The following is a 72089-nucleotide window of genomic DNA, read 5'->3' as shown; positions in this document are numbered from 1 at the left end:
TGTGAGTTTTCGCAAATCGCTGTGGGCGTGGCTAAGCGCTGTTCGCCAAGACAACAACGCCAATTTTGAGGGCCGAAACATGCACAGAAACTCATGAAACTTGCCGCACACATCTGGCCTGGCAAAATGAGCAATATTTTATTGTGGATTGTGCTATTTTTACAAAAATGACTCAATAGCGCCCCCTAGAAATTTTTAACGAAGCAGCCCCGGTTGTACGTTTAACCAAGATCTTTGGAAATTCTTCAGTGTATGAGGGAGCCCAAGACCTACAAAAAAAAGTCTCTTGGACCCATGTGCTAAAATGAACAGGGAGTGAGCTACGAATTTTTGAATGTCCGATTTTTTTTATGATTTTAGCACATTTACAGGGGTCATACTTTTGCCCACTTCTCCCACATGTTTCATCCGACTGAGTTAAGACTTGACCTGGACCATGTCAAGACCGGAGCCAACGACAGGGGGAAAAATCTTGACTTTTCGAAATACTATATGATGAGGGCGGGGCATCACAATTTGTGTTTCGCACTGAAAAAGGATAGGCTTAATAAATCCCCGGTACATGCTCCAAAAAATCCCAAACTTGACATGTATGTTTAAAGTCAAGGCCTGAAGCTATCTCTATGACAACATTCAGTTATATATGCAGCGCCACCTAGTCCTTGATGCATGAAAAAAAAAATACCCCACTTACGGTATTTTTACAAAAATTGTAAACTCATTCTCAGTGTGATAATTAAGTCATTTATGAATATTCTTTTACTTTCCACCACTCAAAATGTTCACTGGCATAGCCTCTCTGGACATTAAAAGCAATATCGTGAATGAAGGATATGCTTAATAACTCCCAGGTACATGCTCCAAAAAAATCCCATACTTGAAATGTATATTTATAGTCAAGGCCTGAAGGTATCTCTATGACAAAATTCAGTTATAAATACAGCGTCACCTAGTCCTTGAGGCATAAAAAAAAAATAAAAATGCCCCACTTACGGTATTTTTGCAAAAATTGTAAACACATTCTAAGTGTGATAACTCAGTCATTTATGAATATTCTTTTATTTTCCACCTCTCAAAATGTTCACTGGCATCAGACCGATCCAAACATATTTACTTTTTTATTTAGTTTCATATTTTTTTGATCGCCTCTATGGACAATAAAAGCAACATTGTGCAATGAGTATGAGCGATGATGTGCATATGTACTTTTTCAAAAAATACCAATCAGGGCAACTCATTGCCTTAAAATAAAAAAAAAAGACGTTGATTTTTGCAGATCTTAACAATCACCAAAACCCATTGAGCTTGACACACTCATCACACCTGGCAAAAAATAAATAAATCCACGTATAATGGTTTATCATGCCATTTTCAAAGAAATTCTGCTTCCAATGTGCCAGTACCCCAAAGTGCAAGTACCCCAATGTGGCCCGGGCTGCGAGGGCCCTTTATAGCTGCTCGCAGCTATAGTTATATATGTGATCTTAGATTGATCGGAAACGAACGTACAGGGTTGTTGATCGAAAATCAAACTACACTGGTGAAGGAAATTACTACATGACCCAATTTCCCCAGAGTAGTGTGAGCCGCCGCGGACAGGATATCACAAAGCAAAAAGTAGGCACGAAAAATAACTAAATGGTCAAAGTACAACTAAGGACACGTGAGTGGACAAAGCCACTGCGGACAGGAGAAAAAGTCATAAAACAAAACATAGGAAGCGCGTAGCAAGACAAGGGACTGGTAGTCGAGTTTGCAGCAAGCAAGGTAGCGATAGCCCAACGTCCCTTGTCCGCAGGCACCAGGCTTTTAAGCCCTGCTGATTGCGAGTGACAGCAGGTGCGCCGTAATTGACTCTGCCCCTCCATCACCATGGCAACTACAAACAGAAAACAAACTCAACATCGGCACAAGATCGCCAAAACATAACAGAAACTAAGCAAGATTACGTCATCCCGTAACGTCAGTGAATACTATCTATAGTCCGGAAATTATGGTCGAATTAATATTGACAAACGAGATTAATTCTACTCTGCTGTCAAAACCCCTAAAGAACAACAGGCTCACCTTGAATATGGATTCTGAAATGAGACATTTGCAGTGGAATTCGTTCATTGAGATTTCTTTCCACTTAATGAGAAACACATATACGCGCACACACAATGGTTTTCAATAGGTTATATGCCACGGAAGAGGCGGGACTGTTTTTGCACATGAACTTTGATTCCGGTTCCGGTTCACGACGTGTGGGCTGCGTCCCAATTTTGTGCTTCCGGCTTTGTTCCCCTGGTTGTGCGTTCCCGTCGACGGGTGCGAATGTGTAGCATGTCTGTCAGTTGTCCGAAGCACGTCAGAGAGTTGAGACGCCCTGCACGCTCTCGCAAAATCAACCCGAGCACGCGGTTGGGGGGCGCAGGGGTAGGGGATGCGAGTGTTGGAACGCGGCACATACGTCGCAATCCGGAACCAGAATCAAAGCTCATGTGCAAAAACGCGCAAGTTGGAAGTCCCGCCTCTTCCGTGGCATATACCCCATAGCGTTTGGACACCCCATGCGGCGTGAGTTCGCTCCCCACCTGGGAGACCATGTTGGTTTGTGTGAGTGTGTGACAAAGTACAAAAAAAAAAAAAAAAAATGTTAAAAGAAATGAGTTTAGTCAACCATAAACACAACTATTTTTCGACCAAAACCCCCGCTCATCGATAATAAAATGACTTCTCAATCATATTTCCCAGTAAATCTTAAATCATGTGGGTAACCCTGATAAGTCGCTAAAACAGGACTGACATGGATTTAGCTGATTCGATGCTGACTGACACGCGGGTAAAACTGATTGGCTTCTGACCAGATAAAGAGATAAAGATAAAGATTCCTGACATCACATAGTTACATGCCGATTGCATCAGTTCAAATCAGACACTTGCCACAAACAAAACAATCATGACAATTAGTCCATCAACTATAAAACATTGTTAATTCAACCATCACATGACATACCATGACATACCATAGAACAATGTTGTTTCAATGTTACTGTCAGGTGTCAAGGATATTTGCAACATTGATTCAACGTTGTTCATTGTCAGAAATGTCAACGTCAACCATACTGATGATTTGGATGGAAAATCAACGTTTATTTAATGTCATTTTGCTCCCTGGGATCAAATCTAAAATATTTGGACGATTGTTGTGATATTTTCAGAGATTCATGTGGGCATAAGTAGAGATGTGCATGTGGATTTTGGTGGCGATTGGCCAAAGGTTTTCTAACATTAAGCCACATTACACTTTTTCTCTATACTGAACGTCTATGAGGAGGAAAAACCTTAATGCCTATAAAATCCAAAATATTGTGGCGATCAGAATTTGGAGATCGCTAGTTTGGAAACAGACCCTTACCTTCTATCACCTGCTGTGTTAACTGATTTAATAATTTTAAAAGTGTGTGGAAGGGGTCAAACTATAGAATGGATTATCACCTGTGACCTATCACTGGTGCGTCTGGAATGTATCCCCAATGATAAACGGGGGGGGTTAAGCTAGTCCAAAATGAGAGAGAGAATATGTACACTCAAAAGTTGTTTTGTACGCACCATTAAACTTGTCATCAGGAGTGTTATATAGTGTGCTGCGGCTGCTATAGTGTTTGGCTCTTTGTCATCCATTCAGAAAGCTGCTCCAACTAAATGACCTAATTTCTCCCATTAAAAAAAGAGGCTTGGGGCATGGCTTCAAATAGTGAAAAGGAAAAAAGCTTGCTTCATTGTTATAGCAGCACCCCCCACCCCCAAGAAAAAACATTGTAACAACTATGGCCTATGGCCCAGTCCACCCTCTAATTTTTTTAAAGTTTGCTTCTTCTAAAGCAAATTCTCTGCAGTTGCATAAATATTCCACTGCCCAGAAAGGATCTAAGCTTGGTTAGCTCTGCAGGTGGTCACCCAACCACCAACAAAGCTCTTTTGAAGCCGCTGACCAGGTGACAAAGGAATTTATGCGTCTGCCGAAGGAGTGTATTCAAGCCCGACTTCCCGGAGCCCGAGAAACGCCTTCAATGAATTGGTATATACAAACGACTGATCAAAGGAATGTTTATGAAGTTTCTTATCAACCAGGGGGGACTCTCTGGCGTCACCCCTCCAGGGGGCACTCCTGGAATGCCTAGATGGAGCAACAGCACCGTCAAGTGGTGAAACTTGGAACTATCCTTTGTGACAATTCATATAAGTAACCGCATTTTACACATTTATACCATGATAATTCTTGACAGATAACTGAACCACGAATGATTCATGTTATGTCTTTGTGTGTATGAACGTCATATGTCATTTGTACTCCATAAGAAATGAAAGGTAATCAATATCTTTCAGTTCAGTCAGATTAGGCTCAAGAACGACCTCACAAGTTAGTTTATGATGCATTAATTACGATGTGTGTTAAACGGGTTGTGTGGGAAAACTGATTGGCCAGACTGACCAAATTTAATGCCAAATTATTAATCCCTTAAATAATTTTTTTTTAAGTCTGCGTGAGCGAACAGAAAGGGTGTGCCACCCCCTACTGAAGCCCCGCCCATAGACTTTAAAAAGACAAGGGGACCCCCTCGCTCCCTCTCTTCCAAATCCTCTTCCAAATCCTCTTCCAACTTCGCTCCTCCAACATCATCTTCCGATCGCTCTCTACCTGCAAGTTTCCCAGCCTGCTCGAACTCTTTGTTCAGAGAAACTTGTCAAACACATGGCCCCCCTTCTTTCCCTGGCAGCAACCATTGCCACGAGAGCCGACGCTCGCTCCACGCCACGCCAAAGCAGGTGCAAACTGCAACGCTGACCCCAAAGAGACTCTTTCACTCCCTTTTTCTTTGTTTTCCTTTTTTTTTCTTCACCATCGGTGATTGCCCACCAGCGGCGCTCTCCGCGACCCCGGGGGACACTTGCAACGTACCGCCGGACTCAAGGTTGTGCACCTAAGCCGCCCCGCATCTCACCTGCTATTCGGTGGCGCCCCGCCGCTGTGCAAGCGCACCTCCAACTGCGGGTCTTCCCCGTACGCAGGCACGCCGCGAACCGAGCTCCAACACCTGGAGTCGGACAGCTGTCCGGCAGAACCAAACTCGCCGGGGAAACATCTCGCCGACCAATCAAGGGACGAGCCGCGCAACTACGTCAGCCCCCGAGCGGCTCCCTTGCTCCCCTGTGGAATAGCCCCTTTTTGATTTTTCTTGCCTTTTTGAACGAACATTGACTATTTTTCCCCCTTTTCCAAAGACCTCCCGTTTCTGCTCGTTCTACGCAGTATCCAACTCGTAAGTGCACATTTGATTTCCTCCAATTCGGCATACCGCTGTGTGCAACTTACATATGAAACATATCACAGACCTGGCAAGTTAAATTTCTCTTTTTCCTGTTTCCTTATTCGTTCGCATTCTTTCCCTATTTTGATTAGCTTTATTTGATTTCTTTTCTCCTGACGGTAGGATAGTTAGTTAGGCAGTGTTTTGATTCTGTAGTGTAGCAATCGTGAATAAATGCATGTTTTATTAACTCTATTCTGCCCAAGTCATCTGTGTTTCCGAGTGGATTATTATTCTTTTGTTAGTACAACGAACCACTGAATATCGAGTGTGGCGACTTTAGATTATAAATGACTGATGAAGAAAGGATTTTGGTCGTTGTTTGCTCCTGTTAACCCAAAGCAAAGCCAACGTGGTGCCCCTAGAGGTTATCGAGGTAAATACAATTTACCTCCGTAACGTCCAGATTATTAATTCGTCTAAAAGACGACCCAATTATCGCTACAACATTTACACAAAATTTAAAAAACTATGCTGGGGCATTATGCACATGTGTAAACCGGTGATGGCTTTTATTACTCATAGTGCCATACAATACTAGACAGTACTATAAATTCCCATAACCAGGGAGCTCTGCATTGTTTCATCAGTCCTTCTATTCACACTTCCTTTTCAGCCCAGGACGTACTGTATGTTTTGGCCTTCAGAGTAAGAGGTCAACGTGCATGCTCCTGTAAGGGAAATCGGTCCAATTAATTATTAAATGAATAATTATGAATTATTAAATTAATAATCAATTGGCTCATTAATTGAAGGAGACTCAAACTTAATGTTTAAATTAAGTTGAGCTTTCCTGCGGAGCACCACATCTCTTTTTGATAATTTTATCAGGATAACAGATGAGAACCTCGTTGAATCAGTCATTAAAATGAAGGTTGTGCCCTTACTACAATTTTGTGAGTTCTTTGTTCAGCTTAGAAGTCACTATAAATTGATGAAACACACACACAGTAAACCAGGTTTTGAGTTTTGTGCACATTTATTCTCTAACCTAGGTGGGAAAATCTACCCAGAACTTAAAGAAGCAAAACGAACTACTATGATAGGAAATAAAACAAGAACTAAAATAATAAAAATAATCAAAGGAGAAGAAAACAAGAAAAGAGAAACCATCTTAACCAAGGTGATGGATTTCTTAAATCAAACCAACATGGGACCCACCATCAACCTAGTTTGCACCAATTTGTACAAACTAGCGAAGGCCTGCAGTTGCACTTACAGATGGGGTTGGTCTGAGAAGCAGGACCCTGGATGGAGACTCGCCAAGCCCGTTTGAAGATAGAATGGAGAAGGTTCAGTTCAGGAGAGGGAGAGACAGGTCGTCCGGCTGGCCAACTGAGCGTCACAGGGTCAACCTGCTGGCTGGAAGAGGCCCTCTTGGTTGAGGCCTCAGGGTGCCTGGAAAAGCACCATCCGTTTGAGCCTTTGCAGGGACCAAAAGCAGCGTGTTTCGCTGCGCCTGTCGCTACGCGCGATGGCTTCTGTGCGTTGCCGTGTGCTGGAGGTTAAGCTAGCTGGGCTAGCCCTTTGTCTGGCAGCCACGCCCGATGGAGAGGGGGGCCAGCAGCCGGGGAGAACAGCCGGAAAGAGCAGCGGAAAGAGAAGCCAAAAGAGCAGCGAAAAGAGAAAGAAGCAAGCAGGGAGCGTGCTTTTAAATTGGGAGGGCGGCGGCCTCCATACCAGGGGGTCCGGACTCGAGGGTGGAAAGTTACCAACTTGGAGAGAGTTTTGGTAAGGACTAATCAGATTGAATCTTAGTCCCATGTTTACCAAGATTCTAAGGTCAAAATTCAATCAATGCAACACGTACAATTGAATACCTAAAATGAAATGTTACCTAGCTTACACTGTTGAAACGTGCATACACATGAAAGTTTAGTGGAGAATCTGCCACTGCAATGGAACATTTTCATTACATTTCATGGAGTCAACATTTCACAAATGGCAAACAACATTTCATAATTCATTGTTCTGTTGCAAAATAAGAAAGTCAAGTTTCTAAGAAGGCTTTTACTGTTCTGACTTGTGTGTGTGTGTGCGTGTGCGCGTGTCAGTCAGAACATGTGTGGCTGTTTGTGGGGGATGTTCTTGTCCTCCCCACCCCCCACGGTGGCGTGTCCAGGACACAGGAGTGGAGTTCCTTTGGAACTGAGGTTGCAAAAAGTTACAACCGGCCGATAATCGTTACACTCCGCACAAACATATATCACAATGCAGGCAGAAGGTCTTCAGAATCAGTAATGCTGGCTGATGTAATTTTAACTCAAAACAAACATTAGGAGAAGGAATGTTCTTCAACCAACCAGACTTCAAATTCATGCTCACAAAGCCATCTAGCTGGCCATCAATGACGTCTGCATTTTTTCATCCTCTGATTGGTTTGTCAGAACAAAATTGTTGTTGGACTAGATCAGGGGTGTCCAAACCTTTTCATTTGAGGGCCACATACAGAAAATCAGAAGGACGCAAGGGCCAGACAATGTTATGAAGAGAAATTGTGTTTAGTCCTAAAAATTGTACAAATAATGTATTTGTGCTGTTGCATATTTAGAAAGATGCTACAGTATATAACCCAATTTATTTGTAATATGGCAGTAGGGTTATTATAGTTTTGCAATTTTTCATTTTAGTTTTCAGGGTGGTTCTGTTAGTTTTTATTAGTTTAGTTCTTAAAAAAAAATGCTTAGTTTTAGTTTGGGTGGTCGATAGCACGGTAGCACGTCCGCCTCCCAGTTCTGAGGACTCCGTTTTGAGTCCAGGCTCCGGCCTTCCTGGGTGGAGTTTGCATGTTCTCTCCGTGACCGTGAGGGTCTTCTCCGGGTACTCCGGTCTCCTCCCGCATTCCAAAGACATGCATGGCAGGTTAATTGGGCGCTCCGAATTGTCCCTAGGTGTGCTTGTGAACGTGGATGGTTGTTCGTCTTTGTGTTCCCTGCGATTGGCTGGCAACCAGTCCAGGGTGTCCCCCGTCTGCTGCCCAGAGCCAGCTGAGATAGGTGCCAGCACCCCCCGCGACCCTTGTGAGGAATGAGCGGTCAATTGCTGGAGTTGTATATGATTACTTGCTGACTTTGCCAAGGCTAACTCTTGTTTATACACCTGCATTGATAACATGTATTGCTGTTCTCGTTTGAATCTAAATATTGTCTGGCTCGAATTCTGTTTGGACATTTGTTGTAACAGTCAAGGCTACATGAAAAGGCTGTATTGTGGCTACAATGAAACTGCTGTCAATACGCAAAATGGGGTTGGTGGTCTGGTTCCTGGAATGCGGCTGGCGTGGGCCGCTCTGCTGGGTGAGCTAGGCTGGGCAGCGCACAGGAGTCATCAGATCACCTGACTAGAATCGAGGCTGAAATTGCTTGAATCGCAATTGGCAGAATGCGAGCCGATCTACTCTTCTGGAAAGCATAACGTGTGACACCTGATCCGAGGTCAGCAAAGACCCTACTGGTGAAAGAGAAAAATTGCGCTTGCCTTGGCTGCTCGCCTGGCGGGGTGGGCCTGCTGGCGGCGTCTGGGGACCGACTCACCAGCTCCAAATGACTGGGACTAGCCACAATCTACACACGGACATTCAAGATGAACTGAGCGAGCAGTGCCTGGGATAGTATGGGATGGATAACGATAAAAATTAATGACTATTCTAAATAATGTATATGATTGATGCGTTATAGTAATGGGTCGATGGGGACGGGTCTCGAATAAGCTTCGGCTTCTACCCGTCAGCCCTTCTTTCGGATGTCAATGTTGCAAATGATGTGATGTGATTGATGTAAGCTGTAATGTGTCCGAAAGGAAAAAATGAATAAAACAAAAAAATAAAATGGATGGATGGATGAATGGATAGTTTTAGTTTATTTTGTAAAGTTTCAGTATTAGTATTAGGGATGTAACGATATCCAAATATCACGCTCATCATTATCACGGTATGAACATCACGATACGATAATTATCACGATATTGTGGGGGGGGGGTCGGCAAGATTTAAAAAAAGGTCACAATATTATAAAAATAAAAAAAATACTCATACTAAAAAAGCACAATATTGTGCTTTTGTACATAACAGCAATGCATATAAACCACCTACAATCTCTAATAACAATATTGAGGCACTTACTTGCTAATGCAAGCACACATTGATCGCTTCACAAGCAAATTAGGTTCCCCTTCATCTGATAATTCGCAGATTTTAAACATAGAAGGCCAAAACATCCCTAATGAAAATTAAATTGCACTAATAAACTAGTCACTAGAGGGTGCTAGAACTGCACAAATGGAAACCAACATGACTTTTTCAACAAATGTGTTCCTTTTAAATATTGTGAACGTGATGACGACGATATTGTGGCAGTTTTAATATCACAATATCACGATATTGCCCTTATCGTGACATCCCTAATTAGTGTACGTACACAAAACGTGTGTTCTACATACACAAAACCTGATCTGCGTACACAAAACCTGATCTACGTACACAAGATGTGTGCTCTACGTACACAAAACCTGATCTACGTACACAACATGTGTGCTCTACGTAGACAAAACCTGATCTACGTACAAAAAAAACTCTTCTACGTACACAAAACCTGATCTACGTACACAAAAAGTGTGTTCTACGTACACAAAACCTGAACTACGTACACAAAACCTGATCTACATACACAAACCCTGTTCTACGTACACAAAACCCTCATCTTCGTACACAAAACGTGTTTTCTACGTACACAAAACCTGATCTACGTACACAAAACATGTGTTCTACATACACAAAACCTGATCTACGTACGCAAAAAGTGTGCTCTACTTACACAAAAACTGATCTACGTACACAAAACCTGATCTACATACATAAAACGTGATCTACATACACAAAACCTGTCCTACGTACACAAAACCTGATCTACGTACACAAAAACTGATCTACGTTCACAAAACGTGTGTTCTACATACACAAAACCTGATCTACGTACGCAAAAAGTGTGATCTACTTACACAAAAACTGATCTACGCACACAAAACCTGATCTACATACACAAAACTTGATCTACATACACAAAACCTGTCCTACGTACTCAAAACCTGAACTACGTACACAAAACGTGTGTTCTACGTACACAAAACCTGATCTACGTACACAAACCATGTGTTCTACGTACACAAAACCTGATCTACATACACAAAACCTGATCTACGTACACAAAAAGTGTACTCTACGTACACAAAACCTGATCTACGTGCACAAATAAGCATATCTTCAATTACAACAACAACAAAATGTCGTAAAGAGCAATTCTACAATTACGGATACAACTTATTTGCCGAAAACCCATGATCCAGACGCGCAAAGCCAATTTGCAGGTCCTTCTTTTTCATCTCCTCCTTCTGGGCTTCTCTTATTTGGCATAACCCCGAACCCGCTGGCCGCTCCTCTTAACTCACTTCACTAGTTTTGCACTATGCAATTTGTAAATATATACATAGGGCACGTAACATATTTCTTGGTGGGGTGGGGAAAAGTGGAAACATCGTCTTCACCCTTCAACTCCCCTCCAATTTTAATGCACCTCACATCCAGGGGGACGGGTGAGTTGGGGTGGGGAGGCATCAGTTGGGGCAGACTGCAGTGCCTGACAGCGCCGCGGTCCCCCATCTGTGTCCCCGCCCTACCACTTTGTCGCTCTATTTTTTCTATTTTGGGTGGTGGTGTGGGTGGCTGGGGGGAATGCTGTGGATCGGGGTGCGTCTGGGGGGATTGGGGGCCTAGGGCTGGCGGGGTCTTGTTCACGAGTGAGGGCAGGATGGAGCGGGAGATCGACAGGCGGATCGGTGCAGCGTCTGCAGTGATGCAGACTCTGTATCGGTCCGTTGTGGTGAAGAAGGAGCTGAGCCAAAAGGCAAAGCTGTCGATTTACCGGTCGATCTACGTTCCAACCCTCACCTATGGTCACGAGCTCTGGGTCGTGACTGAAAGAACAAGATCCTGGATACAAGCGGCCGAAATGAGTTTCCTCTGCAGGGTGTCCGGGCTCTCCCTTAGAGATAGGGTGAGAAGCTCGGTCATCCGGAAAGGACTCAGAGTCGAGCCGCTGCTCCTCCGCGTTGAGAGGAGCCAGCTGAGGTGGCTCGGGCATCTGGTTCGGATGCCTCCTGGACGCCTCCCTGGGGAGGTGTTCCGGGCATGTCCCACTGGCGGGAGGCCTCGGGGACGACCCAGGACACGCTGGAGAGACTATGTCTCTCGGCTGGCCTGGGAACGCCTTGGAATCCCACCGGAGGAGCTGTTTGAAGTGGCTGGGGAGAGGGAGGTCTGGGTTTCCCTCCTAAAGCTGGGTTAGGTTTTAGGTGAATTAATGAGTATGAATTTACACGTATTTGCACGCACGCACATGCACGCACGCACATACGCGCATACCCCCGCACACATACACTTGAGAAAAAAAGAAAAAAAGAGAGAGAGAGCAATGATGATAAGATGCTGAATCGGAATGGAATGAACAATTCTGAGCTCTCTCTTAAGAAAAAAAAAATACATATATATATATATATATATATATATATATATATATATATATATATATATATATATATATATATATATATATATACATATATCAGCGTTTTTGTTTATATGATTTCATGGTTTACTTTTTCCTCTCATTCATTTAAATTCATTTGTTCATTTATTTCAGGCAATAATCAACATTAACAATATATCAATTTTTCTAAACAAATTTTCCTAAACCTAAACCTAGCCTGAGGAGTGGGAGGAAGAAAAACTTATTAAGCCCCACCCCCAATATCATTAGTATCAAAACAAATTAATTACTTAACAGCGGTTGTCATACTGAAAAGCTATGTGTTTACAAACAATATGTTAATTAAGTAACATTACATCAACAGCTCATACCAGCAATGGTAATAAAAAATAACAATACCAGCTTGGGTAAAAGACAAACTAGAACAAAACAAGTCCACAAATAATTCTTTTTTTTTTTTTTTTTTTTTTTTTTTTTGGTTAAGGCGAAGGGTAATGGGATATTTATAAGGTTTTAGGTGAATGAATGAGTATAAATTTATACGTATTTGCACGCACGCACACGCACGCACGCAAACGCACGCAAACGCACACACGCAAACGCACGCACGTCCACAAATAATTCTAACACACAAGCATACCAACAGTGGCGATAGATAGTATGTAAAATAAGAAGGCAGCAAGTATACTCTTCACAATAAGTTGAAAGATAGATGTTGGTTTAAGATCCACTCTCCAAATACTGAGACCAAACCATATGTTTGTAAGACAGTTTGAATCTGTGGATGTTTTGGCATTGCTTCGTGTTGTACCTCTAAGCTGTTCCAAAGTTTGACCCCACGCACAGACATACAAAAACTTTTACGAACAGTTCTAAATTTAGGTAATATAAAATCTCCATTTCCTCACAAGTTATGATAGACATTCTCTTTTTTTTATAAATATATATTGTAAATTATCAGGTAGTAATTCATAAAATGCTTTATATAAAATTATTAAAGTATATACTTCATAAGGTCATATAATTTAAACAACTTTGACTGGATAAGCAGACCATGAGTATGATAAAAAAAAACAAAAAAAAACTTTATGAATAATTCGCATAGCCCGTTTCTGTAAGATTACTAGTGGACGGATTGTACATTGATAAGTGTTCCCCCAGACTTCAACACAGTAGTTGAAGTATGGTTGTATCAACGTGCAATAAAGTATATGAAGTGCATTTTCATCCAAACAATATTTCACTTTATTAATAATTGAGAGGCATTTGGAGATTTTTGTTTTTATATGTCTGACCCGGGACTTTCATGTCAACTTCTTATCGATTATCACTCCTAAAAATTTTATCTCATTTACATTTTCAATCTGAACACCGTCAATAAGTATATGCAAATCATAATTATTCTTAACATGACCAAACATCATAACTTTTGTTTTACATAAATTTAGAGATAATTTATTTATGTCCATCCACTTTTTGATGGATTTTAACTCTATATTTTAAGAATTACTACTATAAAATCTATTTGTATCATCTGCAAATAAAATTAGCTTTAGTAACTGTGATACATTAAAAAATATCGTTTATGTATACATTGAAAAGCTTTGGCCCCAATATGGAGCCCTGGGGAACCCCACAAACAATGTCAAGTTCTTCTGATATATATTGGCCCATTTTGACGTATTGTATTCTTCCTGTTAAGTAACTTTTTATCCAGGCTCCAGCAATTCCACGTATACCATATTGTCCCAGTTTATTGATCAGGATTGTATGATCTATTGTATCAAATGCTTTTTTGAAATCAACAAAGATAGCAACTGCATATTTTTTCTCTTCCAGAGCATTTGTAATTCCTTCTATTGCATCAATTATTGCCATGGAGGTAGTTCTTCCAGTTCTAAAACCATATTGTCCTTCATTTATTATTTTATACTTCTCGAAGAAGTTTTCAAGTCGATAGTTAAAAAGCTTTTCCAAAATTTTGGAAAACTGAGGCAATAGAGAAATTGGTCTGTAATTAATAAAACTGTGCTTGCAATCATTTTTATACAGAGGTATTACTTTGACGATTTTCATCTTATTCGGGAAACAACCAGATTCAAATGATAAGTTAAAAATGTAAGTTAATGGTTTTACAATATTTAGAATGACCCTTTTAACCAAAAACATATCAATATCATGACAGTCAGTTGATGTTTTACTTTAGCACATATGGACAATATTTATCACTTCCTTTTCATTGGTTGCTGAAAGAAAAAGTGAGGACGGATTTTTAGTAATTGTTATGTTTTGGTTGCTCCCTCCATGGTTTGGAATACCCGCTGCCAACTCTGGGCCAACATTTACAAAGAATTTGTTAAAATTATTTACGACATCATTCATGTTATTATATGTATCATATCCATTAGTAAAATAATCAGGATACATTGTTTTTGCAGATTGTTGCTTAATTAAACCATTGAGAACACCCCAAGTTCGTTTTACATCGTTTCTATTTTCTGATAATAATCTTCTATAATATAACTGTTTACTATGTCTAATAATATCAGTTAATTTATTTTTGTATCTCTTATATCTTAATTCAGCATCCTTTGTTTTTGATTGTATATACAATCTGTAGAGATTATTTTTCTTCTTACAAGCATTAATTATTCCTTTTGTTAGCCAGGGCGTTTTTCTTTTCTTAATACAATATTCCATCCTCGGACAATATTCATTATACAAATGGCAAAATATATTCACGAATTTACTATAAGCACTATCAACATCTTGGTCCATATAGACTGAACTCCAATCCTGGCACTCTAAGCTATTGTTCAGAGCATTGATTGTTTCTTAATTTCTTATTCTCTTAGAAGTAATTATTCTTGAGTTGTCCATTTTTTTAAGTTCACAATTGTAAACTGTATAAACAGGTAAATGGTCAGTAATATCACATATAAGCACACCACTAGAGGTATGTCTCTCCATGGTATTCGAAAAAAAAAAAAAAAAAAAAAGATCGTGGTGCATTCAAAACATTTCAATGGGTGTCAATAAGATGTGGATTTGTGCTATGGCAGGGGATTAACTCATACACTGCCAGCCATTTGAGAGAATTTCAACATTTTTAATACCCATGTGATATTACGTTCAATAATTATATATAAACCGAATCTACCAAATAACAGAATCGACTCCTTACATTTTGTCCCGTCCCGTTCTTTTGACAGTAGAAAAATGTAGGTTTGCTAAAATACAGCCATTTCTCCCATGGACTCTGAAACTGTGTTTATTTCGTATAAAATTGGGCAATGATGTCATCTACCGGTGGTTGGGCATCAGTAAAGTTGTTTCCAAGTTTGATATTTACTGTGGAGCATAGTCAGATTAGCCCCCATTTATCGCCGCTCTAAAAAATACAATTGACAAGTATACTTGTGAAAGGCAGTGAATGATTAAGTATAAAAGTTGCTTTAAATATAGTTCTCCATCTTGTGATTGAATTGTGATTGAGTATTGTTTTTTCCCCCCTAAACTCGCTGATTGACCGCTAAAATCCTGAACATTTAAATGAATTGTCCCTAGGTGTGCTTGTGAACGTCGATGGTTGTTCGTCTTTGTGTGCCCTGCGATTGGCTGGCAACCAGTCCAGGGTGTCCCCCGCCTACTGCCCAGAGCCAGCTGAGATAGGCGCCAGCACCCCCCGCGATCCTTGTGAGGAATAAGCGGTCAAGAAAATGGATGGATGGATGGATGGATGTTTAAAAACCCGTGCTATAGCGGTGAATATATAGCAGGTGAACATTGTCACGAGGAATTATTCAAGGCAATAAAAAATTGTCTCCTATACTTATCAGGCGGGCCGGCTCTGTGGTCGGCATGAAGCTAGACTCTCTGGTGACAGTGGCAGAGAAGAGGACTGGACAAACTGTTGGATATTATGAACAATAGCAGCCACTCTCTGCACACTGTCATCAGCAGTCAGAGGAGCCTGTTCAGTAGAAGGTTGACGCTCTCCAAGTGCCGGACCAACAGACTAAAGAACTCTTTTGTCCACCGTGCCATTGTACTCTACAACTCCTCACTGGGGGAGGAAGGTGTAGCGTGCACTTCACTTCACAAATATGGCACTTTACTGTACTTTAATTTATTTAATTCAATCTCCGGTGTAACAACCTTATTTACTGATTGATTGAATTTTATTTTTTAGTCTATTTTCTTCTTCTTCTTCTTCTTCTTCTTCTTCTTCTTCTTATTATTATTATTATTATTATTATTATTATTATTATTATTAATTCAATCTCTGGTGTAATAACCTTATTTATTGATTGATTGAATTCTTATTTTTCATTTTATTATTATTATTATTGTTATGATTAATTATTCTCTGGTAAATAATAACCTTATTTATTGATTGATTGAATTATTTTTTATTTCATTATCTGTTCTCATTGCTGCTGGACATGTACATTTCCCAGAGGGAGCCATCCCAAAGGGATCAATAAAGTCAAGTCTAAGTCTAAGAAACCATTTAATCAAAAGAGTGTCATAAACATTGGAATAATCATGGTAAGAGTACAGCAGTTCATTAGAAAGCTGTTGGTAGAACAGAGGAGTCAAAGCGTCATATTGATTCGTGTCCATGACAAATGTATGACCATGGTCACACTTTTGCATCTGTCTGTAACATGCATGACAGCTCATCCAGAAAGCATTGTAGGCTAATGATTTGGGACTTTGATGAATCATCTCAATTTTGAATTTATTATTATTTTTATTTATTCAATCAAGGGCACACTTTTCATTTGGTGATATTGTTGTTGCGCAAAGTGCAACCATTCCTCTTTGTGATAATTCCATCAAAGGAAGGTCATCCACCAGCTGGAGCAGACTACGTCACGGGTTCGTTGAAAAGGTCAAAACAACAGAGTTATAAAGGTTAATGTCCTGCAGCGACGTAATACAGCAAAGCAGACGGTCCTGTTTTTTGTTTTTTAAATTCTGGCTTTTAATTGCATCTTAGCATTTTTATATGCTTCCATGCCACGTAAACATGGGGCCTACAGCTGTGAGCACAGGCCAGGACTCTCTCTCACTCAAACAGCTCTCACAGCCTGTCTCAGCTCTTGCTTATTCAATTTTGTAACTATGGCTGCGGGAGTATAACACCATAGTCACTAAAAGCTCCTGTAGGTTCCACTCCATGTGTTCCTTCCTCCCTCCCTATATGCCTTAACTCTCTATCAGCCACACACACATGCACACCCCAACGCAAGCACACACATCGATGTGGTATACACACATGGTCAGAGGAGGAGCAACATTCAGTTACTTTCTGCTCACATCCAGTTTTTGTCCACAGAGGTGAGAGTAACATGGAGTACATGAAAAGTGTCCATCCACGTCGCTGCATACACCTCAGGTGAGATTCCGGAACAAACTTTGCAGGTAAGTGCACTAACAAATAATAGCATTATTGTTGGGAGTATGTTTTATATGAGATATGATGGTCCAAATCGTTTATGATTACCAATTGTGATGTTCGGTCTTCTGGGGGAACTTGTTCGCTCTATCTTCTGCATGTATTCCCCCAGAATATTTTAATACCTTACTTTTTTTTTAAATTGTATACTGACCAATGAATCTGGTGTGCCGTGACAAATCACCACCGCAGGAAATGATCAAATTTCATGTAATTTTTCAGAATATAATTTATTCACTACAAATATATCTTTGTTCATATCGCTATGCCAGTGACATATACTTTAGTGAAAAGAACAATTAAATGCTCTTAAAATGACCGAAGTACAATAAACCTGCGTAGCGACCTGTTTTCATTCATAAAACAGAAAAAGTCATGGCTTCTGCTTTGTGTTCAATTTATTTCACACAGTTAAGTCAATTTGTGAGTAAAATTAGATGAAATCACATCCATCCATCCATCCATCCATCCATCCATCCATCCATCCATCCATCCATCCATCCATCCATCCATCCATCCATTTTCTTGACCTCACAAGGGTCACGGGAGATGAAATCACAATTTTTGTAATATTTTTGTTTGGTGGCATGCATGCTGTGAGATTTTTTGACTAAAAAAATGGTTTAGTTGGTCAACAACACTGCTCTCTACAGTACCCTTAATACATCCCACAATTCATCTTGACATGTAGTGAACAATCGATGGCTATTAGAGTAATTGACACGGTCCCAAATAGGTTTTTATTTTCACAAAGATACTTCAAGATGGGTGTACATTTCTAAATTTCTATTAGCTTGTGCTATTGTGCTATGTCTAAATGAAGCTCCTACCCTCACTTCAACTTCATTCCTTGGCAGCAAGATGATACGAGACAGAGGCAAAGCATTACTTTTATAATGGACTGGGCACAAAAACAGCAAAAAAAAAAAATCAACTTCATTTACAGAGAACTTTTTAAAAAACTAGAAAATCCCATTTCTGGGGAAATGGCGCGTGAAGGCTGGAAAGCTGAATGAAAAACTGTGGAATAATTTGGAATGATATTGAATGGCATGGAATGATGCAGAATGACCTGGAAAAAGCTGAACAATTGAAGGTTGGAACGGTGTAAAGCGATGAATAAATGAAGAAATTAGAGCAGAAAAGCAAAAAATTAGGTCAGGTTTGAAGAATCATGTACAAAATGGACTGTTTGAAGAATCAAGTAGCTAATGGACTTAAAATCATCTCGAAAGTGAATTGAAAGAGTTTTGAATATCCTGTTGAAGTGATGTAAATGTGTAATGTTGAATCTGACATTGCCATTCCAGTCTGGAATAGTAGGGTACAAAATAGGGAATTGTGGTAAGGTGTGAATTTTGGAACTGGAAAAAGTTGGAGGAGCTCATGGCTTCAATTAGTGGAATATATTGAATTTGGAATGAAGTAAATCAAATAAAAAATGTGGGAGTAAATGGGAAATGTAGAATGTGGTGAAAAGTAGGGTACAAAATGGGGAAATGTGGTAATGTGTGAATTTTGGAACTGGAAAAGATGGCGGCACGATGGAAGGGTGGTTAGCACGTCCGCCTCCAAGTTCTGAGGACTCCGGTTCGAGTCCAGGCTCCGGCCTTCCTGGGTGGAGTTTGCATGTTCTGCCGGGCCTGCGTGGGTCTTCTCCGGGCACTCCGGTCTCCTCCCACATTCCAAAGACATGCATGGCAGGTTAATCGGGCGCTCCAAATTGTCCCTAGGTGTGCTTGTGAGTGTGGATGGTTGTCCGTCTGTGTGCCCTGCGATTGGCTGGCAAACAGTCCAGGGTGTCCCCCGCCTACTGCCCAGAGCCAGCTGAGATAGGCTCCAGCACGCCCCGCGACCCTTGTGAGGAATAAGTGGTCAAGACAATTGATGGATGGATGGTGGATGGAAAATATGGAATAGCTCATGGCGTGAATTGGTGGAATAAATTGAAATTGGATGAATAATGTGGAAGTAAATGGGAAATGTAGAATGTAGGGAAAAGTAGGGTAGAAAATGTGTAATTGTGGGTAAGGTGTGAATTTTAGAACTGGAAATGATGGTAGAGCTCATGGCATGAATTAGTAGAATATATTGAAGTTGGAATGAAGTAAATCAGATAAAAGATGAGGAAGTAAATGGGAAATGTAGAATGTGGGGAAAAGTAGGGTACAAAATGGGGAATTGTGGGAAAGGTGTGAATTTTGGAACTGAAAAATATATGAGGTCATGGTCTGAATTGGTGTAATATATTGAAGTTGGAATGAAGTGAATCTGATGAAAAATCTAAAAGTAAATGGGAATTGTAGAATGTTGGGAAAAGTAGGGTACAAAATGGGGAATTGTGAGTAAGGTGTAAATTTTGGGGGTGAAAAACATGTAAGAGCTTATGGCGTGAATTGGTGGAATGTATTGAAGTTGAAATGAAGTGAATCGGATGAAAAATGTGGAAGTAAATGCGAAATGTAGAATCACCCAAATGTATAATGTGGGAAAAATCGGGTACGAAATCGGAAATTGTGAATTTTGTAACTGAAAAGCTGGAAAAGCTCATGGCGTGAATTACTGGAATATATTGAAGTTGGAATGTATTGAATCGGATGAAAAATGTGGAAGTAAATGTGAAATGTAGAATCTCCCATTAAGAATAATGGGGAAAAATCGGGTACGAAATCGGAAATTGTGGGTAAACGGTGAATATTTGGAATAAACAAAATGCACCCAAGCATGTCATGAATATTTGGAATATGTTAAAATTGGAATGACGAAAATCGGATGAATTATGTGGAAGTAGTTACATGTCAAAAAAAGTGGGCGGAAGAAGAAGAAGAAGAAGAAGAAGAAGAAGAAGAAGAAGAAGAAGAAGAAGAAGAAAGAATGAATAACATATGTGTGAGGCCACCAGCCTTCACACAATAAAGAATGAATAACATATGTGTGAAGGCCACCAGCCCCCCCCTAATCGGAACCCGAGCGGTGTTCTGTTATTGGACTTCTGTGCTCGTCACGGATTGTCCATAACGAACACCATGTTCAAACATAAGGGTGTCCATATGTGCACTTGGCACCAGGACACCCGAGGCCGCAGTTCGATGATCGACTTTGTAGTCGTGTCATCGGATTTGCGGCCGCATGTTTTGACACTCGGGTGAAGAGAGGGGCGAAGCTGTCAACTGATCACTACCTGGTGGTGTGTTGGCTCCGATGGTGGGGGAAGATGCCGGTCCGACCTGGCAGACCCAAACGTATTGTGAGGGTTTGCTGGGAACGTCTGGCGGAATCCCCTGTCAGAAAGAGTTTCAATGCCCACCTCCGGCAGAACTTCTCCCTTGTCCCGGGGGAGGCGGGGGACATTGAGTCCGAATGGGCTATTTTCCGCACCTCCATTGTTGAGGCGGCCGATCGGAGCTGTGGCCGTAAGGTGGTCGGTGCCTGTCGCGGCGGGAATCCTCGAACCCGCTGGTGGACACCAGCGGTAAGGGATGCCGTCAAGCTGAAGAAGGAGTCCTATCGGGCCTTTTTGGCCTGTGGGACTCTGGAGGCAGCTGACGGGTACCGGATGGCCAAGCGGAACGTGGCTTCGGCGGTTGCTGAGGCAAAAACTCGGACATGGGAGGAGTTTGGTGAGGCCATGGAAAACGACTTCCGGACGGCTTCGAGGAAATTCTGGTCCACCATCCGGCGTCTCGGGAGAGGAAAGCAGTGCACCATTAACACTGTGTATAGTGGCGATGTGGTGCTACTGACCTCGACTCGGGACGTCGTGAATCGGTGGGGAGAATACTTCGAAGACCACCTCAATTCCACCAACACGTCTTCCTTTGAGGAAGCAGAGTCTGGGGACTCTGAGGTGGGCTCTCCTATCTCTGGGGTCGAAGTCACTGAGGTGGTTGGAAAGCTCCTCAGTGGCAGCGCCCCGGGGGTGGTTGAGATCCGCCCGGAGTTCCTAAAGACTGGATGTTGTGGGGCTGTCATGGTTGACACGCCTCTACAACATCGCGTGGACATCGGGGGCAGTGCCTCTGGATTGGCAGACTGGGGTGGTGGTCCCCCTTTTTAAGAAGGGGGACCGGAGGGTGTGTTCCAACTACAGAGGGATCATACTCCTCAGCGTCCCTGGTAAGGTCTATTCAGGGGTGCTGGAGAGGAGGGTCCGTCGGGAAGTCGAATCTCGGATTCAGGAGGAGCAGTGTGGTTTTCGTCCTGGCCGTGGAACAGTGGACCAGCTCTACACCATCAGCAGGATCCTTGAGGGTGCGTGGGAGTTCGCCCAACCAGTCCACATGTGTTTTGTGGATTTGGAGAAGGCGTTCGACCGTGTCCCTCGGGGAGTCCTCTGGGGGGTGCTTCGGGAGTACGGGGTACCGGGCCCCCTGATACGGGCTGTTCGGTCCCTGTACGACCGTTGTCAGAGTTTGGTCCGCATTGCCGGCAGTAAGTCGGATTCGTTTCGTGAGTGAGGGTTGGACTCCGCCAAGGTTGCCCTTTGTCACCGATTCTGTTCATAACTTTTATGGACAGAATTTCTAGGCATAGCTGAGGCGTTGAGGGGGTCCGGTTTGGTGGCCTCAGCATTGCATCTCTGCTCTTTGCAGATGATGTGGTGCTGCTGGCTTCATCCAACCGTGATCTCCAACTCTCTCTGGAGCGGTTCGCAGCTGAGTGTGAAGCGGTTGGAATGAAGATCAGCACCTCCAAATCTGAGACCATGGTCCTCAGTCGGAAAAGGGTGGCGTGTCCTCTCCGGGTGGGGATGAGATCCTGCCCCAAGTGGAGGAGTTCAAGTATCTTGGGGTCTTGTTCACGAGTGAGGGTAGGATGGAGCGAGAGATCGACAGGCGGATTGGTGCAGCATCTGCAGTGATGCAGACTCTGTATCGGTCCGTCGTGGTGAAGAAAGAGCTGAGCCAAAAGGCGAAGGTCTCGATTTACTGGTCGATCTACGTTCCGACCCTCACCCATGGTCACGAGCTGTGGGTCGTGACCGAAAGAACAAGATCCCGGATACAAGCGGCCGAAATGAGTTTCCTCCGCAGGGTGTCCGGGCTCTCCCTTAAAGATAGGGTGAGAAGCTCGGTCATCCGGGAGGAACTCAGAGTCGAGCCGCTGCTCCTCCGCGTTGAGAGGAGCCAGCTGAGGTGGCTCGGGCATCTGGTTCGGATGCCTCCTGGACGCCTCCCTGGAGAGGTGTTCCAGGCATGTCCCACCGGCGGGAGGCCCTGGGGAAGACCCAGGACACGCTGGAGAGACTATGTCTCTCGGCTGGCCTTGGAACGCCTTGGAATACCGCCGGTGGAGCTGGTTGAAGTGGCTGAGGAGAGGGAAGTCTGGGTTTCCCTCCTAAAGCTGCTGCCCCCGCGACCCGACCTCGGATAAGCGGAAGAAGATGGATGGATGGACGGACGTATTTATACGTTTTTTTGTTTGTTTTTGGCTTTGATGCAGCCTCTGAATTGAAGAGAATGCTTGAAGCAATGGTAGTTATTACAAAACTGGCCAGCAGGTGGCAGCAGAGCATAAGAGATCAACCAGCGCCATGTTGCAAAAAGCTCTTTTCCCCACTGTTTTAAACAGAGTTGCGAATAATGATGAAACTCAACTATATTCTAATGCTAATTGCTGCAAAACGGAAACAGAAGTATACTATTTTTTTCCTGGCTCTAATCTTTCTTTTGGTAGATTCCATGTTTTTATAGCAATAGAACACAATAGTCTGTGGGCCTAGGAGTGAAGGGGGTTGCTTCAGTGAAAATGGCTGGGAGTGAATGAGTTAATATACATTGACATGGCTTTTTGGACTTGTCAGCATCAATCAAACAAACAGTTGCACAGCAGATTTCGTATGATGATGACATTGATTATTTTGCATTGTAGAAGGCTAGAAAAGTTTTAGATTGCACTTCACATTTCTTTTTAATGTTAGCCATCTCTAAACTGTGAGAAACCCAGGGTTGAAAAATAGTTTACTGCAGGAATCTTTTTTTCCTCCATAGTTTTTTTTTCTTTCTTTCTACAGGGATTTCTCAAGTATATGCAAGTTATATACTGTATTGTATTTAATTTTGCGGTGTCCTTTCATTGTTCTAGTTATGTTTCTGTATTTAAAATTGTAATAAAATAATCCAAGTAATATAATATATTGATTGTTGCATTGGTGGCAAGTCCATCTTTTGTGGGGCCAGTTGGAGTGGAGGTGAGGTTGGGGGCTCCATGGTTATTGGGCGTGGGTTTTGGGGTGTCATCAAGGGATTCTTCAACTTATTTAACACGACCCGACTCTAGGTAGGTGGCTAATCACGTTACATGGTCCCATCCAACCTATCAATGATATATCTAATCATGGTTTACACTTCCAGGTCAGTTAAGATGGTGTTTTATAGCGGAATAGCAACATTCATTTACTGTGATTTCTTGTCCGACCACCACTCCTTGCCACTGTTATGACATTTCTGACTATTTTTAGACAGTTATTAAGTCTTTCTCTCAGCCTAATCATAATTTATTATCTTAACATGTTCTCTTGGTGCTGTGATGTTTATCTGTAAGAAGTAATCCACTCCTGATGCATCTAAGACCCAAAATGAAAGAGACAGTCTTAAAAATGAGCCTATCAGATGTGTGTCTCGGTTATCCTGTTTGGCCTCGGGGGAAGCCTGTGAGCAAACAGCAGCTTGAGTTATGATATCTGCTTCCTATTTACGCTAAAGGGAGGCTTTTCGTAAAAGCAGTTCATAATGCAGTAATCTCCAAATCAACAATGATCAATGACACATAATATTATGATCTTCAATATCATTTTACTTCATTAATACCAATAATTATGACTTGACTTGACATCTTGGATGCAGTCAGATTTGAAATGATGAACTGACTAATACATGTGTGCATACCTGATATGCAGCCGCTCTCTGTTTTCAAACACAGCTGCTGAAGTCTTTATTTGCTCACCGAGTCGCTGTTCACACGTACTCAGTGTAAGCAGAAACACTGTCAAACACCTGCCAAGTGTTACACATCATTTTGCATTGGTACCTATCACTGATGCACATTATTACAGTCCATAGATAGGCTATCAGTGGACTGTAATAAAGTGCAAACAAAAAATGTTACTGCTTCTGAACTTCAGTCTGATTATACTTAAGTAAAAGACTTGAATCGGTACTTATTCATTTACCAAAATCTATTTTTTTATTATTATTATGATTATTACTTTAAAAAAAACATACAAAAAACGAGTATTTGTACTTCTGCTTAGGTACAGTATGAGTATTGTTGCCACCTCTGTTGTCCTTGTTAAATAAATTAAAACTGGTGTTTTTTGGTATGTGCAGTGTGAATGACCTCTGACCTCATCCGAGAGTGGACACATGGAGACTGTAAATACCTGCAGCAGGGATGAGGCCGGCCTCTTCTCAGCCAGTCCTTACACCACCGTGGAGATTGTGCTCATCATTCTGGTGACGGGATCCCTCAGTCTGATCACGGTCATTGGAAACATCCTGGTCATGCTCTCTATAAAGGTTAGTTCATTGCATTGGCGTCAAAGCAGTTGAAGTCACAATGGTCAATGAGTAGAACTCAATGACTATGTTTACAGGCCGTCAGTATTTGGGTTAGCTCAGAATTCCGTTTTCTGAAAGATTTGGAATAACTCATTTACATTTACTCCAGTAGAACTGGCAATGTGATCCCTTCCCTCATAAACCCTTGGGCTTTTATATCATACTGTACAAATCCGTCTCTAAACAGTGACGCATAGACAGTATCATGACACAATAGTTAATTCCAACTTCTAATTTTATCTCCAAAGCCTCTAACATGTGCTGTCCCTCTGATGTACTCATTCTTGATCCTATCCGTCCTGGTCACTCCCAAAGAGAACCTCAGCATCTTCATCTCTGCCTCCTGTCTTTTCCTCAGTGGCGCTGTCTCCAGACCAAACAACATCGCTGGTCTCACCACAGTTTTATAAACCTTTCCTTTCATTTTAGCTGAAACTCTTCTATCACACATCACACCTGACACTTTTCTCCACCCGTTCCAGCCTGCCTGCACACGCTTCTTCACTTCTTTTCCACACTCTCCATTGCTCTGAACTGTTGACCCTAAATACTTAAACTCCACCTTCTTGGTCTCTTCTCCCTGTAACTTCACTCTTCCACTTGGGTCCCTCTCATTCACACACAGATACTCTGTCTTGCTATGGCTAACCTTCATTCCCCTCCTTTCCAGGGCAAACCTCCACGCCTCTAGCTTCTCCTCCACCTGTTCCCTGTTCTCACTACAGATCACTATGTCATCTGCAAACATCATAGTCCATGGGGATTCCTGTCTAACCTCTTCTGTCATCCTGTCCATTACCATAGCGAACATGAAGGGGCTCTGAGCTGATCCCTGATGTAGTCCCACCTCCACCTTGAACTCCTCCGTTACACCTACAGCACACCTCACCACTGTCTTACAGTCCTGCACCACTTTAACATACTTCTCCACCCCCCCGGACTTCCTCATACAAAACCACAGTTCCTCTCTGCACCCTGTCATAAGCATTCTCCAGGTCAACAAAGACATAATGCAGCTCCTTCTGACCTTCTCTGTACTCTCAATCAACATCCTCAAAGCAAATACTGCCACTGTCGTACTTTTTTTTTTTTTTTTTGCATGAAACTATACTTCTGCTCACAAATAGCTTCCACTACTCTTTCCCATAGTTTCATTGTGTGGCTCATCAGCTTTATTCCTCTGTAGTTGCCACAATTCTGCACGTCTCCCTTGTTCTTAAAAAATGGGCAACAGCACACCTCCTCCATTCCTCAGGCATTTTCTCACTATCTAAGATCCTGTTGAACAACCCAGTCAGAAATTCTACTGCTACCTCTCCTAGAAACTTCCATACCTCCACAGGTATATCATCAGGACCGAGTGCCTTTCCACTCTTCATCCTTACTAATCTTTGCTACTTCCTGGTCCACAACAGTCATCCCTTCTACTCTTCGTTCTCTCTCTCCCTCCTTACTGTCCAACTTAGCATACAAGTCATCGTAAGCCCCTTGTTTGGCCTTTGCCACTTCTACTTTCACCTTACTCTGTATTTCCCTGTATTCCTGTCTACTTTCTTCAGTCCTCTCAGTGTCCCACTTCTTCTTAGCTAACCTCTTTCTCTGGATCCACTGCTGCACCTCCTCATTCCACCACCAAGTCTCCTTATCTCCTTTCCTTCCAGGTGACACACCAAGGACTGTCCTTCCTGTCTCCCTGATCACATTTGCTGTAGCTGTCCAGTCATCTGGGAGCACATCCTGACCATCCAGAGCCTTTCTCAACTCCTTCCTGAAAGGCATACAACACTCTTCCTTTTTCAGCTTCCACCATTTCGTCTTTCGAGTCATCCTACACACAATCATCCTATACTGTCTGGCTACACTCTCACCGACCACTACTTTGCAGTCACACCCAAACATCCGCGTTCGGGTCGGCTAGCATCGGTTAGCACATTTACAGCGGGGGACTTGAATGACGCCCACTTCTCTTGTGAGCATAGATATACATGACTACTGGAGAAAAGCCTGATTTATACTACTGCATTTGCTGTTGCATTAATGACGGACGGAGATCACATGATCCTACGCGTGCCATTAATTTTAAGTGCCGTGTAGCTTGTGGCCGGGTACCAGCGCACACGATGCCAATTCTTGAATGCCGTATGAAGCTCGCTCGTGATTGGTCCGTTCGATGGCGTACTCAGCTTTTTCTCTCTCTCTCTCTCTCTCTCTCCCCGCCCACCGTCCAGATAGTTTCCGAGTTTGGCAACTATGTTTGGTGGCGCAAATCCACTTCCTGCCCCGGAGACCACGGCTGTACGTGTGGATATGTGCGAAAAAAATAAAATAAATAAATAACGTGTTCGCTCAGCACGTGGCTTTTTTTTTTTTTTTTTTTTTATGGCCGAGTTGACGGCCGACACCAGCGCAAATTGGCATTAAATGAGCCTACTCTCCCCCGGCTTTGTTTCATGTTCCTGATTTGGATTGAACTTCCTGAATTCGTCATAAAATGCAGAGGTGTCTCCACTCTGTGTGCATCCCAGCCGTAGAGACACCCTGACTTGGAGTGAAACTACAGCAGACACCGATGTGTATTGTGATGTGTATTGTGCACAAGTTTGAAGGCAAACGCACGAGCGGAGCTCTGCCGTACCGTCTCCGCATGAGCCGGATGCAGAAGGAGAAGGAAGCCTTAATAGTGTGCTTGGTGATGTGATGAGCGCATGGAGATCCATAGTATGAGGATGAGCGGCGACCAGGCATTCGGGGACGCTAATGTTTTTATCATGTCCTGACTCCTGAAAGTCCCCATTCTCCATAACGCAGTATGGCTTAAGTGTTTAACAATAAATCGGATTACTAAGGTCATTATTACCTTTGCTCTGGTCGAGTTGTGGGCGTTTTTGTCTGGATGTGAGGGTTGAACACCGCGGTTCCCTGGCGGCTTCTCCATACATCTGCCATACTCGCAGTAGACGGTCTTTGTACATGGCGACACTTTTACCAGCATTCCATTGTTCATATAAAATTAACATCTCTTCCTTACTTTTGACATTAAACTTGCTGGAGCACGTTGTGACTCTTGTCTGCGCCTTCAACTTTCCTCCCGAAACCGAAAGCAACGCGCTCCCTTATGTCACATAAGTGTGATAAGTCTTGTGTGACTTTTTTTTTTACCCACACACAAACAAACGCCGTCTCCTGGGCGAAGTCTCGCATGATTTAGAGTCGAGGAAATGAGGTTTAAAGAGCTCACTTGTGAATTCATCCAGGACATTTCATTCTTATGGCACTGAATCGATTGCAACTGGACTGTTTTGGTTGAACATCCTAGCCGGCCTCGGCCAGTAGGCTGGGTGCACCCTTAACTGGTAGCCGACCAATTGCAGTAGTCTGATGATGATCATGAATAATGTTATGAATGGAACGCTGCTGAACTGACGTGACTTTAAGGTGCCATCTGATTGGACGAGGAGTTGTGTTTTCAAGTATACTGACATGGCATACTTTTTTGGTGCCATTATTGTTATGGATTGTCTGGGTTGAACCTCGGAATGCAAAAATGGCAACAAGTATTAGAAAAAGAGTAACAGTTTATTTTGCTGAGGTCAGGCAAAAACCCAAACAAAAAACTCAGGAGGCAGGCAATCAGGCAGGGAGAGGGTTGGCTGGCTGTAGAATCTTGATGAAGAAAACTATAACAAAAAACTAAGATCCAGGGCAAACAGGTTAAAAAAGCTCAGTGGTCACGTAAGGCAAAATCCAAAAACTATTAACGCTAGAAGAAATACTGCATGTTACTAACGCATGGGATGGAATTCTCTGGCACCAGCCTGGGTGCAGACCAGGCTTCTTATTGAGGACAGTTGATGACCTAATTGAGCCCACGTGTGTGTAACCCAGGTACAAAATTAAGTTAAGAAGCAAAATCTACTTTTTATAGAGACTGAGAAAATAGAGTAAAGAAGAAATAACATTTATGTTTAAAACAAACTGAAAAGAGAACGATAATAATTTAATTAATATTTGGATTGTAAAACTAATTTTTACAAGTGCACTTGAAGGCCCCCATGCCCTCAACCAATCAGAAGCAACATCAGCCTAGGGATTGAGAGGTCAGTTTAGGCGCGCTTCCGCCCTCTTACTTCCTCTTTTGCCTCGCGGGTGACGTGACGCAGTTACGTAGAGGTGAAGGAGCAAGACGAGTAGAAAGTTTTTGTAAGCTTTATTTTGTGATAAAATTGATTGAGACACGCTTACTGTTGCTTACTGTTAGTGAATACAGTTTTGAGCAGTAGCTAGTTCGAGAGCTGGTTGGACCGGAGTCAGTACTGTACACCAGAGAACTTTTTTTTTTTTTCTTCCCTCCATTTTTCCTATTTTTACGTGGTGAGAGCATTCGACGGCGCGCAGCCTTCAACGCATACGACAACGGTCAGGTTTTTTTTTTTTATGCGGACGAATCTAAGGACCAGTCAACGATTCTGGATCTCATCTGCATGGCGAGCTAACCCTAGAACCTTTGAGGAGAGAGAACACACACAAACACAACTTCATATTCCCTGCTGGACGGTTGGTCGTGGTAGGACAAATATTTCATGCATCTTTTGGATTTATTCTTGGACGTGACAGTCACACAGGACAAGTGAACCTTAAAGACTTAGAAAAAAGGGCCCCAACGATTTGAGTTTAAAGGGACTGATTTATTTTTTGGTGCGCACATTTTTTTTCCAATTTATTATTTTTCATACCAATTGTTTATTTACATTTTGGAACAATACATGCGTTGCTACGCAACTGCCAATCTTTGTTGTGTCATTATTGTTGCACAAACATATGGCTCCATAAGAATCTGGATTCTTCTGATGCTAGTCCAAGTTCGTGAAATCTAAATTTAAAGATTCATTACCTGTTACCTCACTTAACCTGATAAGTGTCTTACATGTGACCTTACAGCTGCCAGCCACACCCGCCTGCCTGACCTGCCAAGAGAAAAAACAACGACCTGCCATGCACAAAACCTAATCATGACAGATTTTAGCTGAAGTTTGCTGATAATCCCTTTTTTCCAGCACCAACACCGAAAGATGCGAAAGAGGAGTATAGGCATTGCTTATGAACAGATGAATGAAAAAAACTTTACTAGTAATTTATTGTAGGTGACTACTGCTGACTGCTGACTGAGAATTGGTGGATGGATTTGTATTTGTCATTTAACTAGACTAAGCAATTTCTGGAGAAATTACATGGGAATGCTGAAAGCTGAATGCTAATAGCTGAATGCTAAGCCAAATGCTAATAGCTGAATGCTAATGAAGGAAACAAAGAAACTGTGAAAATTACAAAGTAATTACCTATTAATTACTAGTAATAATAGTAGTAGTAGTAGTAGTAGTAGTCGTAGAAACAGTAGTAGTATTACTAGTAATTATTAAGTAGTAACTTGTAGTTAAATGATTGTGACATTTTATGTAATTGTAGTGAACAACAACAAATATAAAACAAAACAAACAAAAGAATATTTTTTGAGTACAATACTGTATGTGTTCATGCAATCTACTACAAAGTTGAGCCAAACTCAAACTAAACTAATTAGATCGATATTTTAGTGCCAGTATCGATCCTGTATCGATACTGTCGAGGTATCAATAATATCGATGACCTAACTTGTCGGGCTAAAAGTCATGGCTTATGGTGTAGTCATATTTAAAAGTGACATCTGATGCTGAACACTGAATGGACACTGGCAAAAAGAATTGTCTGCAACATGGCCTTGGCTGATTGCTCATACTCTGCTGCCACCTGCTGGGAGTTTTTGAAACATGGAACCTAGTAGCTACCATTCTTTGAAGCCACTACTTTCTGTCAAGCTGCTTGTAAAAGCTTTCTCTCTGCCCTTGTCATGTTTCGGTTTTGTTTGGGTTGGGTTTTTGTTTTATTTTGGTGAGTGTTGGTTGTCTGGTGTTCCTGTCTTTTTTCCCCAGTCTCGTTATGGTTAACCTTGTGCACCTGCTTGTGTCTTCCCTTCCTGGTGTGTGTTGCTGATTGGTTCCCCCTCCCTGCTGTGTCTCCCAGGTGTGTCCTGTTAAGTGTCTCATTAGTGTTTGTATAAGGGAGTGGTGTTTGTTTCACGCGGGGGTGGGAGCATTGTCTGATGTTTGATGTTTGCTGTCTGAATGTTTGCATGTTGTATCACAGTGGTGTCTTTTTACCAAGTCTACCAAGTCTGCGAAATCTGCAAAGTCTGCGAAGTCTACCAAGTCTGCCACGCCTTCCAAGTCTTCCAAGTATTCCACGCCACGCCTTCCAAGTCTACCAAGTCTGCCACGCCACGCCTTCCAAGTATTCCACGCCACGCCTTCCAAGTCTTCCAAGTATTCCACGCCACGCCTTCCAAGTCTTCCAAGTATTCCACGCCACGCCTTCCAAGTCTTCCAAGTATTCCACGCCACGCCTTCCAAGTCTTCCAAGTCTGCCACGCCTTCCAAGTCTTCCAAGTCTGCCACGCCACGCCTACCAAGTCTTCCAAGTCTGCCACGCCACGCCTACCAAGTCTTCCAAGTCTGCCACGCCACGCCTACCAAGTCTTCCAAGTCTGCCACGCCACGCCTTCCAAGTCTTCCAAGTATTCCACGCCACGCCTTCCAAGTCTTCCAAGTATTCCACGCCACGCCTTCCAAGTCTACCAAGTCTGCCACGCCACGCCTTCCAAGTATTCCACGCCACGCCTTCCAAGTCTTCCAAGTATTCCACGCCACGCCTTCCAAGTCTTCCAAGTATTCCACGCCACGCCTTCCAAGTCTTCCAAGTCTGCCACGCCACGCCTTCCAAGTCTTCCAAGTCTGCCACGCCACGCCTTCCAAGTCTTCCAAGTCTGCCACGCCACGCCTTCCAAGTCTTCCAAGTCTTCCACGCCACGCCTCCCAAGTCTTCCACGCTACGCCACGCCAAGTGTACCACGCCAAGTCTCAGCATCACGCCACGCCAAGTCTCTGCATCACGCCACGCCAAGTCTCTGCATCACGCCACGCCAAGTCTCTGCATCACGTCACTCCAAGTCTTCCAAGTCATCCACGTCAAATCTTCCAAGTCATCCACGCCACGCCAAGTCTTCCAAAACGTGCTAGCAACCAGTGGTGCTACCTGACCAGAATCGAGGCTGAATTTGCTTGAATCGCAATCGGCAGAATGCGAGCCGATCTACTCTTCTGGAAAGCACAACATGTGTGAAAGCTGATCCGAGGTCAGCGAAGACCCTACTGGTGAAAGAGAAGAATTGCGCTTGCCTTGATTGCTCGCCTGGCGGGATGGGCCTGCTGGCAGCGTCTGGGGACCGACTCACCAGTTCCAAATGACTTGGACTAGCCACAATCTACACACAGACATTCAAAATGAACTCAGCGAGCAGTGTCTGGGATAGTATTGGATGGATAACGATAAAAATTAATGACTATTCTAAATAATGTATATGATTGATGCGTTATAGTAATGGCCGATGGGGACGGTCTCGAATAAGCTTCGGCTTCTACCCGTCAGCCCTTCTTTCGGATGTCAATGTTGCAAATGATGTAATGCGATTGATGTAAGCTGTAATGTGTCCGAAAGGAAAAAATGAATAAACTAAAAAAACTAAACAGTGACTACGATGTGAAATCAAAGTTCTGCGAAAACATTTCCCAAGGAGGGATCGAACCGTGATATCCCGCAGGCCAATCCATTGCTTTAACCAATCAGCTATCACAATCATGTAGGTAGTTGTGACATTATATACTATTATATGTAAAACAATTGAACGATGTGTGTCATAAAATGGTCAAAAAAAATAATTGTCTTGCAATGCACCTGGCTTGAGCACTTAACCGAGTGAGCTAACTTGACCTGTGAGTATCAGAGCGGATTGGCGTATTTGTAATTTAATGCTGATGCTGAAAGCCGCCAGTACTGATTTGGGACACGTGTTTAATCATGTCAATATAACGCATTTCCTGGTATGATAGTCAGTTGTTATACTTAATATCCGTTTACGTAATTGTGACGGAAAAATGTGCAATGTACAGTCGGCGGTGGGCTTTTAACCTGCGACCTCCTGCTTACTGTACATGCACTCTCCCAACTGCGCCACTGAGCAGTAGCAGAAAGCCGGTCAAGATGGTCTGTTGTATGTATGGAAGTGGACGTGGAAAGTGGGAATTCAGTGTCATTCCCATTGAAAATTAATGGGGAAAAGTTCATATTTAACATTAAATTATGCGAGTACTGTAAGTAATATGTAGTCAGACAATATATACCCCGAAAGGCGTGAATTTTCTCAGCAAGTTGAAATTTGAACGGTGTAAATCGGAAGTATTATGTGGGAGTAGTTTGATTGCAACAAGTGTTGAGAATAAAATGCTATAATAATAACTAGACTAAGCAATTTCTGAAGAAATTGCGTGGGATGCTGAAAGCCGAATTCTAATAGCTGAATGCTAAGCTGACTGCTAATAGCAGAATGCTAATGAAGAGTCAGGAAAAAAAAAAAAAAGTTGCTCCTTCGGGGATTTGAACTGGTGAACCACACGTAGGGCTGTCTTCGCTATGTAACTGGCTCAAGCGCTTAACCCCGTGAGCTAACCTGACCTGTGAGCATCAGAGCGAATTGGCGTATTTGTATTTTTAAGTGTCACCTGATGAAAGCCATCAGCGTTAATTTGGGACACGTGTTTGATCATGTCAGTATAACACATTTCCTGGTATGATAGTCAGTTGGTATACTTAATATCCGTTTATGTAATTGCCACGGACATATGTGCAATGTACAGTCGGCAGTGGGCTTTGAACCTGCGACCTCCTGCTTACTGTACATGCACTCTCCCAACTGCGCCACCGAGCAGTATCAGAAAGCCAGTCAAGATGGTCTGTTGTATGTATGGAAGTGGGCGTGGAAAATGGGACTTAGAAAAAATTCTGTGTCAGTCCCATTAAAACTGAATGGGGAAAAGTAGATCTTTAACATTAAATTATGCGAGTACTGTAAGTAATATGAAGTCAAACGATAAATACCCCGAAAGGCGTGAATTTTGTCAGCAAGTTGAAATTTGAACGGTGTAAATCGGACGTATAATGTAGGAGTAGTTTGATTGCAAAATGTGTTGAGAATAAAATGCTATAATAACTAGACTAAGCAATTTCTGAAGAAATTGCGTGGGATGCTGAAAGCCGAATGCTAATAGCTGAATGCTAAGCTGACTGCTAATAGCAGAATGCTATTGTTATCATTGAAGTGTGAAATGTAATTGAGAGATGTCTTGCTGAACCAGAATGCATTAAATAAAACATATGTTAAATTAATAAAGAAAGATACATTGGCTGTAAATTACATATGAGAAATTATGAATGAATTATAAATGAAAAGACTGAAGTTTAAATTCAACCAGTCTGAGATTGAATTTGAACCCTCACCTCCTGTTTACTGTTCAATGAGCTACTGCACTGCCAATCTATCCACTGACCCACAGAAGACTTGGTGGCATCACTGAAGTGTTGTGAAATGGAAGCAGCGAATGTGTCTGAACATGCAATAAAATGTATGTTAAATAAAGAAAGATAAATTGGTTGTAAATTACAAATGAGAAATTATGGTTGAATTATAAATGAAAAGAAGAAAGTTTTAGTTTTAACTAAAAAAAAAAAAAAAGAAGTATGTCCATGTCCAAAAGTTGCTCCATCCGAGGTTTGAACCAGCGAACCACTCATCTGGCTGTCTTTGCTATTCACCTTGCGCAAGCGCTTAAACCACTGAGCCACAGGACCTGTAAGCAGCAGAGCAAATTGGCGTATTTGTAGTTCAAAGTGTCACCTGACGCTGAAAGTCATCAGCGCTGATTTGGGACACATGTGTTTGATCATGTCAGTATAACGCATTTCCTGGTGTGATAGTCAGTTGGTATACTTAATATCTGTTTATGTAATTGCCACAGACATATGTGCAATGTACAGTCGGCGGTAGGCTTTGAACCTGCGACCTCCTGCTTACTGTACATGCACTCTCCCAACTGCGCCACGAAGCAATATCTGAAAGCAAGTCAAGATGGTCTGTTGTATGTATGGAAGTGGGCGTGGAAAATGGGACTTAGAAAAAATTCAGTGTCAGTCCCATTAAAACTGAATGGGGAAAAGTGGATCTTTAACATTAAATTATGCGAGTACTGTAAGTAATATGAAGTCAAACGATAAATAGCCCGAAAGGCGTGAATTTTGTCAGCAAGTTGAAATTTGAACGGTGTAAATCGGAAGTATAATGTAGGAGTAGTTTGATTGCAAAAAGTGTTGAGAATAAAATGCTATAATGATAAGTTTAAGTATAATAATAATAATAATAAAGGTTAGAAACAACATATGTGGGATGCTTTCAGCATCCCACAACTAGACTAAGCAATTTCTGAAGAAATTGCGTGGGATGCTGAAAGCCGAATGCTTATAGCTGAATGCTAAGCTGACTGCTAATAGCAGAATGCTATTGTTATCATTGAAGTGTGAAATGTAATTGAGAGATGTCTTGCTGAACCAGAATGCATTAAATAAAACGTATGTTAAATGAATAAAGAAAGATACATTGGCTGTAAATTACATATGAGAAATTATGAATGAATTATAAATGAAAACACTGAAGTTGAAATTCAACCAGTCTGAGACTGATATTGAACCCTCACCAGTTTACTGTTCAATGAGCTACTGCACTGCCAATCTATCCACTGACCCACAGAAGACTTGGGGCATCACTGAAGTGTTGTGAAATGGAAGCAGCGAATGTGTCTGAACATGCAATAAAATGTATGTTAAATGAATAAAGAAAGATAAATTGGTTGTAAATTACAAATGAGAAATTATGGATGAATTATAAATGAAAAGACGAAAGTTTTAGTTTTAACTAAAAAAAAAAAAAAGAAGTATGTCCATGTCCAAAAGTTGCTCCATTCGAGGTTTGAACCAGCGAACCATTGATCGGGCTGTCTTTGCTATTCACCTGGCGCAGGCGCTTAAGCCAGTGAGCCACCGGACCTGTGAGCAGCAGAGCGAATTGGCGTATTTGTAATTCAAAGTGTCACCTGACGCTGAAAGCCGTCAGCGCTGATTTGGGACATATGCGTTTGATCATGTCAGTATAACGCAATTCCTGGTATGATAGTCAGTTGGTATACTTATGTAACAACTATTGCCTAGGTCCATTCCACCCTCTAATTTTTTTTTAGTTTGCTTCTCTTGAAGCAAATTCTCTGCAGTGCATGAATATGCCAATGCCCAGACAGGATCCAGCCTGGTCAGCTCTACAGGTGGTCCTTGCCACCAACAAAACTCTTTTGAAGCCGCTGACCAGGTGACAAAGGAATTTATGCGTCTGCCAAAGGAGTGTATTTCCAGCAGTCTGCTCGGAGCCCGAACAAATGGCTCCAATGGTTTGGAATACACAAATGACCGATCAAAGGAATGTTCATGACTTCTTATCAATCACAAAAGGATACTCTGGCGCCTCGCCCTTCCTGGAACGTCTAGATGGAGCAACAACACCTCCAAGTGGCGAAACTTGGAACTATCCTTAGTGACAATTCACATAAGTAACCGCATTTTACACATTTATATCATGATAATTCTTGACAGACAACTGAACTACGAATGATTCATGTTATATCTTTGTGTGTATGAACATCCTATTTCATGTGTACTCCATAAAGAATGAAAGATGATCAATGTCTCTCAGTTCAGTCAGATTAGACAAGTAGAAGTTACCTCACAAGTTAGTTTATGATGCATTAATTACAATGTGTGTTAAACGGGTTGTGTGGGAAAACTGATTTGCCAGACTGACCAAATTTAATGCCAAATTATTAATCTTTTTAATAATTTTCCTCTGAGAGTCTGCGCGGGCGAACAGAAGGGTGTGCCTTCACCCGCTCGCCCCACCCAGAGACTATAAAAACACGAGCAGACCACTGCCCCTCCTCTCCTTTTTTTTGCCCTCCTGCTCTCTTGCCTGTTCCTGCTCTCACAAGCCTCTTCCAAAAACTCTGGCCCGACTTGCAAGTGGGCCAGCCAGGCTGCTCGAACTCTTTTGTCTAAGAAACTTGCAAACCACGTGGCTTTTTCTTTCCTGGCAGGATCCGTTAACGAGATCGGATCCTCGCGCCACGCCACGCCAAAGCAAGTGCAAACTGCAACGCTGACTAAAGACTCTTTCGTTTTTTTTGTTTTTTTGTTCCACTATCGGTGCTCACCCGCCCGACCTTCTCGGTCCCGGGTACACTTGCAACGCACCGCCGGACTCAAGGTTGTGCACCTAAGCCGCGCACCGCACCTGCTACTCGGTGGCGCTCCGCCGCAGTGCCAACGCACCTCCAACGGCTGGCCTTCCCCGTACGCAGGCGCGTACTGACCGAGCTGCAACACCTGAGCTCGGACAGCTGCCCAGCAGAACCAACCTCGGCGAGGATCAACCTCGCCGGATCGCCGACCAATCAAGGGACGAGCCGCGCAACTACGTCAGGCCCCTGGCGCGGCTCCCTCGCTAACCTGTGGAATAAACCTTTTTTTTTCCTTGCATTTTTCAACGAACATTGACTCTTTTTTTCCCCCTTGTCAAAAAGGCCGCCACTTCTGTTCGTTGCTACGCAACTCCAGGGCTCGTAAGTGCGCTTGATTTCTACCTCGGCGTATCCACTGTGTGCCACTTACGTTTGAAACATCACAAATCTGGCAGGTCAAATTTTCTCTTTTCCCTGTTTCTTTATTCATTCGCATTCCTTCCTTATTTTCATTCGCTTTATTTTATTTCTTTTCTTCTGACGGTAGAATAGTTAGATAGGCAGTATTTTGATTCTGTAGTGTAGCAATCGTGAATAAATGCATGTTTTATAAACTTTATTCCGCCTAAGTCATCTGTGTTTCCGAGTGGATTATTATTCTTTTGTTAGTACAACGAACCACTGAATATCGAGTGTGGCGACTTTAGATTATCAATGACTGATGAAAGAAGGATTTTGGTCGTTGTTTGCTCCTGTTAATACAAAGCAAAACAAACGTGGTGCCCCAGAGGTTATTGAGGTAAATACAATTTACCTCTGTAACGTCCAGATTATTAATTCGTCCAAAAGACGACCCAATTATCGCTACATAATGGTGCCGGCCGTGTGAGGCTACAAAACATAAGAAGATCCACTCGAAAATACAAGACTTTGGACGTGAAAAGTAAAACGCATTTCACGTAGTGTACCTAATCATTTATCTCTGTGCAAAAAGGTAAACATTTCTTCTTACATAGAACTGCACTGACTTTCCCCTTCAGCTTTGAATCGAGCGTCTGGTTAGCCGCCATCTTGCGTGTGTTACCACGGAGTGACGTGCTATAAGTAAACGAGAGTAACGGGATTGATTGTTGGAATAAAAGTAAGAGCCGGTCACCGTTTGAAAAAATAGTGGCTTGTATTTGAAAACGTACGTGATAGAACTCGAGTTGTGCAACTTTTAAATTTCAGCTGGCTGAATTTGAAGTTGTTTGTCTTTGTGTTGTTGTGTTTCCGGAAATTGTGGGAAGTCACGTGACAGCCTACGTGCGTCGCGTTGATCCGACTCGAGTTACGTGCTTCGGAGTAGCTAACCGCGAGCAACGTAAACGACGTCCGAGTCACTTTCCCCGTGTTCCTCCTACACCTAGCTTGTGGGAGAAGTTTGAGTCGTGACTGAGCTTTTGTAGCCGCCGACTCAAAGTTTCAGCTCGTGGCGAGCGGATTAACAGAGCGCTAAGACGTTAGCTGCTTACCTGTACCGTGTACGCATTTCCACAAGGTGGCGCCATAGTCCTTGTGAAGAGCTGTGTGGCTCGTGGAGGCGTGGTTGAGTACCTCCCCCTCCCTTCTCATTGGCGAGTTTGAGCCACGCCTGTAGACGCCCCGAAAGGGAGCGGGTCTCGCAGGTTGTCAGCTGTCAGACAGCGTTTGAGCTGTCAATAGACAACTGACCCCCCCACTGCTGCTTTAACGCCGGTGGTCCTTGCTCCGCGATAATTCTGATTCAATGTCACTTCACATTGCTTTTTGAATTGTTTTCCGTGTCGAGCGTTGTACTTAGTGAGTGTCGTCACCGTTAGTACACAAGGATAATAAAAAATTTATCCACGTCCGATTAAACGCAGTTGTAGGCTTAATTGACTGTTTGCGTTTAAGGATTATAGTAATAGCTGACCGCATTCTAGCCTTTTACGCTGCCTAGCGTGAGAGTAATTACGGGTGCATCAACAAAACATACTGCTGGGTCAAATTAATACAAAGGAACTATTTACACTATTGTGTTTTTCTTTTTTTTTTTCTCTTTTTTTTCGTATTCCCTTTTATCCAGTTTCATACTAGGCTAACTAGCTATATTCTTGACTTAACATTCCACTTAATTTCAGGTTTTGTGTTTGTTTAGTTGGTTTGGTAGACCTAGTACTATTATTATTATTTTCTTCCCTTTTATTTGTTTTCTTCTAATTTTTATCCATTATTTTTAACTTTGTTGTTTTTGTTTGTTCTTTTGTTTTTGTTTTTCGGTTGTGTCTAGTTAATAAGAAGGTGTGAGTTCGAATGAGCTATTATTAGAGAGGCAGCTCTAATATTTCTGTATAGTTCTGCAGTTTTTGTGTCCCAAAAACCCCGTCCACAGGACATTTGCATGAAACTGTACTGACACTGTAACCAGTCATTTGACTAAGACTATTAACCCCTTTTAAGTTTATTTCCCCCTTTTTCTGTTTTATTGTTTATTTAATTTAATTTTAATTTCAACTTTTAACTCGACTTCCAAAAAAAAAAAAAAAAAAATTTTTTTTTGTTTGAATTTTTTTTTTGATTTAGCTTTTGGGATTGACCGCTGTAACATTTTAGAGTTACCCTGTCCCTCGTTTAAGCTATTCTTTGCTGAGTGAGTCAAGTTGAAGTTAGTATTATTATTATTTTATTTTATTTTATTTTATTTTGCTTTATTTATTATTTTATTTTTTTGTTGCCGTTTGTTTTTGTTTGTTTTGATAACTGGAATTGATTTCTCCCAACTATAGTGTAAGCTGTGGGTTGCATAGCCCACTACAAATCTTTTGCTTTTGTGGCAATTCCCCTTTTGATAATTTGAACCCAGTGTGTATTGTTGACGATAATACTTGATAGCGGTAGTTAGCTAACTGCGTACGCTGATTAACTAACTATTAAACGCTAGTACAAGTGTGATCGTTTAAAAAGCTATTGACAATATGGCATCACTCCGAGAGACTCCCAGCCCCTGTGAGAACCTAGATACCTTGGCTCAACTGGTGCAGAAGCTGACCAAGGACTTCTTACCTGGATACGCTGAGTCTATTAGGGATGCGGATGTCAATACGCTAAATGATAACCTCGCGCAGCTCATGAGTGACGCTGAGACCAAAGCCCCAAAGGACAAGTCACTCATTCGAATGCTCGGATGTCTGACTTTGAACCTTGCCGCACACTTGAAGCTGAGCGATGCCGAGGACTGTCAAGTGAAACACCAACTTGACATGGCACAACAGCAGAGCCGTGATGCCACGGCACAGCTTGAAGCCGCCCACGACCGAGTGAAGGTCATGGAGACCCAGCTGGATGACGTTAAAGCGCAGCTGGATGAGGCAGAAGCCCGCGCAGATGCGGCGCTAGCCGAAAATCTGGGCAGTGATGCAGATGAGTCTGCTTTCACTCCCGACTCCCATCAAAAGATTGGTGAGTTAACCCAAGCTCTCGCGACCGTCGAAGAGACAAATCGAGAGCAAGAAAAACTGCTGAGATCCGCGGCAAATGAAATTCACAAACTAAAAGCAGAGGTGACTGACTTGACTGAACGACCGTCAAAAGACCAACTTCGGCTAGCAGAAGCTAATTACTTTCGGGTTAGTTCGTCGCTAGCTCAGTCAACCGATGAAGTGAAGCGCCTCCAAGTTCAGGTACAGACCTTTAGGGAGGAACGTAATGCCGAAGTGGACCGCTCATATGACCTGCGAACTAAATTAGCATTGACTGAAGCCGAGGTTACCCGCCTCCGACAATGCCAGCAGGAATATGAGGCAGAGTTAGCTCATATTAAACATGAGTTGCAACGCGCGCAGCAGTTGCATGAGGTCTCCCGAGGAGCCTCCCGGCCGGGAGCTCCACCCCCACACAGACCTCCTGATCCCAGAGCCACAGCACCACAGCTCAAACTGCCACCTGAGTCCGGAACCGCCTGGAGGACGCCGCCAGTGACCACCGCCGCTTTAGGCCTGGCACCTCCAATGGCCGCCTCCCCACACGCTTTCGGGCCATCAGGTGATGACAGTTTCCAACGTGGACCCATGTCGACTCCCCCGTTGGAGGGACAAATGGGCGTGGCCTGGAAAGATTTGGACAAGCTGGCTCGAAATATAACCAAATTCGAACCGAAACCAGGGGGGTCCCACAACACAACAGAGTACTTGAAAGACATCAACTATCATCTCCAGCGGTTCCCAATGGCAACCGTGGAAGATAAGTTGTACTTGATCAAAATGACGTCCAGCCGAGCAGTCAACAGACTGCTGGAACGGCAGCCCGCTGATGTGTTGTCTGACCCCTTGGCACTGCACCAAGCCATCTCACGCGAGTTTGACGGTTCTCCTGGGTTGTCGGGCATGGAAGTCGCCATGTTCGTCAAACAGGGAAAGCAGGAGGCTCCTCAGGCCTTCTATAGTCGTCTTCGCGATGCCTATTTTGGGACTCGTAACGTGCCCAACATGGAGGAAGATCCTGGTTTTAAAACGTTATTTGTCCGAAACCTCCAACAAAACCTTAACCACTACTTGGGATTGGCTTTGTGTCCTGAGACACTGAATAGCTCGCAGCTACGTGACTTAGCAGCTAGGGGCTATGCAAAGCTAAAATTATCCGCCCCCAAGGTAGGCGACGCAGGAATTTATAAAGTGGACGTGGGTCCTCCTTCAGAGCTGGAGGGAGCTTGCTCCTTTGCTCCGAGGGAAGACCAGACTAAATCAAAAAAGTCAAAACAGTCCCGCGCCCCGCGAAACCGGAAACCGCGCTCCAAAACCGACTACTCGCGTGACGAGAAAGCGGACGGAGAAAAGCAAGCTGACGACCGCCGGCGCTCCAAAGTTGCTAAAGGAAAGCCCGATTCGCGCTATCATCCAAAACGTGATAAAGTCGAACGCGTACCAGCAACCGATTCCTGCCGCGAGTCCCGGAACCGCCAAGCCGACTCCGAGACTGACCACCACGCAGTTGCCAGCGGCATATTGAAGGCACTCCTGAAATTGTCAAAAGACTCGTCAAAAGACCCGCCTTTATGACTAACCGACGGCCGGATGCCCACTGAAGTGACCCACCAGCAGAGGTCACCAGAGGGGCCTCCAGTAGCCGACACTCAGACACCTACTAAACTGCCTTCTGACTCAACAATATTGGTACTGCAGGCTGATCCAAATACAGCAGACCCGCATGTATCGCGATCAACCGATGACGTGAGACCGTTCCAACAGCTTTTAGGTGACCTCACCACCAGGGGGATGGCTCGTAAATTCTATCTGAGCGTCACCCTGGAGCGAGCTCTAACCTACGAAGCCCTTGTAGATCCCGCCGCGGACATCACGGTGATGTCCAACACGGTGTTCGAACAACTCCGCGCCGCGTCACAAGCTAACAGTCGACCGCTCCGCCTACGGCGGTGCCCACTCACCGTTAGCGCTTTCTCACCTACTAACACAAAGCTGGAATCTGTCGCGATGGTACACTGGTCCATTGGCCCCATGGAATTCATCCATCCAGTCTATGTGGGACCCATTGAGTCAGTCCCCCTTCTTATTGGCCAAGACCTGTTGTTCCGCTTCCAACCCATCATAGACTACCAGAGACTCCAGATTTGGGCCCAGGTGCGGCAGGCCCTGCCGACATTTCCTTCGGGCCCTGACCAGGCTCAGCTCTGCACTGTGACTCGGGCGCAGCCACCCCACGGGGAAGCAGATGCCCCCACAGGGAGCTGGGACACGACACAGTCCAAGGCAGGACCCCTCGCGTCCCCGACAAAGGACCGGCTGAGAAGCCACGACACCTTTCTTTGTGACCTTGACCCACCCCCACCTGATGCAGGGTACGCCCCACGCATCATCGGAGGTGTCCACGTGCAAGGTGCACCTGTTCTTGACGCCGTCCTCGCCTTGTGGGCTGACAAATCAGCCATTTCTGCAGCATTCGCTGACAACTTGCGAGATCTCGACCCGAACATTCTTTTCGTCTCCAAGTCTTGCCGGTTTCCGTTGAACACGGAACCTCCTCTTACAATAACTGCAGTGGGCGTGTGCGCCTTAAACCTTCAGTGGAAGCAGCACTCACTGACCCACTACTTCTTGGTTGTCCCGGACGCGCCTCACACCCTTTTTGTGGGTGCAGATTTGCTTGTTCGTCTTGCCGTCCATGTGGACACCATCAACAACGTGCTTTGGTCCCTCACCAACTCGGAACCTCTAGCTTGTGTTCCCAGTCTTCCAAACATGAAGTCCGGACAGACCATCCCAGATGCTTGCGAAGTCTTAAACGAGGATGAAGTGATCGCTCCGGCGACCACGATCAACATTCCGGTTCGCTTGGTGGCACGAGCTAACCAGGTCTTGAATGCTCGCTCCGCTTTCTTTCAACCTTCATCGGAATTCATGAACCTGTCGTTACTCTTGGAGGCCACGCCCATCGTGGACGCCTCTCTCACCACTCTGATCTTGGTTCACAACCCCCTTTCGTACGACGTTCGCATACCAAAAGCGACCCGTCTGGGCCTGCTCATCCGTTCCGACTTCCACGACTTCACTCTAACGGTGCCTGTGGTTGGACACATCCCATCGGACTTGTTCTTGACTGAAGACACCGGTGGCCGAAGACTCACCAGGCCATCTCAGCTTGTTACGGTCAACCCTGCCGGTCCCACCAACGATGAAGACATCGTCCGGGTGGACCTGGGGACAGACCAACAACTGGTGATTTATGCCTTGAGTGCGTTGCCTCCAACGCCCTCTAGCATTCCCTCTGGAAACCCAGAGGAACCTCAACCAACCACGACTCCAAATGGGGATCTTCAACCGTACCCAGAGTTCGAGGAGCACCTCCAAGAAGTTCTGCACCGCGCCGACGCGCTCCGGTCCGAACAGGACCGCGAACGGTTGCGCACCGTGTTAATCAAATACACACCGTCTTTTGCCAAGGACTCCTTGGATTGCGGGTTGACGGCACTACATGTAGTCCGCATCCCGACTCAGCCCGGCGCTCCTCCAACTTTCGTGCGCCAGTACAAGATTCCGATAGCTTCTTACGAACCAGTACAGAAGACTATCGACGCCATGCTGGAAAAGGGCATCATTCGCCCCTGTAACAGCACCTATTCGGCTCCATTGTGGCCAGTCTTGAAGCCAAACGGTACATGGAGACCAACCATTGACTATCGCAAACTGAACCAACAGGTTCCTCTTTCGCGATGGCCCATGACACAACTTGAACAGGAACTTCCCAAGGTTCGAGATGCCAAATTCTTCACCACCATCGATGTGGCTTCGGGGTTCTGGACGATCCCAGTAGATCCCAGGGATCAATACAAGTTGGCATTCACCTTTGGCAACAAACAGTACACTTTCAACCGGTGTCCATTCGGCTACGCCAACTCGCCAGCCGAATTTAACATCTTCCTCAACAAGGCGTGCCCTGACGCCGCTGCCAGGGGCAACCTCATTTATGTCGATGACATTATGATGAGGAGCTCCTCTTTGGATGACCATTTGATGGAAATCGACCACGTTCTTGGACAGCTGTCTTCTGCAGGTGCCAAACTGTCCCTCCTGAAAGGTCAGTGGTGTCGCACGAAGGTCAACTACGTGGGGATCTTGGTTGGGCCGAACGGGATTGAACCACAATCCAGCCGTATTCAAGGCCTTCTTGACATCAGAACCCCCACCGATGTGTCAAAATTGCGCAGCTTCCTTGGCGTGTGCAACTATTCGCGCCAGTTCATTGAACACTTTGCTGACATAGCACGCCCTCTTACTAACCTGCTGAAGAAAGACACGCCCTTCGATTGGGGTGACGAACAAAACAACGCGATGAATATGCTAAAACAAAAGCTGGGCTCCGCTCCCTGTCTCGCGTACCCCGATAGCAACAAGGAATTTTTCTTGGAAGCAGGATTCTCCGACCATTGTTTGAGTGCGGGTCTATACCAAATGTACGACCAGGATAAACGCGTCGTGGCGTACGCCAGTAAAACGTTGAACGGCCCTGAGTTGAAATACTCCGACTGCGAAAAAGCCCTGCTTTCCACAGTATGGGCAATCAAACATTTCTCAAACTACATTGGATGTCAAAAAGTAACGATTGATACTAACCATCATCCGGTTACTTTTCTTAACAACCAACGCATTCGAGATGGTGTCGTAACGAACGCGCGCATTGCCGGCTGGCTTATGGCGTTACAAAGTTACGATGTTCGAGTCCGGTACGCGAAAAACGCAAAGTTACCGCTGGGTACCGATCTAGCGATTTGCCAGAACTGTGTGTCAACTTCCCCGACCCCGCCGACAGACGTCGCCGTGGCACCGATGCCGGAATTCACGCGTCACCGCTATTTTGAGGAACATGTCTGCAAAGACATGCCTACAGCATACGTGGATGGCTGCTCTTACCACCACCAAACCCAGCTGCAGGCTGGGGTGGGCATCGCTTGGGTCGACGACACACCGTGCAAACCACTGCTATTCCAATTGGGCCCCCACTCTTCTCAATATGCGGAAATCGCTGGCATCCTGATTACACTCAAATTAGCAGTTGAACACGGTGTCACGGTGCTGGTTATCTGCACTGACTCAAACTATGCCCGCCTCGCCTTCACCTGTCATCTACCGGTGTGGCGTCGAAATGGTTTCCTTACGTCAGCGAAGAAACCCGTTAAACACCGCGACCTCATTTTGACATGCGACCATTTGGTTTCCTCCAATGATATGCATGTCTATTGGAAAAAGGTCCGGGGACACTCAAAAGTCCCAGGACCTGACAAACATTTTAACGACCTAACGGACACGTTAGCCAAACAAGGGGCCCTCAACGGGACTCCTTGGACATTTGATACAGCTTGGCTGCCCACCCAGCCCACCCTGGAGGTCCACGTTCTCACGCGCCGCCGCGCTGCGGCCGCCGCTGAGTCTCGCGACGCCCCCACACGGACCCCTACGGGGCCCGTGGCGTGCGTACCGCCCGTCCGAACCTCCGACTTGGTCGCCCAACAGGCCGGCGACCCCGCGCTTTTCAAAATAATTCAGCACCTTTCTGATCCTGTCGCCAACCCCGTGTCGCCTGACGCGTTGAGTGACGACAGCGACCTCAAAGACTTGCTCTCCGTGCTGCAAAGGCTGCGTCTCGTTAAAGGCCTTCTGGTTTATGACTCCGCGTCTCCGCCTGCCCTGCGGTTGGTGGTTCCACGGAGCCAAAGGGGGGTCTTGCTAACATACGCCCACGACGCGCCTTATGCAGGCCACCGCGGATTCAAGGCCACTGTCACCGCACTACAACAGGTGGCATACTGGCCGCGCATGCATAATGATGTAGCAACCTACATCAAAGGATGCCTGGTTTGCTGCCAGTTTCAGCCAGCAAACCCGAGTCACCGAGCACCACTCCAACAGAAAGGAGTCAACTTCCCATGGTCTGATCTCCAAATTGATTGGGTGGGACCACTGGTCAGATCTCTGAGAGGGAACAAATACTTTCTTACAGTAGTTTGCGCGTTCACCAAGTGGGTAGAATGCCTGCCTGCTCCAAACGACACCGCACACACCACTGCATGCCTGCTGATGAACCACGTGTTCTCCCGTTTTGGGTTGCCCGCACGGGTTAACTCAGACAGGGGAACCCACTTCACAGCCGAGGTGATGCAACAACTTTGGCAAATGCTCGGAATCAAGGCCCAGTTGCATATTAGCCATCACCCGCAGTCATCAGGACAGGTGGAGCGGACTAATCGCACCGTGGTAAATTTGCTGAAAAAGTTTGTTGTTTCCAACCATCGGGACTGGGACACCCGACTCCCACTGATCCTCATGGCAATTCGAGCCACCCCTCACGAATCCACAGGGGTGGCCCCTTTTGAAATGATGACCGGACGGCGAATGACGCTCCCCCTGCACCTGATGTACCAGCCAGGAGAAACAAACCTAGCCACGGCATACACGGCCTCCCAGTACGTGGAGGACTTGCAAGCCCACCTCCGAGCCACGTTTGCATTTGCTCAACAACGGCTTAAGCAAAGTGCAGAAGGTCAGAAAACCTACTACGATAGGAAAGCCTCACGAACCGAGTTCGAAATAGGTGATCGAGTATGGTACTACTTGTTCGCGCAACCAAATGCTACTACTCCGCGTGCCCAGAGGGGCATCGCCCGAAAATTTCTTCCCCGGTGGTCAGGACCATACGAAATCGTCGACAAACTGTCACCCGTCGCCTATCAAATTAGGATGAATAAAGGACGTCAGGGGGACCAACTGAGGTGGGTCCACCGAAACCAGATCAAAAGTCACTGCGGTTTTGAACGTCTGAGAACGCAATCGAGCGAATCTCAGGACCAGCATACGCGCGAAACTGACAAAGGGGGGTCACTAGCTGACTCCGAGTCGGCGACCCAACCGACACCCGCGACAGATGCGACGAACCTGTCGACTCACCCAGCTGACTATGACGACTAAGAGTACTATACGCGAAAAAAGGGGGAGGGGTTGATACCCCTCTGCACATACTAGACAAAGACAGACTTGTTGACATAGTACCAAGCGAAGCTAACTCGCGTGCTTTTATCTGTTACTAGGAGATGATGCGGACGACGATTCTGATGTTGTGTATGACCGCCGTGGCGAGCCAACCAGGGATGGTTGAACCTGGACCAGCCGCAGGAATTGCCTTGAGAGAACAACCAGGGTTGCTCATGACCAACTGCCGGACTCATACCCAAAGAATATTCGTCAAACTTGACCCACATACAACGTATAGGAAACACTCGGACCATGACGAGAGTGGCACCAGCTGGGCTGGCAAACACTTTGGTATTCGAGCTACGTTCCACGCTGCTGAAGATATTATCCATATGCTACGACAACTCGAGAAATTCGTGGTCACCCAATCCGACCTTAGTGGGGCTCCGAGACGTGAAAAACGATTTATCGGAGGCCTACTCTTGGCGGCCGCGTCAATTGGGAGCCTGTTTAGCATAGGAACATCTACTGTTAACGCCGTTCACTTGAATACTATTCGTAAACAAATTAGCGAACTTCAGGCGGAACTACCAGACATCCGAAGTAATCTGGATCGACAGTCCTCCCAGCTACAAACGCTTGGCGAGACTCTTAAAGGTACGATCCTAGTCCTCAACACACATAGCCTTATGCTGAATCAGACTAAATCGGCCTTGAAATTGCTTGCAACTGTGATTCAAAAAGATATGGCCTACGCTCAAGGCGTGATGATGCTTATGGATGACCTGCTGCGTGAAGTTAGTTCTTCAGTGGACCAGCTCGCTATGGGAAAGGTTCCCCCGTACCTAGTACCGTTGCAATTGGTCCAAGATATTCTTTCTAGAGTTTTAACTAGTCAGGCGACTCCGATTCAAACCCATCTCGCTTTTGCTCTAGGAAGCGCTACCGTATTATATGTTAAACCCCAAGAATATGAAGTAGCTTTTATGATTACTTTGCCGATTATTGATGCACGTAATATCTACCGTCTGAAGGACGTTATTAACGTGGGCGCTTGGAAAGGGGATACTTACGTAAGGGTTGAGACGCCTGAGGTGATTGCCTACCACGATTCGAGTCCGAACCTCTATCTGGCCCCAAATTTGCAGATGTGTACGCGCACTAAAGATATCCATTACCTGTGTCCCAGCAAGCCGTTCCTTCGAGATGTAACGGATGGGATTTGTGGTCTCAAACCTTTGGAGGAGGGATCGAAATGTAGAGCCGAGGCCACGCCTCGATACCAAATGACTACAACCCGCGTGGAAATTGTTGGCTCGAAGTGGCTGGTTAACACCCCAGCCTGGACCGCTACTCTGAGCTATGACCAACATGATACCTCGACTAGAATTAATCTGCCGAATCAAACCATGTGGATCGATGTTCCTCGTGATGCCATTCTGCATGTAGATAATATGGCGCTGTACCATTTGGCACCTGAGACTCATCAAAGCGAAATCGAAGTGTCTGACTTCTTTGATCACGACCAACTTAAATTTGATCCCCAGGTACACGACTTGATTCAAGCTGAGGGAACTCAGGCCATAGACTTGACCGCTGTTGAGAATACCCTACAGGCTATTCGTACCACAGCCCGAGCCCCTCCGCCTTCTTTCTCCCAGTCTTGGTCTACAGCCGATAATGCCCTGATAGCCTTGGTTATTCTCGGGTACCTTATGACTTTTGGTATAGCCTACCTGCTCTATAGGAAGGTGCACCAGCTTAATAGCCAGCTACTAGAGTGCTGCGCCAACCAACCTAAGATCTTTCGCCGTAAACGAACACCCCCAGGGGAGAGCCAATCAGATCCACCAGGTGAGGAGATTCTCCTCGACCTCCAGGTGCCTGAAACAGCACCCCCCTCTTCAAAAGAGAGTTAGGGCCCGTGATATAGCCCCGGGTTTTTTTTTGAGTTTTAGAAGGCGAAAGCCTCTTTTTCGTTCTCTCTCTCTTTTCTTTAATTTGCTGTTCGTTTTCCCCTAGTTACTCATAATATGATACTAGCCTTATAGCCTTAGGAAAAGTTTTCTTCCTTTTCTTTTGTTTGGAATTTCGCGTCTTGCGTCTTTCCCAGGCCCGCGCCTGTTTTGGGACCCGAGTCCCTCAGTTAGCTGACACAGTACCAAGTTAGACACACTGTTAACTGAATACACATAGAGACACATTGAAAACACACAGACGTACCCTGCATACACATAACCAGGCAGAGGTTAGGGAAAAGTGGCACCAGTGGTATGTCTTGAGTGTTGCAGCAGAGCGTGAGTGGGACTCCGGCCGTCTGACCGTGGCCTGGACCCTGGCCACGCATCATCTGGACCCGCCAACCTGGACATCCTGAAGATTCATCCCGCTTGACGAAGGGGGGTCTGTAACAACTATTGCCTAGGTCCATTCCACCCTCTAATTTTTTTTTAGTTTGCTTCTCTTGAAGCAAATTCTCTGCAGTGCATGAATATGCCAATGCCCAGACAGGATCCAGCCTGGTCAGCTCTACAGGTGGTCCTTGCCACCAACAAAACTCTTTTGAAGCCGCTGACCAGGTGACAAAGGAATTTATGCGTCTGCCAAAGGAGTGTATTTCCAGCAGTCTGCTCGGAGCCCGAACAAATGGCTCCAATGGTTTGGAATACACAAATGACCGATCAAAGGAATGTTCATGACTTCTTATCAATCACAAAAGGATACTCTGGCGCCTCGCCCTTCCTGGAACGTCTAGATGGAGCAACAACACCTCCAAGTGGCGAAACTTGGAACTATCCTTAGTGACAATTCACATAAGTAACCGCATTTTACACATTTATATCATGATAATTCTTGACAGACAACTGAACTACGAATGATTCATGTTATATCTTTGTGTGTATGAACATCCTATTTCATGTGTACTCCATAAAGAATGAAAGATGATCAATATCTCTCAGTTCAGTCAGATTAGACAAGTAGAAGTTACCTCACAAGTTAGTTTATGATGCATTAATTACAATGTGTGTTAAACGGGTTGTGTGGGAAAACTGATTTGCCAGACTGACCAAATTTAATGCCAAATTATTAATCTTTTTAATAATTTTCCTCTGAGAGTCTGCGCGGGCGAACAGAAGGGTGTGCCTTCACCCGCTCGCCCCACCCAGAGACTATAAAAACACGAGCAGACCACTGCCCCTCCTCTCCTTTTTTTTGCCCTCCTGCTCTCTTGCCTGTTCCTGCTCTCACAAGCCTCTTCCAAAAACTCTGGCCCGACTTGCAAGTGGGCCAGCCAGGCTGCTCGAACTCTTTTGTCTAAGAAACTTGCAAACCACGTGGCTTTTTCTTTCCTGGCAGGATCCGTTAACGAGATCGGATCCTCGCGCCACGCCACGCCAAAGCAAGTGCAAACTGCAACGCTGACTAAAGACTCTTTCGTTTTTTTTGTTTTTTTGTTCCACTATCGGTGCTCACCCGCCCGACCTTCTCGGTCCCGGGTACACTTGCAACGCACCGCCGGACTCAAGGTTGTGCACCTAAGCCGCGCACCGCACCTGCTACTCGGTGGCGCTCCGCCGCAGTGCCAACGCACCTCCAACGGCTGGCCTTCCCCGTACGCAGGCGCGTACTGACCGAGCTGCAACACCTGAGCTCGGACAGCTGCCCAGCAGAACCAACCTCGGCGAGGATCAACCTCGCCGGATCGCCGACCAATCAAGGGACGAGCCGCGCAACTACGTCAGGCCCCTGGCGCGGCTCCCTCGCTAACCTGTGGAATAAACCTTTTTTTTTCCTTGCATTTTTCAACGAACATTGACTCTTTTTTTCCCCCTTGTCAAAAAGGCCGCCACTTCTGTTCGTTGCTACGCAACTCCAGGGCTCGTAAGTGCGCTTGATTTCTACCTCGGCGTATCCACTGTGTGCCACTTACGTTTGAAACATCACAAATCTGGCAGGTCAAATTTTCTCTTTTCCCTGTTTCTTTATTCATTCGCATTCCTTCCTTATTTTCATTCGCTTTATTTTATTTCTTTTCTTCTGACGGTAGAATAGTTAGATAGGCAGTATTTTGATTCTGTAGTGTAGCAATCGTGAATAAATGCATGTTTTATAAACTTTATTCCGCCTAAGTCATCTGTGTTTCCGAGTGGATTATTATTCTTTTGTTAGTACAACGAACCACTGAATATCGAGTGTGGCGACTTTAGATTATCAATGACTGATGAAAGAAGGATTTTGGTCGTTGTTTGCTCCTGTTAATACAAAGCAAAACAAACGTGGTGCCCCAGAGGTTATTGAGGTAAATACAATTTACCTCTGTAACGTCCAGATTATTAATTCGTCCAAAAGACGACCCAATTATCGCTACACTTAATATCCGTTTATGTAATTGCCACGGACATATGTGCAATGTACAGTCGGCGGTGGGCTTTGAACCTGCAACCTCCTGTTACTGTACATGCACTCTCCCAACTGCGCCACGAAGCAATATCTGAAAGCAAGTCAAGATGGTCTGTTGTATGTATGGAAGTGGGCGTGGAAAATGGGACTTAGAAAAAGTTCAGTGTCAGTTCCATTAAAACTGAATGGGGAAAAGTAGATCTTTAACATTAAATTACGCGAGTACTGTAAGTAATATGAAGTCAAATGATAAATACCCCGAAAGGCGTGAATTTTGTCAGCAAGTTGAAATTTGAACGGTGTAAATCGGAAGTATAATGTAGGAGTAGTTTGATTGCAAAAAGTGTTGAGAATAAAATGCTATAAAATGCTTTCAGCATCCCACAATAAGTATAATAATAATAAAGGTTAGAAACAACATATGCTTTCAGCATCCCACAATAATAATAACTAGACTAAGCAATTTCTGGAGAAATTGCGTGGGAATGCTGAAAGCTGAATGCTAATAGCTGAATGCTAAGCTGAATGCTAATACTTGAATACTAATGAAGGGAACAAAGAAACTGTGAAAATTACAAAGTAATTACCTATTAATTACTAGTAATAGTAGTAGTAGTCGTAGAAACAGTAGTAGTATTACTCGTAATTATTAAGTAGTAGTAACTTATAGTTATGATTGTGACATTTTATGTAATTGTAGTGAACAACAAATATAAAACAAAACAAAACAAAAAATGAGTACAATACTGTATGTGTTCATGCAATCTACTACAAAATTGAGCCAAAATGAAACTAAACTAATAGATCGATATTTTAGTGCCAGTATCGATCCGGTATCGAGACTGTCTGCGTATCAATAATATCGATATTTGGATCGATCCACCCACCACTATTATGCAGTGGGCTTTATATGCAGATAGTTGTCAGTAATGATCAGTAATCTGATGCTGAATACAAGCCGAATAGGGACACGTGCATTTACCATTTAATTTTCGATATGATAGTCAGTTGGTTTAAATTTATATCGCTTAGCATATATGTGATTTAATGGGAAAATAATGGATGTGAAACAATCTGACAATGATTAATATTCAATATTATATTTGTACCTACAAGTTGGCCAAGCGGGGGTTTGAACCCACATCTTCCAATGTGTTATGCAAGTGCTCAAACCTCTGACCTAACTTGTCAGGCTCAAAGTCGTGGCTTATGGTGTAGTCATATTTAAAAGTGACATCTGATGCTGAACTGAATGGGGGGGGGGGGGGGGGGGGGCAAAAAGAGCTTGTCTGCAACATGGCCTTGGCTGATTGCTCATTATTCATTGATTGATTGAATTCTTCTTCTTCTTCTTCTTCTTATTATTATTATTATTATTATTATTATTATTATTATTACTTTTATTACTAATTCAATCTCTGGTGTAATAGCCTTATTTATTGATTGATTGAATTATTTTTTATTTTATTATCTGTTCTTATTGTTGCTGGACATGTAAATTTCCCAGAGGGAGCCATCCCAGAGGGAATTCTAAGTCTCTGCTGCCACCTGCTGTCCGTTTTTGAAACATGGAACCTAATAATTACCATTGCTTAAAGCCATCTCTTTATGTCAAGCTGCTTGTTAAAGCTTCCCCTCTGATCTTGTTTATATAATAATAATAATAATAATAATAATAATAATCATAATCATAATCATAATCAGAATCAGAATCAGAATCATAAAACAACATCTACACGTGTTTGGGAGTGAAATGCAAAGTATTCAAAGTTTTTGGGTTTGAATGTGAATTGCTCATTTAAAACTTTTTCACTCATAAAATGGTCAAACAAAAACACTATTGTGAAGATATTTTGTGAAATTAATACAAAGAGCGACTTTAAAGAATTACACAATGACGACTATATGAAATCAAAGTTGTGCTAAAACATTTCCCAAGCAGGGATTGAACCATGATCTCCCGCAGGCCAATCCATTGCTTTAATCACTCAGCTATCACAGACATGTCGGTATCGGTATCATTCTGCTTCCTGACTCTGATTGAGAAGGACGCAACTCATCGCTCTGCGATTCACTCCCTGCGGCGCAGCTGTAACAACAACTCTTTTGTTCTTACAACATGCCTAGTGGGAAAAGAACGGAAGAAATTGAGGAGCTAAAGACTATTATCCAAAAAATTGAGAAAACCATGGAAAAAATGGATAAAACCATAAAGGAATCTAACCAGAAACTGCTGGAAGAGGTGATACAACTGCGGGATGTGGTTCAAGCCCAGAAGGAGGAGATGAAAAAGAAAGACCTGCAAATTGTCATCTTGCAGGATCAGGTAGATGAGCTTGATCAAAAATCTCGTATCAACGATGTCATTATCACCGGCATTAAAGTCAGGCCGCGCACGTATGCACAAGCCGCGGCCAGAAGAAGTGATGAGGACTCTGATCTAAATCCTGAAAATGAATCAGTGGAGCAACAGGTGATAACCAAACTTCGGGAATTTGAAATAATGGTGGAATCGCAGCATATCCAAGAGTGTTACACAATTCCATCTGGAGGGAGAAAACCATCAATGGTCTTCATGAAACTCACAGACAGAAAAAGCAAGATCGCACTCCTCAAGCAAGGCCCAAAACTGAAAGGCATGAATGTCTTTCTAAATGAAAAATTGACCAAATAGAATGCTGAAATCGCAAGAAAGGCACGTCAACTGAAGAAAGATGGGAAAATTATGGCAACTTGGACCGCCAACTGCAAAGTCCTAATCAAGACACAAGGGAGCTCACCAGAGGAGATCAAAACCAGGGTTATCAAGAGATTACAGGAGCTGGAAGTCTATGATAATTAAACATGTCCCAAACAACTGACCCTATATCACCAAACTACACAGACTTTGATGATCAATTTGTGGAATATGCCTTGAATGATCCAAATGGAATATTTGACCCTGACATAAACTTCTACAACAACAAACCGGACAAGTGCCACTACTACACTGATGAACAATTCAACAAATCTATTAATCTTATTGGTAAGCTCTCAATAATTCATTTCAACAGCAGGAGCCTATACACAAACTTTGGACATATTAAAGAATACCTGCAGAAGTTCAACAATAAAATAAATATTATTGCCATCTCAGAAACATGGATGAAAGAAAACAAGGACTTGGATATTGATTTACCTGGATATAATATGGTATGTACAAATCGAATCGGTAAAGGGGGTGGAGGGGTGGCCTTGTTTGTGGATAGCAACATTAAGTTTGATATTTTGCATAATAAGTCGATACAGGTTGACAATCTCATGGAATGTATTACGATTGAAATTAATGTGATAAAAGGTAAAAATATAATTGTAAGCTGTATCTATCGCACACCGGACTCTAAGGTGGAAATGTTTACTGAATGTGTGCAAAAACTTTTGTCAACAATCCACAACAAACAAATATTCTTCTGTGATGACATAAATATAGATATGTTAAACCCCAACAAAAATATATATATTGAAGACTTCACTGATACAATGTACTCACTAGGTCTGCATCCATTAATTACATGCCCTACAAGAATCACGACCCATAGTGCTACTCTAATAGATAATATCTATACAAATATTTTGTTAAATGAGATCAAAAGTGGTATACTGATTAACGATAGAACGGATCATCTTCCAATATTTGCTAATTATACATGGCATCAAAATGGTACTAGACAAGTTCAAGCTATATACAAAAGATTTAGGACAGAGGAGAATATTATTTCATTAAGGAATGAACTGTTGACTCAAAACTGGAGTTGTGTTTATGATGCAATGAATGTGAATATGGCCTATGGCTACTTTATAAACAAGCTTGAACAATTGTATGATAAACACTGTCCAGTAAAGAAGGTTTATCTGAAACAACATTTACAATCTAAACCATGGTTGAGTAAGTCATTAATAAATGCTTGTAGAAAAAAGAATAATTTATACAAGATATTTATTAATCAAAGAACTAAACAGGCAGAGGACAGATATAAAAGATATAGAAATAAGCTAAATTCTATTTTAAGGGACTGTAAAAAACAGTATTATACTAAATTATTAGATGAAAACAAAAACTTTACTTGTAAATTATGGGACATTATGAATGAAGTTATAAGAAAGAATAAAAAGGATAAACCTTATCCTGAATATTTTAATGTTAATAATAAAAAAGTAGTGAATACAGAAGTTATTGCAAACAATTTTAATGAGTTTTTTGTAACTGTAGGAGCTGATCTCGCCAAGAAAATTCCAGAATCCTCCTCTCACTATGATAATAGTTATACAGGAAACCTACACTCCATGTTTTTGGAGCCAGTCATGGACACCGAGATAAGACACCTGGTTGCCAAATGCACAGCAAAAAACTCATGTGACACAAACGGTTTTGATATGAAGTTAATCAAGAATATAATAAATCCTACATCCTAATAATATAAAATCCCCATAATAAATCCTACATCCACTAACTTATATATGTAATTTATCATTTCAGACTGGGATATTCACAGATGAAATTAAAATTGCAAAAATTATTCCTATATATAAAACTGGTGATGTTCATGATTATGGTAACTATAGACCCATCTCAATTTTGCCACAGTTGTCTAAAATATTAGAAAAACTCTTCAATAATAGACTCGATAAATTTATAACTAAACATAAATTGTTAGATGATAGTCAATATGGTTTTAGAAAAGAACATTATACTGCCCAAGCCCTGACTGAATCCATGGAAATAATCACAGATGCTATTGATCGAAAATGATATACCATTGGAATATTTCTTGACTTAAAAAAAGCGTTTGACACTGTAAATCACACAATATTATTAAATAAATTAGAGAGAATGGGGATCAGGGGCACTGTATTAGATTGGTTACGAAGTTATCTAACTAAAAGATATCAGTATGTGACATTAGGAGGGAGTACTTCTAATAAAATGGAAGTTTTATGTGGTGTACCTGGGGGCTCGGTTTTGGGCCCTAAATTGTTTATACTGTATATAAATGATATATGCAAAGTCTCTACTGTGTTAAAGATGGTACTCTTTGCTGATGATACAAACATTTTCTGTACAGGTGAGGATATACAGAAGCTAGTGCAAATAATAGAGGAATTATATAAACTACAACAATGGCTTAATGCAAATAAATTGTCTATTAATCTCAACAAGACTAAATTTATGATATTTGGTAAAAAAGGAACTAAAGAAAATATCAGCATACAAATTTCTAATGTAAATATTGAACGGGTAAGCCAACACAATGTGTTGGGAATAATTATTGACAAGATGCTTACATGGATTCCTCAGATAACACAGTTAAAAAAAAAAAAAAAAACTGGCAAGAAGTATATCCATCCTCTACAGAACCCCAAAAATATTGAGTCAAAAGGCACTCCAAATAATCTATAGTGCATTGATCCAGCCTTACTTGACTTACTGTGTTGAAATTTGGGGAAACACTTACAAAAGTCGATTGCAGCCGTTGATGGTATTACAGAAAAGAGCAGTAAGAATTATTCATAGTGCTCCATATAATGCACACACACACACAAATTGTTTATTGAAGCTAAACTATTGAAATTATTTGATTTAATAAACTATAGAACCATTCAGATAATGTTTAAGGCGGCCAGACATTGTCTCCCTTACAACTTGCAAAAATGCTTCCAGGCCAAGGAATCGAAATATGATTTGAGAGAGAAACTTGTGTTTGTACAGAGATGTGTTAGAACTACACGTCATTTTCGATCTCCTGTAATGGTGTAAAATTATGGAATTCACTAGATTGGGGACTAACTGGAACACAGACACTAGCTGGATTTAAGAAAAAATATAAAGAATTGGTATTATTTAGTTACAGTGAAGAAAATGTTTAACCTGTCTTTTGTTCAATTTATATGTGGGAGAGCAATAACTTGTGTTATCAACAAGGAGGGAGCTTAAACACAGAAATGTAAACACGTCTGTCTATGTTATTGAAGCGCAAGGACAGTTCATCTTGAATCATTTGAAAACAGCATCTGTGCTGAGTGTTGAGAAAAGGACACTCTGCTACAAAAACTTTCGACAAATCAGTATGGATCTAATTAGCTGGTCTCTAAGTGCGTGTGAAAAAATCTTTTCTATGATGAGACCTGGACCTACTCAGTGTTCATGTCCAAGTGGAACTCACATGTCTGGATATGCTGAAGATTCCTGGGCTAAGTGGAGACCATTGTGTCTGACTTCTCTGGACGTTGAAGATGTGAGGACGTATACCTGCTTGCTGTGCTGGTGGTTATACTGATGCTGCTGGCTGTTTCGTACGATACGAAAAATGTATGATCGCCAGAAGAATGCAGAGGAAATGGCTGTGGCCACCCTGAGAGCCATCACTGGCGTGCAAACCGGCCGAACTAAGGCCTGTGATGACACTTTGGTGAAAAACGACCTTGCAGCACTCAACCTTGCCATGAACAGAATGAGGAGAGACATGGCCACATGGTTGCTTGAACTGGAGAAAAAAGTCGGACTGGAGATTGCGAGGAACCGAAATCGTGATGAAGATGGATCTGACTGAAGGAGGGGTCGGACACATGGCTTTCACTATGCCCAGTTATCTAAAGCTACTGGACTGTGACAATCTACATGGTACTAATCAACAAGTGATCAACAAACTATTGGAACGAATCTACTGTCATGAACTACATGCGATCAAATCACTGGTGAAGATGAACTGATTGAAATTTCAATAATCCATTTGCCTGAATCAAAAGTCTCCGAATGTAATCAACTGGATAACTAATTTCATGGACTCGATGAATTGTAGTGAAATTTTATCATCTCTGCTGATTTTTAACTATAGCTGTTTGATTTTTTTTGCGTCCTAGTATAGTATGGGGGCGGGAATTTATAAGCTTTATGCTTCTTCCTGCCAGCCCTTTTTCTTTTCAGTTATTATACGTTAAAATTGTATGATGAAATGTTTGATTGTCTCAATGCTTTCCGAAAGGAAAAATGAACAAATAAATCAATCAATCAATCTGTATCCAATGTGTTAACCAAGTACTCAAACATCTGACCTAACGGCAACGTACACGTGTATGGGAGTGTAATATTAAAATATGGATTAATTTTGAAGAAATAGTTTGTCAAATGACATTTAACGAAATAAATGTTAACTTGTTGTATTATGTGTTTAATCATGTCAGTATAATGCATTTCCTGGTATGATAGAAAATGGCTGTTGTCAAGAGATTTCAGTTTTAACTTAAAAAAAAATAAAATAAAAAACTTAAGTGACCTGACCGACGGTATCGTACCGATGACCTCATGGCTGCTGTCTCAGCATGCTATCCACCGACCCACAGAGGAAGGATACAGAGCTTGGCTCCAATTTTGTAGTAAGAAAATTATTCACGGAGGGCTTGCCCACGTTTTTATTTATATAGCGCTTTCAAACATCCTGAGCTGTCACAAAGCGCTTTACAGAAACACAAAAAAACAAACATAACATAATAACATAAAACATTAACACCAATACAATACAGTCACAACAAATCAACATTCTTCTATTCCTACATATATAACAAATAAGTTAAATGTCAAATAACATTTAATCAAATGGATGTAAAATAACTTCAATCACGATTTCTGAAATTTTATTAGGGAAAAAAAAAAATCCATAGCAGGAGTCGAACCACTGACCATTAGCTCATGAAGCCAATGTTTTACCGCTCAACCACACAACCAGACGCTGAGCATCAGAGTGAATTGGCGTATTTGTAATTTAAAGTGTCACCTGATGCTGAAAGCCATCAGCGCTGATGTGTTTGATCATGTCAGTATAACCCATTTCCTGGTATGGTAGTCAGTTGGTATACTTAATATCCGTTTACATAATTGTGACAGACACATGTGCAATGTACAGTTGGCGGTGGGCTTTGAACCTGCGACCTCCTGCTTACTGTACATGCACTCTCCCAACTGCGCCACTAAGCAGTATCAGAAAGCCGGTCAAGATGGTCTGTTGTATAGGGGTGGGACAAAAAACCGATTCGACCGAACCATCGGTCGTTAAGGGGAGCTAAACGGCCGTATCGGTAGCAGACTTGTCAACCGATACAAAATCCGCCGGGAATCATTAGATACATTGCTTGTAAAGCTGTGGACCGGATATCGCGTTGCTGTGAATCGGTTGCGAGTGAGGCTTTATGGTTTTCATAACAATAGCAAGAGTTCTGCACCGTGCTCTACTTGTTTTGTTTACATTTCAGTAGCATCAGTATTCAAGCTACTTCCGTGTTTACAGAGAGCTAGCAAAGTCGCGCTCAGAGACGCTTCATTCCCCGGATGTTGTAAACAGAATGCAAAGACGTTACGCACCTTTTTTGGGGGGTAGGGGGGGCCGCCTACCGTCAACGGCGTGCTCGCGATACGGCACGCGCGCAGTTGCGCACAACGAGTGACAACATGCACTGGAGACAGTTAGGAGAAGCCGGTGCCGTACATCTCGGTATTTCCCATGGCTATCGAGTCCTCTCGGTGCACTCGGGGCCGGCGTTGGTACTGCGCGCGAGCCAAAAAGAATAACTCCCGTGACGATCCAATGCATGGATTCAAACGACACAGGTATGTCCCACAGCCAACACACCAGCTATGCTAAAAGCACACTGCAAGTATCTCATTTATCAGTTTGTGGCTCCCTGTCAATGTACACAACTAGCATGAGCAGCAGGGAACTGAGACGTGCCCGCAATTACGTCATCAAACTCAAAATGAACGACAGCCCAGAAAACAAAACAAACAGTAGTGATTCCGTGGTCATCATGTGTCTCAGATTAAAAAAACAAAAAAGATATCATACTTTAACCAAAAATGAATGTGATGGCAAAGAAAAACAAAAATTGTTAAAAACAAAAATTGTTGATAAAAAGGTTAGGGCACTTTTGGAAATATTTTTGGATATATTAAGTTGTTAAAATGTGTTTGATAGATTTATTGTTCCATAAGGTGGCTTCATATTTATTTTGGCTGGACGGTAGGTTTATTTCATGTTTCTGAAATACTTCACAATGTGCACATATTCTGTTTAATTGTGTTGGTGTCTGTCTAAAGGTTAAATATTTATATTTCAAATTGAATTATCAGCCTTTTGTTTTCCTGATTCTTATTTTTAATTTAAAAAAACTAAACAAAAAACAATTATAACTGTCAATAACAACTAATAAATATTTAAACTGATACATTTTTCAGTCATATCGCCCAGCCCTTTGTTGCGTTGCGGTCCATTTAAATAATTGATTCAATATATAAAAATATAGAAGACATTGTTGTTGTTCTTTTTTAACACATTTGTAGATACTGTAAAAATTTGTGGTGTTTTAAGATTAATGTTTAGAAGCAACAAATGTCACTATAAGTTTTGAATATTGAAATTAATCGTATCGAATCGAAAATTGTATCGTTCCCAAACTTAATCGAACCGTATCGAACCGTTCTGTTCTGAAAGATAATCGTTTTTCAATCGAATCGCAACTTGTGTATCGAGATACATATCGAATCGGCCTCATGTCAGAGATTCCCACCCCTACTGTTGTATGTATGGAAGTGGGCGTGGAAAATGTGACTTAGAAAAAATTCAGTGTCAGTCCCATTAAAACTGAATGGGGAAAAGTTTATCTTTAACATTACATTATGCGAGTACTTTAAGTAATATGGAGTCAAACAATAAATACCCCGAAAGGCGTAAATGTTGTCAGCAAGTTGAAATTAAATCGGAAGTATTATGTAGGAGTAGTTTGATTGCAAAAAGTGTTGAGAATAAAATGCGATAATAAGTATAATAATAATAATAATAATCATAATCATAATTATAATAAAGGTTAGAAACAACATATTTCAGCATTCCCACAATTACAAGTTACTATTTAATAATTACTAATAATACTACTACTATTTCTACTATTACTATCACTAGTAATTAAGAGTTAATTACTTTGTAACTTTCACTTAATTTATCTTTCAATTTCCTTCATTCGCATTTAGCTATTAGCATTCAGCTTAGCATTCAGCTTTCAACATTCCCACGCAATTTCTGCAGAAATTGCACTTAGTCTAGTTTTGATTGAACTACATTTTTTCCCTCTGAATACTCAAACACCACTACAAAATGGTGTAACCTCTATATAATTCACTATATTGAGTATCATGTGGACATTCGGATACAGCCAAAGATTCCTTGTAAATGGAGCACGTGCAGAATGTCAACAAATGTTAATTTAAATGGAGTTATTTCTAGATACATTTATACTGTACGGCCAAGTATTCGGGTTAGAAAAAGGGTTTCAAAAACCTGAATAAGAGCATGTATGGGTTTTTGCATGTGTTTACATGGACTTACATGGCCCTGTATATCATATTTGGGTTGGGTTTTAAAAGGGTCATTGACTGCTTGTATGTAATGTGTCTACTTTCAAAAGATCCCTTTTGGACACAAAAATTTGCTCAAAGACTTCATGAATAGTGACTGACAAGCTAGCCAATGGCAGCCCAGTCAGTCTGTCAAACAGAAATGCAAGCCAAAGCACTGAGAAAGAATGCATGACTAATGAAGTTGTGAAGTTTATTAGGATTTAATACTAGGTGTACATCATGTTCACATTGCAAACCACTATGGACATACACTGATTGTCATGGATTACTAGACAGATAAGAAAATAAATAAATAAATAACTCACGCAGCATTGACATTAACTTACCTATTGAAATGTAAATAACTGCCGGTGTTCCGTTTCCATAGGAAGTAAATTTACTTCTAATGAAGTGCTTTTGACTGGCTCTTCACATATTCAAACTACATATATAGGGAACAATGATTAAATCGTCATTCAAGCCATTTTTCTAAATTGGTTTGTCTTGGTAAAAGGAAATGGAAGAGTTTGTTGACTTTAAAGGCCTCAGTATGCTTCTGCGAGAGGCTCGCGCGGAGGTGTTATTAGGCTTTACGGCGTAGCTCCGCTCGTGCGTTTGCCTTCCGACTTGTGCGCAATACACATCTGTGTCTGCTGGAGTTTCACACTAAGTCCCGCTGTCGCTATGGCTGGGACGCCACAGAGTGGCGATTCCTCTGCATTTTATGACGAATTCCGAAAGTTCAATTTAATTCAGAAACACGAAACAAAGTCGGGGGGAGAGTAAGTTCATCACCGTGGCTATTAATTATTGCCAATTTGCACCGATCTCGGCCGTAAACTCGCCAAAACACAACAGCCATGCGCTTAGCGAACACAGTTTTTTTTTTTTTTTTTAAGTTATTGTTGTTTTCCGCCTCTCGTCCCAGGCACATATCCACATGCACAGCCGTGGTCTCCGAGCAGGAAGTCGATTTGCGCCGCCAGTTGCCTTCACGGAAACTATCTGGGCGGGGGGCGGGGAGAGAGAGAGAGAAAAAAAGAAAAAACGCCATCGAACGGACCAATCAGAAGTGAGCTACGCCCCGCCATCTACGGCGTTCAAGGATTGGCGACGTGTGCACCGCAGCCGGCTACGAGCGACGCGGCACTTAAAATTCATGGCTCGCGTCGATCATGTGACCTACGGCGTTCATCAACGCGAGAGCAAACGTGGAGGCATAATTCGGCTTAAGAATGCTTGAGCATTTGTCACCCAATAAAAATACCCCCCACCCTCCGCCCCGAGTAACAATTTGCTTGCTCCTTTTCCATTTAAAGGTCCCCTGAAATGAAATGTTCACTTTTTTAGGTTTTTGCTCATAAATATGCCTTACCATAGCCTGACTAAGTTCCCAAAGCATTGAGATAAACGACCCATGTTTCCCTTTCCTATGGGCGTTTGTATCAAAGTAGCTCAAACAGCACTCTTATATGGGCTGTTTTAGCAGTTCGGTTTTACATCTCACTAACCCCAACTTTTTCGGTTTTGGGATCTGACAACAGTGGCAATTTGCCGGTCCAGTTTAAGGTCACTGTCCATCTTGACACCCAGGTCTGAGGCTGTTGGTTTCAGATACCAACTCTCTATGGAACATCAACTAACACTGTCCAAGTAAGTCATTTTTTGAAGTAATTTCTTTCAGTATGTGATAGCCTTCTTGAGTCGTTAGCTTCGCAGCTACCAAAAAAAAAAAAAAAAAAAGACAATTGCCAACTAACCATTCAGATTCGTTCTGCTGCTGTAGCCGTCTGGTTCCTTCTGCTGGGTCGGAATAAGGATCGAATTTAAATGGACGTACTGTCTGTAGAGCCATTTTTGTCAACTCACATCGGTAACACATGTAGCATAACTTGGATGCCATGATGAAGGTGATGACGTTTTGTCCCGAGGCAATCACCAATTGCTCCCATGCAAGTCAAAGTAACCCTAATACATACATGTTTTGATACAGTATTAGGGCATCTAGAGGATGGTTGGTGTTATTGCTGCAAAGATCATTTCAGGGGGTCTTTAATTTCTTTTGTGAGGTCTGCCATACTGGATAAGTAATTAGACAACAAATGTCCATGCATGTAATCTAATAGAAGGGGGGACATGCATCACACAAAAAAGATTAGTATCTGATAGCCTGCTCCATGTGGTTTCTTCAAAGGTAAACAGGAACCTGCAGACCATCAACAACTACTTTCTGTTCAGTTTGGCCTGTGCAGACTTTATTATTGGCGTCGGTTCCATGAACCTGTACACTGTCTACATCGTGATTGGATATTGGCCTTTGGGAGCGGTTGTGTGCGACCTGTGGCTGACGGTGGACTACGTGGTCAGCAACGCCTCAGTCATGAACCTCCTGATCATCAGCTTTGATCGTTACTTCTGTGTCACCAAGCCTCTGAGCTACCCGGCGCACCGTAGCACGAAGATGGCTGGTCTGATGATCGCTGCCGCCTGGGTGCTGTCCTTCATCTTGTGGGCGCCCGCGATTTTGTTCTGGCAGTTCATTGTGGGTAGGAGAACGGTTCCGCCAGGGGAGTGCTACATCCAGTTCTTCTCCAACCCGGCGGTTACGTTTGGCACGGCCATTGCGGCCTTCTACCTACCCGTGGCCATCATGATCTACCTCTACTGGCACATCTCCAGGGCCAGCCGTAGCCACATGCAGAGAGACAGCAGGAAGACGTCCGGCACCAGTACTGTTGAAGCTCACTCTCACGGTCAGGAAGATACAGGTGAGAACCAGATCCAGAACAACTGCCTTCAGAAGATGAGGGAGCAGCTCAGGGTGGCTGCTCAGAGCAAGGAGAAGGAAACACTGCAGAAGCAGAATGGAAATGCTCCTTGTAAGGAAGGCAAACCCGAGCAGGTGGACCCAGAGGCAGAGAGCGTCCAACCCTCCACATCTACGGAGAACGAGGTCCCCGTTTCAGTACTGAGGGGACTGAATGCCATAAGAAAGATGACCCAAACAGAGCCAGCTTCCAGGGCCACATCCTTGACCGACTGTCAAGCCACAAGGACAGAGCTTAAGGTAAATAACTTCACTCCACTGTGTCAGCATACACAATTTCATTTACTCAGGGTATGATCACTGTCGTACAGGGTTGTCCAAATTACAGCACAGTAGCCGTTGTCCATTAGTTTTAACGCGGGGTGTCATTTCTTAAGATTAACAGGTATCACTTGCCGACTTACTTCAACTCTGGGTCGCTCCATACCAAATCACCTAGTGGGTTTAACCTAGCAGATATTGATTTTGATGAAATTTGAAATGTCATTTTTGAAAAACTTCAAGGGATTCACTCTTTGCCTGTGGGAGCTGCGGTTTGCCTGGTTTATAGGCCAGCAGACAAGGCCCTGTTGTTGTGACCGTCTCCCACTGATGCAACACTATCTGTTTTCCTCCAGGTGACAAAGCAGAGCATGGTAGCCAAGTGGCGCAAGAAAAGCACGTCCTCGCGGGAGAAGAAGGTGACGCGCACCATCATGGCCATCCTTGTGGCCTTTGTGGTAACGTGGACGCCATACAACGTGATGGTGCTGATCAACACCTTCTGCTCCGTCTGCATCCCCAATGCTCTGTGGACCATTGGTTACTGGCTGTGCTACATCAACAGCACCATCAACCCCGCCTGCTATGCCCTCTGCAACACCACCTTCAAAAACACTTTCAAGCACCTACTGCTATGCCAGTACAAGAACATACGAGCAATGCGGTGAGGCTGCTATCAACGCAGACTCAGTGCATAAAATTTACACTCAATTCTGAACTGTTGTTGACTTAAAGTGTGCCAATTTAGGAGTTCTTTTGGTTGTATATCAGCAATATCTGGAATATCTTTAGGTGTCCCACAGGGATCATTAACAGGGCCCCATTGAATGGAGAAGTGGTATAAATACAAGTTCTGCAATTCATAGGAAAACCAACTAAACATGACCAGTCTTATTACATAAGTGCAGCAAATCTTGACTTTGGGGCTATCTATTACAGCCAATAATAATGCCCCGACGGGAGTGAAACTCCACTCCCGTGTCGCCCTAGTATGCAGTGTGCATGTCTGGAGCCAGCCAGGACGCACACACATGTGGGGGAATCGAGGGGAAGGAGGAGAGAAAGAGCGGCAGTAGGATACTACATAGTCAAAATAAATATATATATATTTTCTACAGAAACAAATATTTGACAATATGAGTCTGATACTTTCTGTTGGGGTTTAGCATATGGCACCAACAGACTTTTTTTGTAGGTCGTGTGCTGTTACATATGTGTCCAAATTTTCATAGCTCTAGGTTAAGCGTGAAACCGGCAATGCTTTGTTCAGTAGTAATTTTGAAACTCAAAATTTGATGGACCGCCTGTCCTATAGTATGTCGAAAACTTTTGATTTTTTTTTTTTTTTCACCCTCATGTTGTTTCAGGTGTTGAGATGGTACTGCCCAAGTTTGAAGTCAGTCGGGTTAACCGTGTAGGACTAGGGGGCAAAAGTATGACCCCTGTAAATGTGCAAAAATGGGCCAAAATTGCACATTCAAATACAGTAAAACCTCCGCTGACGAACGCTTAAGCTCACGAACTTTTCACCTCACGAACATTAAATTAGCATATAGTCTCTGCTGACGAACTAGTTTTCAGCGGACGAACCAAACCACGCGGTCGAACAGCGCCACGGTGGCGGCCACGAGAAGCTGACGCACGCTCACGGCGTCCCAGTTTGTCACCCCTTTTCTTTGAGTGCGGACGTGGTTTGTGTTTGATAGACATTTTGGACCATATTGAGTGTACTTTTGCTCTTATGGGACCGAAAAAGACCCCACCACAGGCTAGTGTTAAGCCTAATGCTGCGTTCTCACCAAAAGCGAGGGACGGCGATTCGGCGGCAAGTTTGCATTGTAGTCAATGGAGTTCGCGCCACTAAAAAAAACGAAAGTGCTATCACGTACCTCAAAAAAGGAGAAAATAGTGCCACGGCTGTTTAGTCCCAGGAAAGAAGTGAAAGTAGTTGGCGGTGCTCACTTTTTGTTGACTCGCTAAAGTGCTCCACTTCCTTGTTCACCAAGGGACACGCCTCCTCCGCTCCGGTGAGCACGAAAGCGAGAATGAACGGCAACCGTTCCATAAACACTCTCCGCGGTGAAACGCTCGCAAATAAAGTAAGTCTACCATTGCTACCATCCTTAAGAACTACCATCACAAAGGTAAATAAAACGACTTTATTATACAGTACAGTTTATTTCTTTAATTACAATACAATAGCACATTCATTATACATAAAATAAGGTATATTGTTGTGTAGTTTTAAGGCTTATTTAGTAGAAAATTATGTTTTATAGGGACCTGGGAACGGATTATTCTCATTTTAATGGTTTCTTATGGGAAATAAATGTTCGGAAGAAGAACTTTTCTGGGAACCAATTATGTTCGTGAGCTGAGGTATCACTGTACTTATACCTCACCTTCTGTTTATTTTAGGGTGCATCTTTTTTGTTCATCTGGATGTGCTACAGGTGCCACCCAATTTTTGGAGCCGTATGACAACTGTAGCGGGACAGAGATCTGTTAAACCTATGTAGAGACCCTTTTTTTTTAACACTTTATTTGTAATTTTCCATTATCACATGAAACCATCTTATCCAACATATAACAGATATAAACAACCCCAACAAAAACAGATCAGGTTCAATATTGGACTTACGTTATAGAAAAGAACAACACCCCCCCACCCCCCCCCCCCACCCCCCCCCACACACACACACACACACAAAAGTGCACTTCATAGCTATTATAGACATAATGCAAAGACAGATGATGCAATTCAGATTTACAGTTCCAGACCAGGTAAATTGTTCACATATGTTATTAGTAGTCCCAGGTTTTGTGGAATTTGTTTGGTCAGAAATAAAACCAAAAACAGCAACCAATGAAGATGGTGAAATGTGATAAGCATAAGCTTTGGATATTACTTCAAAAAAGAAAGACCAAAATGGAACAAGCTTTGGGCATGACCAGAACATATGATAAGAAGTAGCAGTAAATTGTTTACATCTTTCACATAATGGATTTATGTTTGGAAATATTCTAGCCAGTCTAGTCTTCGAGAAATGTAATCTATGCAGCACTTTAAATTGTATTCAGGCATGTCTAGAGCATATAGAGTGGACTCTCTTAAGTGCCTTATCCTATTCCTCATCGGACATCTGAGCACCTAAATCAGCTTCCCATTGTTCTCGAATATGCGAAATGGAGTGATCACAACTTTGCATAATTTGAGAATAAATACATGATATTCTGCCTTTAGTCCGACTATTAACACTTAAGAGACAATCCAAACAGGACGAGGGAGGAAGATCAGGAAAATTAGCAATTTTATTGCGGGTGAAATCTCTAATCTGCAAATAACGCCAAAAATTGATTATTGGTAAGGCCAAATTTTTGCGATAGCAGCTGAAAGCTAGGAACGTGCCACCAATGTATAGATCCTTAATACCATGAATACCCTTGCTATACCAGGTTTTGAAACCGTTGTCCAAAAAAGATGGCTGAAAAAGATGGTTATGTATAAGTGGGGAATGAATAGAGACACTCTGAATACCCAGATATTTTTGGAACTGGGTCAAAATACGTAACGATTGTGAAGTAAAGCAGGGAGTGAATATCGGCCACAAGTGGACTTTTCAATCTGGAGCCATGCAGGAATCTTATTATCCCAAACGTTTAACCATAGGGATATGGCATTAAAGGAAGGCTCCTTTAATTTTACATGTATGGCTTGATCGGCAGTAAATGGTTAGTTTAGCTACGAAAAATGCATAAGAGCTGAAGAATACACCCTTATATTGATTTATTTAACTTTTCTTCAACATAGAAGTACTTCCGTGTTGGAACGCCCCCGAGTGGTGACGTAACAAGTGTGTATACTCGCTTGGCGAACAGTAGTTCACGCAGACATAACAACGAGGAGGACACAAACTGTCACTTATGCCTTTGTGTATTGCAAAATTTTGCAAGGCGTCGGCAAGGAAAAACCCGCGAGACCCCCCTAAAAAACAAAAAAACAAAAAAAAAAACGACTTGAGTAGACAATGGTTTGTTTGCTAAGTGCTGTCAACCTCCCGAAGGACAAGCAGGCGTGCGCGCAGCGAACATTTCAGGCATGAGGACTAAGAAAATATGTTACAATTTGAGATGGGGTACGCCACACGCCTAATACTAAAGCCCAACGCAGTACCGAGTATCTTTAAAGAACCAGACGTGGGAAATAATCAAGCCGATGGAGGATCTCTGGCGGCTACTTCCGCAACTGCTAGCAACACGGAGCCTTCACTCTCACAACAGCCGGCACAAATCGAGGTCTCCCTACGGCCACTGAAAGATCTCGGAGAAGCGAAGCAAATTTAAAGCGAAAGGTAGGCATGTTTAGGGGGTGGGGGGGCATTCGTTATTATACTGCACGGACTGTTTTATTTCATAATTCATTTGAGTGTGAACATCGTCAAGTACGGGGACGAGGACGTTATGTTTTATTAGCTCGTAAGTTGTTTATACTTCACAAATTGACCATGTTCATAATCTTATTTTACCAAAAAATTTATAGAATGTGGATTAGTGTCATTATCATGTGTCGTGTGCGACGTACTACATTTGTGTTCTGTCCCGCTGTTCTTCCTGTGGTAACCAGCCTAGGTAACGGCGTCTCGCATTTCCTTACTTCATTCTGTCTATAAATAAACACGGTTAATACACAACCTTCTTGCAACCTTTCGTTTACATCATCGGGACGCTACGCAAAAAAAGAAAAGAAAAAAAACAGCTAGGGGAGGTTGGGCGCTGTAACGATGATACATTTAATTTTACTATTTTTTCTTTTTCCTGAAATAGTTCGTCAGTTCCACACGTTTTGCATTGCTCGTGCTGTGTGTCACTTTACCTGTTGGATATTGGCAGTTGAGATTGTCCGCAAGGAACCGATCCTCGAGTTCTTTCATTTCCAGCCAGCACACATTCATTAGCGGATTGTCCATTCCTGTGCAGCTCCCGCACCACCCCCCCGCCTGATTCACTCGTTCGTTAAAGTTTATTTTGTGCCCGAAAAGACCATCTGGCGCCACAACTTTCACATCCAAGGCAGACTTTCCTTCGGTAGGGTTATTTTGTCGTGTTGGATCGAAGCGATAAGGTTTAATCCTTCCGGGTTTGACGCTAGATGCACGGCTGCGTTGCATAGTGCTTCCATAGTGTAGCGTTTACACACTAGTGACGTAAACATCCGGGTTATTTAGTCACGTGTAACAAACATGCCGGCGTTCGATTCATTTTAACATCGGTTTAAAAGTTATTAAATGTACATAAAAAAATAATCACGTCACCAAATTAATTATTGAAAAAGTAGCAACTTTTTGCTGCTAAAAATGGATCAATAAGTAAAGTGTTCCTTTAAAGTTTGCAGCCTAATAATATATACGCACATTTGGAAGAGAAAGTCCTCCTACATCTTTATGTCTTTCCATAAATTCCTTTCGTATGCGAACTGGTTTATTGTCCCATATAAAAGAGGAAATAATTTGATTCAGGCTCTTGAAAAAAAGATTGTGGTATAAAAACAGGCAGTGCCTGAAACAAATACAAAAACTTCGAGACAATATTCATCTTTACACAATTTGTTCTGCCAATAAAGGAGAGCGGTAATATAGACCATCTTTTAACATCTTGTTTGCACTGCTCAAGCAATGGGATGAAATTTGTTTTAAATAGATTATAATAAGATTTGGTGACTTTTACACACAAGTATGTAAAGGATGAGGAGGACAACTTAAATGGGAGATTAGGATATTCTCCAGCTTTACCACTAATAGGGAAGTACTCACTCGTATTCAAATTTAATTTATACCCAGATATATTTCCAAATTCCTGCAAGGTCTTAAGAATTTCAGGGATAGATGATATAGGATTAGTGATGTAGAGCAGGAGATCGTCTGCGTAGAGAGAGAGTGTATGAGTTAGACCCCCACGTGATATACCTTGTATAATATTACTGCTCCAAAGAGCTATGGCAAGTGACTCTATAGCGAAAACAAAAAGCAATGGACTCACTGGATCTCCTTGTTTTGTCCCTCTGTACAGAGGAAAATATTCAGAAGAGATACCATTGGTATAAACTGAGGCAGTAGGATCTGTGTAAATAAGATTGATATATTGAATGAAATTAGGACCAAAACCAAATCTACCAAGTGTATATAAAAAAAAAAAAGATACTTCCATTCGACCGATCAATGCCTTTTCGGCATCGAGTGATATAACTGCTTCTGAAAATAAAGTATCAGAGTCAGTTTAGATAATATTGAATAATCGTCTCAAATTAGAATAAGATTGGCTGCCCTGAATAAATCCAGATTGATCCTTGGAGATAATGTGAGGAAGAATTGTCTCAAGCCTGAGTGCTATAATCTTTGATAGCACTTTACAATCACAATTTGTCAAATTAATAGGTTTGTATGAGGAGCATTCACGAGGATCTTTACCGTTTTTTAATAGCAGTGTAATAGATGCCTGGCAAAAAGTAGGTGGAAGGATATTATTTTCC

General features: G+C 42.9%; 1 protein-coding gene across 1 annotated transcript; it reads left to right on the top strand.

Annotated features, from left to right (window-relative positions):
* The first annotated feature begins 17221 nt into the window (after positions 1-17221).
* LOC144015450 (muscarinic acetylcholine receptor M2-like) lies at positions 17222-66231 on the top strand. The gene is made up of 4 exons (XM_077515474.1): positions 17222-17323; positions 24686-24874; positions 64670-65542; positions 65920-66231. The coding sequence occupies exons 2-4, from the start codon at positions 24722-24724 to the stop codon at positions 66229-66231; spliced, it is 1338 nt and encodes a 445-aa protein (XP_077371600.1). The 5' UTR covers positions 17222-17323; positions 24686-24721.
* The last annotated feature ends 5858 nt before the right edge of the window (positions 66232-72089 follow it).

This window comes from Festucalex cinctus, chromosome 3, assembly GCF_051991245.1.
Source record: "Festucalex cinctus isolate MCC-2025b chromosome 3, RoL_Fcin_1.0, whole genome shotgun sequence".
NCBI classification, from domain to species: domain Eukaryota; kingdom Metazoa; phylum Chordata; class Actinopteri; order Syngnathiformes; family Syngnathidae; genus Festucalex; species Festucalex cinctus.
This window is presented reverse-complemented; position numbering and strand designations above follow the sequence as displayed.

What these genes read in the sequence shown, in the direction of transcription:
- LOC144015450 (XM_077515474.1), top strand. Translation starts at nt 24,722, where the DNA reads ATGGAGACTGTAAATACCTGCAGCAGGGATGAGGCCGGCCTCTTCTCA. An exon ending in TGGTCATGCTCTCTATAAAG is followed by an intron (nt 24,875 to 64,669) that starts GTTAGTTCATTG and finishes GTTTCTTCAAAG; the next exon opens with GTAAACAGGAACCTGCAGAC. An exon ending in CCACAAGGACAGAGCTTAAG is followed by an intron (nt 65,543 to 65,919) that starts GTAAATAACTTC and finishes GTTTTCCTCCAG; the next exon opens with GTGACAAAGCAGAGCATGGT.